This window comes from Cucumis sativus, chromosome 3 (assembly GCF_000004075.3).
Source record: "Cucumis sativus cultivar 9930 chromosome 3, Cucumber_9930_V3, whole genome shotgun sequence".
NCBI classification, from domain to species: Eukaryota; Viridiplantae; Streptophyta; class Magnoliopsida; order Cucurbitales; family Cucurbitaceae; genus Cucumis; species Cucumis sativus.
This window is the reverse complement of record NC_026657.2, coordinates 18,950,640-19,013,112: the sequence shown is the minus strand read 5'-3', so window position 1 is coordinate 19,013,112 and position 62,473 is coordinate 18,950,640. Positions and strand designations below refer to the sequence as shown.

The 62,473-nt window shown below is 29.8% G+C and overlaps 5 protein-coding genes and 1 non-coding gene across 6 annotated transcripts in view; 2 read left to right on the top strand and 4 right to left on the bottom strand.

The window, feature by feature from the left end:
• Positions 1-2,207: 2,207 nt before the first annotated feature.
• LOC101210631 (inorganic phosphate transporter 1-11) lies at positions 2,208-12,489 on the top strand. The gene is made up of 3 exons (XM_004149416.2): positions 2,208-2,714; positions 3,690-4,689; positions 12,400-12,489. The coding sequence occupies exons 1-3, from the start codon at positions 2,208-2,210 to the stop codon at positions 12,429-12,431; spliced, it is 1,539 nt and encodes a 512-aa protein (XP_004149464.2). The 3' UTR covers positions 12,432-12,489.
• Positions 12,303-14,614, top strand: LOC101207858 (plastid division protein PDV1). Its single transcript, XM_004149407.3, has 2 exons — positions 12,303-12,678; positions 13,842-14,614. Exons 1-2 carry the CDS (start codon positions 12,355-12,357, stop codon positions 14,352-14,354), a joined length of 837 nt encoding a protein of 278 aa, XP_004149455.1. The 5' UTR covers positions 12,303-12,354; the 3' UTR covers positions 14,355-14,614.
• LOC116402977 lies at positions 13,223-13,329 on the bottom strand. Its single transcript, XR_004215709.1, has one exon. It is a non-coding gene; the product is annotated as a small nucleolar RNA snoR2/U65 (small nucleolar RNA).
• Positions 14,615-24,814: 10,200 nt separating the features above from the next.
• Positions 24,815-26,681, bottom strand: LOC101207613 (ethylene-responsive transcription factor CRF4). The gene has a single exon (XM_004149406.3). The coding sequence runs from the start codon at positions 26,110-26,112 to the stop codon at positions 25,132-25,134; it is 981 nt and encodes a 326-aa protein (XP_004149454.1). The 5' UTR covers positions 26,113-26,681; the 3' UTR covers positions 24,815-25,131.
• Positions 26,682-50,816: 24,135 nt separating this feature from the next.
• LOC116402431 lies at positions 50,817-53,051 on the bottom strand. Its single transcript, XM_031881679.1, has one exon. The coding sequence runs from the start codon at positions 53,049-53,051 to the stop codon at positions 50,817-50,819; it is 2,235 nt and encodes a 744-aa protein (XP_031737539.1).
• A 9,121-nt stretch (positions 53,052-62,172) lies between these two features.
• LOC101207365 (ubiquitin-conjugating enzyme E2 10) overlaps positions 62,173-62,473 on the bottom strand; it is a 3,213-nt gene continuing 2,912 nt past the window's right edge. Inside the window, exon 5 of the mRNA XM_004149405.3 lies at positions 62,173-62,473. This exon is cut by the window's right edge and continues 103 nt beyond it. Within this exon, the coding sequence (XP_004149453.1) occupies positions 62,433-62,473 (41 nt within the window). The 3' untranslated portion in view covers positions 62,173-62,432.

Sequence of the window (62,473 nt, the reverse complement as noted above, 5' to 3'; positions counted from 1 at the left end):
AACATGGAGTACTTTGGATGGTTATATCAATGAAGACGACAACAAGATTAGGACATTGAACTACAGCGTCCTCGAAAGGGCTCCTGGTTCAGTCGCCATATTGGGCGACCGAGGAAATTTAGGGCGAAAAGGAGTAAAAACGCTGTCAACAAGAATGAGATCTAAATACTCGGTTGTGCATGCATGATTTTCTTGGGGGGAAGGATGTTAGGGAAGCATTATCTTACGCGGAATGTATGTTAAATGACTTGAGAATTGAGTTAACGCTAGTAGGACTACGAACACCGGGAGAAGAACAAAAAAGACCAAAGTCACATGAGATGATGAGAGTTGGAAAGATAAAAACGATAGAGAGGTGATTAAAGAATTTAGGGAGAGGTGTTTGGGAAATGAGAGAGTTGTGTATGTAGAGGATGTTTGTAGAGATCGATGGACAATGAAACAACATTTATACTTAGAAAAATAGTAGATAGGTTTGATTTAATGAATAGTAGGAAGAAGAAATTATATATGGGTTAGAATGACCACAAACAACTGGTCTTAGCTTTAATGAATGGAGCTGTAAATCTCCAAAGCTTGGAATTGTTGGAGATTTGATTGCTTCAACTGTGATTTCAACATTATATCAGCTTCTTTGCTGTGTAATTCAACAACAACAAATCACATGTGAGACATGAATTTTTTAATTTAGTATGTACAGTCATTTAGGTTCCTTTTTTCTTGTAACTTGGAGCAAATCCTAGACAGAGAGATTGTTGTTATTTGCCTTAATATTCATAGAAAATTTCATTTGTTAGTCCTTTGTTTTTACTAACTTATTATCATAGATATAATGTTTTCTCCCCTCATCAAAGTTTTACGTTAGTTAAATGAGATAAACATGATATAATTGAATATTCTGCATGTATTATATTAACTTTGAGATCAAAAAGAGTTCACAAATTAAATCTAATGTTTTGTATGTTGGTGTGGCCAAAAACAAAACGAGCTTTTGTGTAGTTTTTTTCTATTATTAAGAAAACATTTTGTACTCTGGATGAAAGGTAAACATAACAAATACTTATTGACCCATAAACTATTAGATGATGTTCTAATATAATTTTAATCAAAAACCACAATATATACTAACTAATTTTGAACTGAGAGTCTTCGTGTCATTAAGTTTAATGAATTTATCCTAATCTAATAATTAAGTTTGAGGCTTTTCCACATCATAATATTTCTTTTTGTTAATTTATGAGTGATGACCAAGTATGAGAGAGTCAAAACCTTTGATCACCTGATTTTGATATCATCAAATGTTACTCTCATGACAATGTTTTTTAAAATCTTTCACAAATGATAAACAAAAACAAAGTTTATAAATATCATCAAAACCACCAAATTCACTCACTATATTACCGTAAGAAAGGAACATCAAGAAGATCTCCTCCTCCCCCTAATGATATATACATATATGTGCACATGTTAATATATTTGGCACACAAGAGAGATAATCAAAATCTTACCTTCCAGTTGACAATATATATTCATTTGTTAAAATAGAGAATTTTAAATATAGAAATTGGAGATGTATATATAGCAACTATGTTGGAGTGCATAAGTTTGATCGCACCACAAATTAAAGGGTACCAACCAACCCATAAACACACTCAAAAGCCAAATATAAATAAATATATATATATAATCAAATAAATCAATATTTAGTAGTTTATTTAAGAAAATAGTACTTTTTTCTTTTCAACACAAAAAATTGTAAAAGAAAGAGTATGCTACATATGATATATGCAATTAGCCTCTAATGTTTCTTGTAGTACATATATGTTAAACAGCTAGCTTTTGAGGATTTCAGCTTTGGAAAAACCAAAATAAATTAACTTAATAAATTCCAATTAGGGAACAATTAGGGATATGATCAAATAATTTGAAAATCGCTGTCTCTTAGGTCAATTTTACCCCAAAATGATTATGTGTGTGAAATAAAATAAAGAATATGCTCAATATCCTCTTTGTTGATTAGCTCATTTAATTTTTATCACCTTGTTCTTCACAACCTAGGATTAAACGTCATCCTTAATTCCATCCCTTTCCTTTCAATTCTTTATCTATTGTTCACTATAAAAATACCTACTAATTATTAATTAACAATCAACCAAAAACACATCTCCCATCAATCCTTCACTCCTTCACCACCTCGATCCAGAATCATGGCAATCGCCGTGCTCGATGCCCTTGACAATGCTCGAACACAATGGTACCATATTACGGCCATAGTCATAGCCGGGATGGGCTTTTTCACAGATGCCTACGATCTTTTCTGCATTTCAACGGTGTCCAAGCTTCTCGGTCGACTTTATTACTTCAATCCAGATAGTACTAAGCCGGGAAAACTTCCAAACCAAATCAACAACGCGGTTGTGGGAGTTGCGTTGGTCGGAACCCTAATGGGACAACTTTTCTTTGGGTGGTTGGGTGATAAACTTGGAAGGAAGAAAGTTTATGGTGTTACCCTAGTCCTTATGGCTCTTTGTGCCATTTGTTCAGGGCTTTCTTTTGGGTCAACATCAAAGTCAGTGATAGGTACACTTTGTTTCTTTAGATTTTGGCTTGGATTTGGCATTGGGGGTGACTATCCACTTTCAGCCACCATCATGTCTGAATATGCTAACAAAAAGACTCGAGGGGCTTTCATTGCAGCTGTCTTTGCTATGCAGGTTCAATTTTTTTACGATTTTACTAAAATAAAGTTGAAAGTTGGTGAATATATGAAAAACAACATCAAAATTATAGACAACTTTTTAGATTTCGTGTGGCAATTGCAATAAGCAATAATAGATTTTAACCCAACCTAGGTTGCTTAGTAGAACAACTTTATTGATTTAGACTGCATAGGAACACATTTAAATTTGTTCTAATGTGTAGAAGCTATTAGATACAACTTTTATACATCTTCCTTTTTCTTCATCTCAAATTTATCATTCCATACAGTAATTTATTTTCTCACATATTTCGAATTTTGATTGGTTTAAAAGAAGTTTTATAAGAAAACGCTACACTAAACAAAATTTAACAAATCATTTGTATCTTCAAATAATTATGTTATAATAAATTATAAAATCTATATGAGTACAAAAATAATGGAAAAATCACAGTTTAGTTTATATAACTAAATTATACAAATTTTATTTCAATTTACTACTAAACATCAAGATTGTAACTAGTTTTTTCTATTTTAAAATTAAAATATACCAAATACTTCTCCTAACTAATTATATTAGCAATTATTTTAAAACTACCTTCAAAACAAAATAAACACATAATTTAACCCCCCCAAAAAATAGAGGAGCAAGGCTTGAAAAGCCATTCCAACCATAAACTTCTGTTTAATGAGATTAATTTAAGTTAAATTTCATATACTCAATTAATCTTACTTCACTAATCTTTAATCGTTTCAAAACGACACCAACACATCACTTTATATATATATATATATATTTATCAATGAATCATATAAAATAACGACTTCTCATATATGATACACTTTTGATAAAATTCAAAACTTATTTGTCGACTATTTCTATGCACGGAACATAAATATACTTAATTAAATAAATTGAAGTAATAATTGACACTACACAGTCCTAGTTCTCTATACATAATAATTTAATTATATGTATGTATATATGTAGGGTATGGGGCTAATATTTGCAGGGTTAGTATCAATGATCTTATCAAAAATCTTCCTCTCTCTTCATAAAGCTCCCTCATACAAAGCTGAGCCTGTATTTTCAACACAACCTGAAGGAGATTTCCTATGGAGAATAGTCCTGATGCTTGGTGCTTTACCAGCCATTTTAACTTACTATTGGAGAATGAAAATGCCTGAAACAGGACGTTACACTGCCCTAATTGAAGGTAATGCCAAACAAGCGGCTGCAGATATGGGAAAAGTTTTAGAAATTCAAATTCAAGCTGAGCAAGAAAAACTTGCCAATTTCAAATCAGCCAATGAATATGGTTTGTTATCTAAAGAGTTTTTTGATCGCCATGGACTTCATTTGATTGGAACTACCACTACTTGGTTCTTGTTGGACATTGCATTTTATAGCAATAATCTTACTCAAAAAGATATATTCCCAGCTATGAATTTGACTAAGAAACCTGAGACAGTTAGTGCGTTGGAAGAGGTTTATGAAACTTCTAAAGCTATGTTTCTTGTTGCTTTACTTGGAACTTTCCCTGGCTATTGGTTCACTGTGTTTCTCATTGAGAAGCTTGGAAGGTTCAAAATCCAATTGATTGGTTTCTTTATGATGTCGGTTTTCATGGCCGTCCTCGGTGTTCGTTACAACTATATGAAGAATCACCCTGTCGAGTTTGCCATTATTTATGGCTTGACGTTTTTCTTTGCCAACTTTGGTCCTAATAGTACTACCTTTGTCCTTCCTGCTGAGCTTTTCCCAACTAGGGTTCGGTCGACGTGTCATGCTTTAAGTGCCGCATCGGGGAAGGCTGGTGCAATCGTTGGAGCATTCGGGGTGCAAAACTATACCCTAGATGGAAACCCTAGCAAGATTCAAAAGGCTATGATTTTCTTGGCCTTTACTAATATGCTAGGGTTTGTGTTCACGTTCTTGGTGACGGAAACAAAAGGGCGATCGTTGGAGGAGATCTCCGGTGAAGATGGGGGCAGCGCGGGCGAAAATGAAACTCAAATGCCTGTGAGATCAATGGGGAAAGGTCATGAAATGGAAGGACAAAATGTATAATGACATAAAAATTAGGGTTTAATGATATATTCTCTCTGTGTTGTGGTTTTGTGGAGTATATTTATATGTGAAGGATTGGAGATGGTGAAGAAATAAAGAGCAAGAAATGCTTGTTGGAGAGCGTTTTTACTCTAATAATTAAATAGATTTGTTAGTAAGTAATGTTAACTATGATCAATGTTTATGTACTCTTTGTAATAATTGTGTGATTGAAGAACAACTTTGTGTAAAAAAGAGTGAATCTACCCTATGATAAATGACATTTCATTCTTCAAACCTTCCCTCATCACTTCTACATGTTCAATATCAGCTTGTAAGTTATGCAGCATACCCAACATTTTGTTTTCTTCAGAAAATAGGTTACTGTTAGTTCCTTCGTCAAAATGATTATTATTACTACTCGTTCCTTCGTCAAGTCTTTGCATACCTTTGTACAGGTTCACCGGCTATCCATGATATACCTAGTCTATGTATGAATAGCTATTCTAGTGGTTAATAGATGCCACTTCACACCTTCTAATTAGTTCCAATTCAAATTCATACATCTCTTGCATGGACACTTTAATTGTCCATAATTATTGACGTGATATTTTGCAACCTCTAAAAATTGGGAAACTCCTTCTTTGTACCCAATCGAAATCTATCCATAAGTTTCATCCAACTCTTGTCCATTTCGTTAAAAGCCCTAAAACGTAAATATGTTTGATTAGTTTTATATCTCTCCTCTCAACTTACTCCAACTTACTCGAAAGTACTCCAACTTACTTCATGAATAAGCTAGTCCAATCTCTAATCTTGCAATAAAATTAAGTCTAAATCTAACTAACACTTTCAACATATCTAACAATTCATACATACTTAATTAAAAGTTACTTGAGAATCCCAAAGCCAGTAATTAACATATTAGAAACTAATTTTTGACATAAATAAATAGGCTACCATAATTGTAGGATAACCATAAAATTCACTTTTGTATTCAACTTTAAATTCAAATTTGTATTAGAATTGATATTAAACATAAATTCACATTCAAACTCAAATTCAAATTTAAATTAACTATCAAATCCAAGATCTAATTCGTATTCAAATCTATAAAACATACATTACACATACATTATATAATATCAACATACGATCTCAGATTTACACATACAATCTCAAATTTACATATAAAAACCTATACATTTTCATATAAAAATACACATGATATATTACACATGCATACATCTCTGGCATGGATTACATATACATACAATGAATTTCAGACGACACATAATATCAATACACACATTACGCTTACTTTTGTATAATACATACATAAAACAATATATATGTGCATTTTCATAATTCCAAAGCAAAAAAAAATGGACAAAATCATATACCAAGCAAACCGACGACGAAGGAAGAGGGAGAAGCATGGAGCGGTGGGTGACAGATTGGACGTGGAGCAGCGGACGACTTCTTCTTCTTCCCTCTCTTTCTCTGTTTCTTTTCTTTTCTCTTTCGCAAGTGTGGTTATGTGTTCTGTAATAAGAGACAAATAGGGAGAGGAAACGTTGACGCAACTCGAAAACGCCAGCCTTTCCACACCTTTCCTGAAGTTTTACTAATGGCGTTGGAAAAATTCAACCGTAAAATTAAAATGTTGGCCTTTCACCAACGCCAATTCACGTACACGACGATGAAAGAATAATAATGATTTAACTTTCTAAGACCTTTGTCGACGTGGTCAACGCTGACATCAGCAAAAGTTTAATATTTATACTATTCTTTAGTCTTTGTCGACGTGGTGTGTAAGTATGTCGACCTTTCTTGAGACATTCCCTAACGCGTCGTACTAGACGTCAGGGAAACATATTAATAAAAGTTTAATGCCTAACTTTTCCCGATATGCTCTGTGGTGGTGTCGGAGAAAATTTAATTACAATATATCCCGACACCAAGAAACATGTGTGTTGGCCTTGCCTCTCTATACCGAAGTTGTAACCTAAACATCGACGTTTTCTCTGTTTGGCGACGTTCTCAGATGTCTGTGACGACGTTGGGAAACCCCCATTTTCTTCTAGTGTGTGATCGTTCATTCTAAGGATGGAAAGAAAAAAGAAAGGGAACATAAAACCTCCCCTTGTAATCTATTTATTCATGGAAGCTTGTTTACAAAGGTTCCAAGTTTGGTTATACTCCATTTTCGTTTATTTCTACCAAATGAAAATACGAATTTCTATCAAACAATAAGCAAGAAAAAATTTAGATTCTCAACAAGAGCCACATTTTTTTAAAACAAATGTCAAACAAACAATCCAAAGACGAGTGAGTCAACTTTAATATTAATCTTTCAATATCATTAATCAACCCTACACCTTCAATAAGTAGTGTATTTTACACTAAACCTTACACTTGAGTAAGTGGTGCACCTACAGTCTCTGTTTATTTATTTATGATAACTACTAGTGACCAAGAGTCCTATTCTCAAATAGATCCTTAGAAAGCTCAAAAGTGGAAGAAATTCTCATATGTAGAAGGAAGATCTGGGCTTAAGCTCTTATGTCAATTTATCATACTAATATCTTCTTACTCTCCTCCAAAAGTAACTCTCACTACTACAAAAACAACTTTACTTGAGGCCTGCAGTTTTGATATACTTGACAGTTTTAATAAAAACTATCAAGTACAATGAAAAAACGTCAAGAATAATAAAAAATGAAAACATATATAAATTTTCAATGACTCTTCCCTTTTAGGATTCATTAATATAACATTATGTCTTTTTACCTTCAACGAACCTTGACTTGTATTGAGAGTAACAAAGGTTTTTCTTTTAATTCGAGAATGAATATTGCTATGAATTTCTCCATCTCCTTTTGTCTCGCAAGGAAACTACTTACTACGTCAAATATTGATGCATGTATGCTTAATTCAATGTCAAACTAACGCAAGAGATGTTGGTTCCTTCTTCTTTGTATCTATGCTGGAACCAATTCTGACATGTGAGCCTTCATCCTCGAGATGATTAAAAACTGGAGTACAGGTGCTTGTACATTTTTCTTTTTAGACACACCTAGCCTTTCAAAAGTTGATGGTCTTGTAGCTGTCGAGGCTTGACATGTGCTTTTCTCTTTTATGGAAGTCATAATTAGCCTTTGAAAGATCGAACATCGCTTAAGGCTTGGTGCTGACTGGTGACTTTCTCTTTCTGCCTCTGTCATGCTTAGTCTTTCAAATACGAGGGGGTGTGCAACAGGTGGTCTAATTCGATCAAATGTTGAGGTTCTCTGATTATCACCTTCTTTTTTGTCCGTACAGTCAACCTCCTCTATGGTTATATGATTACTGTCATCCACTCTTTCCTTCCCTTTTCTAGTTATATGGATCGGCTATAGCGACTTGTATCCAAGTCCTTTTCTCGACACGGATATAACATGTCCTTCCTGTAAAAGCTTCTTTTGAGTTGAGGAAAGCTCAAGTCGGTCATGAATTTTTAATCTTTTAAACTCGGCGTGAACTGTGAAGTCATAACCAGCTTTCGCCATCAATTTGTAAGCCTTGGGATTGAATCCATCTTTCGTTCGCCTTTAGGCAAGTTTGCTTCTGTCAGGTCTATCTTTATCTTCTGCTTTGTTATCTTAGTTAATGGTGTAGTGAAGCTTTCTTTTAAGACTTCGATGTCACCAACCTTCAAGTCCTTTGGAGACTCTACGAATGGTGACTCGCCTTTCTTGCGCCTCGACAGAGGGACATAGCATAAAACTGGTGGGTTTGCAGCCTTTTCATCCTTCAAGAGCATACTCTTTGTGTTGCTAGTATATGCTTCACCCTTTCCACAGTTAAAGGTTCTCGCACTTTCATGTGGTTCTGTGCGTGCAAGTGGTTTCAGCTGTGAATTATCTTCTCCTTTTAGATCTCTACATTTCCCTTAAATAATAACTACTTGGTGGGCGGGTGACACAAGAAAACTAGTGTCAACTTCAAGGACAAACAGAATTTTGACTATCCACTACCATGAGCATACAAAGAGTGCAGATCAAATGGATATTTATGTCAGGATGTTTCTTAGCTACTGGCACAACCCACAAAAAGACTTTTTCTAAAGAAGTTTATCAAAGAAATTTTCGACTTAAATACCCCATAAGGTTAAACTATTTTTCTCGCCTACGAACCTTGGGGTTCTAATATCAATGTGTTTTTGGAATAATTTGTGAAAAAATACATTTTAAGAAAAGAAAGATCATCCTTTCTAATTGAGTTCAGCACAGCACCACGGTGTTGTGCTCTACTTCCTCTAAGACTTTGTAGATAGAACAACCCCAACACCACATGTGATGTAACTTGACTATTTCATAATGTGGAATTTCATTTATTTCATATTTTTATATGTGATATTTTTGTCACATTCTCAATAATTATCATGGTTAATTAACACTTACTATTGTTGAAGATGTTGTATGATATCCACTCGAGCCATTCTGCAATGGAGTCTTCATAAGTGAATCTGGAGTTTGGAGTTGTGTTGATCCATCGCCTTTGGGATTCTAGCAGTTTAAGACAAATGAATTGACAATTATGATATTCATTAATAATTATTTTGTTGACTAAAGAAAAATCAAAGTTACAAGTTAGAAGAACAACTACCAAGTCAGTTCTAGGAACCGATACCTGTAACTTGGAATTCCGCAAGCAGCATGTGTATGCATTCAATAAAGTGGAATGTAATTTCATCAAAGTTTGTAACAAGCCTGTCAAAGCATAACCAAATTCAATCATCATGTCAGTTGATCAAATGTCCAACAGGGACAGAATATTTGGGATTAGATGATTTTCACTACCCAAATAATTACTTGATATTGGTCCTTTCCTAGTGACCAAGCTTGGAAAAAATCAATTATTTCAATTGTAGTTTTAAGCAGAAATTTTAGGCAATTATGTATTAACAAAGAGAGACTATATATCATTAACAAGATATTAGTTTTCCAGAGGTTTGCTTGTTCGTATTTTACTAATTGGGGAAATCAAAAGAGGAATTTCATTGAACACAATAAACCAAAAGAATGATTTCTATACATCGTATAAAAAGAATTAGTTTATAACTTTTTTAAAGAAATTAAAATCGATCCCAATATCCAACACATTCCATATTAGAATACCTGTCACAACTTCGACGTTGCCACCGTGGAATCTTCTTCTCGACATTGCCACCAGAACCGAAACTCCAATCCTCTCAATTCCTAGTGAGAACTTCACTCTCACTGACAAATTAATAATCCCCTAATCTCTTCTTTATGCTCCTTAGGAGCCTTATATGTCCTCTACTCTGCTTTTTTGTCGTAGTCCATTCCGCTTATTCCTCTTGTATCTCACATCTCTCAACTTATAACTCAAAAACTGCAAATAACTTTCCACCAAGTATCCTGCGACAAAATCTGCCACAAGAACCCTAGGCTTTGCCACCACGAACTTCAAAATCATGCATTAATATGATAACGTTTATAATATATAGAAATGCATGAACATGTTTAGAAAATCATGCAACTAAAATATAACACTTATATTTAAGAATGATGTGTGATAATTATAATCCTAAGGTGAGATTTTAAACTATATGACATACATTATGCCCATAATTAATTTAATCAAACATCAAATGTAGATTAAATAACAAAATAGACTGAATTTGTCACCACTACAAAAACAATCAAATTAATATAATCATATTATATTAATTTAATTGAAAACTCAAACCTACACCCTCCTGCATCTATGGTAGATGAACAACCACGCACCAGAAACCCATTCTTGGAATCTTACACACACGCAAAAGGACATACTTGTTTTCAATTTTCATTGTCATTGAACGACACGAACTTACAAACTCGATTACATAATTAAAATGCCTAAAACAACATGCACTTACATTAATCAAATTAATGCATAATTGTAATCTAAAGTGTCAAAATCGAAAACATCTATTTTGCAAAGTTCACTCATAATGCAAAAAATTCCACCTAACCAATGCAAAATTTTAAATTCCCAATTAAAATTTGATATGACTCTTATACCAATTGAAGGGATAAAAGTCTATGGCAGCAGAAGATTTTATAGAACTATTCCTCAATTTAATTTAAGAATCCCAAAATATCAGTACATTGGTAATATTTAAAATCAAATTTCTAAATAAAAAATTGAGCATGTCTTTAAATTAAAACATACAAAGAACTTATTCTTATTGACGTCTCTGAATCTACAATCCATCAAATTAGGGACACCACCCGTTGCAGACCTTTTTATCCTTTGAAATGAGATTGGTTTGTGGGAACTAAGTGGAATGGAAAAAGTTTGAGAGAAACTATTTTGCATAAAAACAAAATAATTAGTTCTATTTTGGTTAGAAAAACTGTTTTCTTGTGCATATTTCTAACTTTCTTTTGTTCCTGGAGTATGAGAGAATAGTGTAATTCTATTAATTTAAAAAATGTTAAATTAAAAAAATTTTCAAATCAACTGATTAATTAACCATTAATCAATTAGTTAATAAATAATTAAATCATATTTAATTTAAATCTTATTTAAGAAATATCTCTCCAATATCTAATAGTTTTATATTAATTTAATTAAATCAAATTTAATTAAATAATATCAAACTAAATTATTAATTAACTCTCCAACTAATTAATAACTAAATTAAATATCTTAACTTAGGTTAAATTTGAATCATATTCAAATCTAAATTTCTCTCTTAACCAATAATTTTAATTTGAATCTAATTCATATTAAATTAATATTTGAACTCATTCAAATATTTTCTCTCATAAATTAGTTTTGAATCATATTGAAAATTAAATTTATACAATAAAGTTTGATTAACATATAAACTTCATATTATAATGTATCAACATACATTATACAAATTTTCAAAGTAAGTTTGAACATTTCAAATTATAACTAATATAAATAAATTACCTTACCCTTTACGAGCTAGAAAAATGACCTAATGGATCTACAGATCAGAAGCTACAACGATATGAGATTAATTGGCTAAAGTCCTTTAACACATTAATCAATATTCGTCAACTGTGTGTACACTCTACTAAAGACTCGCAGTTGAACTATTTTCACTGTATATATATTTTTGTGTCCACGGATATAGACCAACAATAGTAAATTAGTCATCCAAGAGTATTCACAACATCAACTAGGTAAAATAATCGTTTTATCTATGGGTTACCTCTAGTCCTTAAATATTGGGAGGGGAGAACGTTGAAGGGGTCACGGCTGAGGAAGACGAAAAGATTTTTAGAAGGATTTTAGGGTTTTGTTTGTTTGTTTGAATTTTTTTGGATTTTATTTTTGGAAAAACAATATAAAAGTTATGATTGGATGATGGTTTGGGATGTGGGTTTTAATTGTTGTGATTGAAATTTTACTATTTATCTAGTCGGCCCTTTTGTTGCATTGGGTAAAGATCCCAAATTTGAAAGTGAGAGGGAATACGGGCCGGAAGTTTTATGTGGCCCAAAACAATTTTCAGATACCTTCCCCAATCTCTACTCATTCTTTCCTCCTCTTCTTCTTCTTCCCTCTGTTTCCCTCCATGAAATGGGACATGGAGATCGAGGAAATCGAGGCCGTCCTCGAGAAGATTTGGGATCTTCACGACAAGCTCAGTGAAGCTATTCACTCAATTTCCCGAGATCACTTCCTCGCCTCCACCAAACATCTCAGGAAATCTGACAACAACAACAACAACAACAAGGATTCCAACAACACCCCCATTCCCTTACCCCACACTGCTCTCTTCCCTTTCATCCACGAATTCCGGGTTGACCTTGATGATTCTGCCATCCAGGAAGCCAGAAGTCTTAATGCCATTCGAACTGCTCTTGAGAATCTCGAAGATCAGCTCGAGTTTTTCCATGTATCTTCCTTTTTCTTCCCTGTTTCCTTTTCCTTCTTTTAATTCTCTCGTTTCTTTAGTTTTTCAGTCGGTAGAGACAACAGGACAAGTTTTGTTTTCTATATGATTGGGGATTTCCATTATTGCCCAAACAAACAGATTATGTACTCATAGCTCTATGTTTGCGATTCAATTACGTGATTTTTCTTCATTTTCAGTAGGGATAGATTCGGCAGTATACGAATTTCTTTGTTGTCTGCTGTCTGGAAGACTGAAGGGAAGAGTTCCTTCTAGGTTCACTATTCTTTGCCTTCCTTGATTTTTCTTCATTTGTGCTGTCTATGTCCATTTTTCCTGAAGATTGGACGGGGTTGCTAATTTCTTAACGTTGACTGTTTACTTTGGTTTCTGTTTATTGGATGCTTGTGTAGATTATGATTTTAGGTAGTCGTACGGCAGTTTCCTTTTCATTTTTTGAAATTAAGATTTCAAGCTTAGTAGAATTAGGGATAACAACTGTATGTCCATCATAGAATTTTCTACTTTGATGTTTGAATAAATGAAAGTATGTAATCACACAAAACGGCTCCGTAATTCTATTGAAAAAGATGAACAGATTCCTATCAAATTGTGAAAGAACCATTTTTGGTCCAATCATAGTGCCATTGGGGCGCCACTAAAGAGTAGTAGTACTTGGTGTATCCCAAGATGCACCCATCTCACACACGCGCAAGAATTAAAATCGTGGAAATTTTCTCCTTTTAGTCCGTCCTGAATGGTTTCCATTTAACCAAGTTCTTTTCTTTTCTCGAAGAATAAACTATAATTTAGAACAATGGAAGCTTTCGTTCCTATAGAAATCATGACTCTTATATTATTTAACTACACGAGTCATTCAGTGACTAGTTAAGAATAAATAGCAGCAAATTGTTTTGAATAGAGGCTCCTAAGCAATGGAAGCTCGGTTTATTGGTTTGCTCTTGATTTTTTATTTCATTTTGCTCAACTAAAGCTCAGTGTCTTACCAGAGAACTTGCAACTTCATGTTCTGCATTTAAATGAAAGCAGTAGTGTGCTGCATTCTTATGTTCCTTCTCACTTATAGGGTTATGTTGTTAACTATTTCATTGAAGTGAATATTGACTGGACAATTGACTCACCGGATTCTTTCTTTTTATTTTCAGACCGTTCAAGTGCAACAGCAGGTTGAGAGAGATGCTGCAATTGCACGACTAGAGCAAAGTAGGATTCTTCTTGCAATGAGATTGGCTGAACATCATGGCAAGAACTATAAAGTCATCAGTGAAGCTTTAGCGTTTGTTGGAGATGTACGTTATGCAGCTAACTATGTTTCACAAGAAAACAAAGATGGTCCAAAGTTTAGCCCGAATGGTCAGAAGCCATTGCCGAACAGTTCAAAGAGGTCTAATACTCTGATCAAGATGCTATTTTCAACCCTCGACTTTGCTAGGAAATCTCTCAAAATGGATCATGTGGGCGGGATACTTGGCAATGCTGCCATGGTTGCAATTAGCATGGTTGCATTTCTGCATCTCCACCAGGTAGCATATAAGGCGGCACCACTGGAGAGAGACGATATTCCTTTCAACAGAAACCTTCGAAGAACTTCTCGGCTCAAGGAATCTTCGTCAAATGAAGATTTCAGCAACTTTGACGTCTTATCCGCCAGGGGTTAGTGTGAATATATAAAAATTTTCAAGCTTTGATGCATCTCTTATCAGTTGATTTAAATATGAGCTGGCTGTTTGATAATGTCTGTTGTATGAAAATGATTTGATTTAATAGTTAGAAATTTTCTTCATCATTCTTGAGGTTGTAATTGTCTATTGAATTGAGAGCTTTAAATCTTGAGTCCACTGAGTTGTTCAACAAACAAAAACAATTATGATTGGAATACCAAAACTTCTAGCTTGCCTCAAGTTATGAAGCAAGGATATGCCTGTTGGGCCTGATTTGAACCCTCTCCCCATTTGGGCTTGAACATGAAAGACCCAATTCCTAAATCTATATTTATTAGATGGGGGTCGATTAAGGACGGTAAGAACATAGAGAATCTACAAGAATTGTCCCAAAGAGATGATGAAGTGATCAACAAACTGACTGTTCATCCAGGAAACCAAATGTTCTTTGGCCTTGACCACACATATCTGAGCGAGAAAAATTGTTTGAACTATAATTATATGCCGTCTAGGTTGCACTTATCTCCCTGCATCCTTAACTTGTAGAAAAGAAAAGAAAATTTTGCTACATGGCAATTTGTGATGCGTTACTAAGTAGATTGGCACAGATTTTTGCAACTAAAGATGCACCTAAAAGTTATTGAAGGTAGACCATAGGAGGGAAGAAATGACAAATTAGAAAGTCATAAATGAAAAGATATGTCGGTGAAGTGTTTGATATTGATTTGGTTATGTGAGGGCTCTCTCACGGCCTCTAAATCTGGATGGAAGAATAGGGGGTTTGAACGCCTGATTTGTAGTTGTGCTTTGTTAGCCTTTCTTTGACTTGTTTAATTTGAAAGGTTGCATGCATCACTCCTTAATCTCTCTATTGTCTTTCCATGAATCACTCCCAAATTCCTCTTTTAATGCAACCAGACATTCCTTTCTGTCCACGTCAAAAATCTCTTTTTATAGAGAGAGACATCCATTTATGCCAGATATGTGTACCAAATTCCTACTATGTATGTGTTTTTGTTTTTGTTTTTCTTCTTTTCTTCTTTTCTTGGCATACTTGTGGTTGTAGTTTGAAATTTTCATTCTGAAAATTGTCATCAAATCGCTAATGCTGATTTTTGCCCTTTCTTTGACAATTGATCTTAGAGTTAAGCTTCCTTCTCGGTTGGTGGATCTTAGAGTCAAAATGAATCGATTTTATTCGAAAAAAGCCTTTGCACTTTTAGAATTATGAAGCTAAAACGACGATATAGCTTGATTTTTTTCTGGGTCAAATAAATATATTATCTTAAACAAAATAGAGATGTCAACGATTGTACGTGAACTTAAGATGTCAATTTAGAGTAATTAAGTGAACTTTTTGTACTCTGGATGGTTGGTAATAAGATATTACATGTAGTCAACCTAACCATAATTTTATTAAAAATGACACAGGAAAATGGTATATTCTTGATAAGTTGTTACAAAACAAAATGATTATAAGAAAGAAAAGTCATTTGTAGCAACAAAAAAAAAAAATAATAATAATTAAATGATGCAATTAATATTTAAATGAAACTTAATTTGAGAAAAGCGATTTGAAATGTATTTTGTAATAAAAAGTGAAATAATTAGTTTCACAGTTCATAGTTCATATTGTCGTTAGATGAGAGAAGGCAGTGGTATTCAATCAAAAATGATTTGAAGATAAAATAACTTCTTCCTTTCAAAAATAAAAGCACTAAACTGGGGTGTTTTCATACATAAAATCGCACATTTAAAATGATTTTTTGAAAGAAGAAAAAAAAAAAAGAAAAAAGGGTGATGAAGCAACAAAAGACATTGAATTCTTTTATCTTTCCCACGAAAAAAAAAAAGAGGCTTTAGTTGTCGGAGGGAAAAGGGTCCCATTGCATTCAATGACTTAATTCCATTAATGTTTTAATTTTGAAAAAAGAAATGGAAGACAGGTGTCGAGTGATTAGGCATGCTGAGTATTGATGAGAGTGCCACGTGTAGTAAAAATGAGGGGACAAAGGTAATTGGGAGTGCAGGAACCCTCCATACACCTCTCACATGTTACTTACCTGACACCATTTCTTCCCCTTCCCCTTCATTTTATATATTTTCTCTTTCTTTTCTTTCTTTTTCTTTCACATTATATTTTCTTTGGGTCCTACAAGAGCGGACTTAATTATTCTTTTAAGAAATTCCCTTCCTTTCCTTTCCAAATCATTTTATTTTCATATATGCGTTCATTCATTTTGTCAATTTCAAATCAACAAAAGGATATTCATCAACATTACCGGATTTTTATATCATCTATTCAAACATGGTCCCTCAATAACTATTCAATGTTTGGTAATATATCTTACGAGCCATCAGGATGCATCGATCTGTTTTTAGACTGCTTATTACTCCCTTTCCAACCACAGATCATCCCTAACTTACCCACAATCTTTTTTCTTCCGTCTCTCTTCCTCTACTTGGAGTTCAAACACCCTTTTTTTTGCTTTGGACTTTTCTCCAACTACTTATCGTCTCCTATGTTAATGCAACTCGGATATATTTAGTTTTTCTTTTTTTCTTTTTTCCTCCAGTTTTTATATATTTTCTATTAGAAAAACTACAAAGTAATTTTGTAATTTCTTCCCATACTTTTTTTTCATATAATTCTTCTCCCCGTAGTGTAGACAAAAGAAATGAAATGTGCCCCCCCCTTTCAAACAATGTAAAGCCAAAGTAGATAACAATGAAGTTCTGAGATTAAAAATAATAGAATATGAGTGACCAAATTTAATTTAAAACTAACCCAAAAAGAAAAACGAAGAGATGGGATATGGTCACATGTGCCATTGACCTAAGATAAGAGGTAAAGTGACGGATTTCGTAGGCCCTACAAACGGTTGCCATACATTTGAATATTTTGATCCGGTCGGCCCAAACCGGACCCCACTTATAATGTGAATTGTGAAATGTGAATGAAATCCTTAGGCCCAAAGCTTCTTCCTTCTCTCAATATGTTTCCACTAATTAAGCCTGACTCTCGGGTTTTGTGACCTTAAACCCGACCCTACAAAATACCGGGTGAACTACCCAACCGGGCCTACCCATGTCGTATCGTGTCAAACCCAACCTATTCTCATATTATCATTCCGTTTTTCTTCTCTTTTTGCCTTTTTGAAGGTTCATATAATGTAATTATGAAAACTCCTTCATTTTCTTTCTCTCTCTTTTTTTTCTTTTTTTTTTTGCTTTTGAAAGTTTTCAGATTGTGAAGATGATGTCGAAAGTGACAACTCACGTCAAATTTTTGTTTCATACTATTCTTTGAATCTTAATTTCTTTCCGTGACTTCAAATTTGGACCAAATACAACAATATTCATAGTTATATCCTAATTTAATTTAATTAGGACAACATATTATATTGTTTCATAGCAGAAGTCTATTAAAATTGTTATATTTGTAATTCTTTTAACATGTTAGCTATATTACATAATTATTATTATCTTAGATTAAAAAAAATTAAAATATTCAATATATTGAATTAGTAGCTAGAAGTGGTTAATTAAAACATATGTATCTTGATTAAGCAATAAATAAATAAAAAGAGGCTTAGCTAAAGAGAGAGAATATTGTTTATAGTTCTCATTAGTTTTAAATTGGATGGGGGATTTTGAGTAAAAACAAAAAAATAGAGATTAGTCAATTGTGTTGCACGCTTCATTTGTCCATTTTATGTGAAATCAATATGAGGTGGGGACTTCTTATTAAAGTCTTAATAACACATGCATCATTATATATATATATATATAATCCATATTTTCGTACTATATAAAAAGTAAAAGAATTTAAATCCTATATCAAAATGCATTATAAAGTCTCATATATATATATATGAAAATATTGTTCAATTCTCTCAAATTATTAATTCATATACAAATAAAAAGATAGTGAATAAAGTTTAGCATATATATATATATATATATATTGAAGTAATTAAGAACTTAAAAGTATGAAGTCACGTGAGAAAATAGAAGGGGAAATTAAAGAGTAGGTAGGGCTATATATATATATATAAGTGGGAAAATTGAGTGGTACGTACCTAAGCCCCCCAGGGGACCAACTAAATTTAAACATACATATAACAATATAAATAATAATCTATAGATATAAAAGAGGGAGGGGTTGTCGTTGTTGAAAATTAAATGTTGATATATGTTTTCACAAACTCAACAACAACAAAATTAGCTTCTTTAATTCATAAAACAAACAACTACCAAACAAATAACAATTTATACTTTCTTTCTCCTCTTCTATCCTCCTCAACTTGTATTCTATCCATTTTTCACAAACCCACCATTGCATAATTCTCTTCTCCCATCCAACAAAAACACTATGCAACCAAATCTACCACACATAATATAAGCCATCTTCGCTCCGAGGGACTTTCAAAACAACAAATAATATTCCTTTTTATACTGATTCAAAAATCAATTTCAACTATATATGAAAATTACTTTTTAAATGTGTTCAGTTAATTTCAATACCTAAACCCTAAATGTACTCCAAATAAAACCATTTTGATTCTCAACACTTTTTTTAATAACAACATTTTGTAAGAGTTTATACATCAATCTCCTTCGACACAAAAGCAACTACCTAAGAGTTTATTAATGTGTTACGTTTCCCAACTACCGTCAATTTTTTTTATAAAGAAAAGAATCATAGATTTGAATCCAATAAATGATGAAGGGAATTAAATAATTTCATTCTCTTAAGTATAGAAAATGATCATTCATGAGTGTCAAATCAAACTTGAACATGCTAATTTAATTGATTATAACATATATCTTTAGTCCTCAACCAATCACAAATAAAGAAAGAAAAAAAAACGAGTCCAACTTCATTATTATGAATAATTCTTGTCATCTTATCACTATATAACATCATTCCTCAAAATGAATGAAATTAAAGGTTACCTTTCAAATAGATATGTGAATATATATACACACACACACATGTTTTTTTGGCATTTTTATTTGACAAAATAACAGAGCCAAAAAGATTGGCTGACTCAGGCATGGTTGCCAAATAATTATTAAGTGTAAGCAGAAAAGTTTTATGTTGTGTTCCATGGAAATTTTAATTTTCTTTCGAGTTTCCTTTTTGGCCTTACAGCTCAATGGTTTTGTCCTTTTACCACTCTTTTTATGTACATCTTAACCCCATTTTTCTTTTAAAGTTAAAATTCACAGGCCTCATATTTTCAGTGCCATATTATGATAGAAAAATTGGCAATAATAATAATAGTAATAATAACAACACAGTTAGGTGCCATAAATAAATAAATGATCTACATTGTTGTTGTAATTGGTAATAATTGAATCATGCTTTTAATTCTAATAAATGAATTGTAATTGAGGGTCTCTAAATTTAACTCCTACTCATAACTCAATGCATACATATTTCTCTCTTATAACTTGACATTTTTTTTTTTTAACTAAAAATACTATTCCTAAGGTTTTCAACATTTAATTTATTTATTTTGATTTGTTATGTGATAATACTTGATTTGGGTAGCTGGGGGGTATTCTACTTCAATATAAAAATAGGAAATGTCATGTGAATAATATCTAATTTATGTACTTTTTTTTCTGTTTTAATTCTTAAAGAAAAAAAATGTAGGTTGGTACAGTTTTAGTTGGCTTTTGTATGTAGGCAAGGACAGAATTATTATTTATTTCAGTTTCTTATTTTGTAGGTTTAATGATAAGTATTAGTGTCTTACTACTACTAAATTCGACTCATACGTCTCTTTCAACTATACCAATTTCAAAATATATTCATTCTTTTTTTCCATTTTACTATAATATATTCTTTTAACTTTGACGTTTGTTTCATAATTATAACTCTAATTATTTAGCTTTTATTTTTTAAAAAATTACACCTATTTTTTCTCCATTTTTTAGTATGAGAAGTACAACAGTTCTATTCTCAACTAAATTATTTGAATGTACAAAACTAAGTTTTTAAATAGTATGCCTCCATTTATTTTAAAGATTTTAGTCTATTTTCTTTTCATTTATCACCTTGATATACATTTTCATTAAGAATTACACGTAGAATAGATATTGATAGGATCAATTTTTAGAAATAAAAAATCAAATATGGAGTTTTCATAAAATTCAATTGAAAAAGTCCAAAAACAGCACCTTCTCCCTGAAAGAAAAATTGTAAAAAATAAAATAATATGTAATTAAGCTGCCATATAATGATATATATATATATATATATAGAAAAGTAAATTGATTTTTTTTTAAAAGAAAAAAAGGGTAAATAATTGGTTAAAAACTTAAAAGGTACATAAAAGGGAATGAAAAGGTTGTGGATATTAATAATTATTATTAAGTAAAAGAGTATAGAATGAAGGGTTAATAATTATTAGCACAACTAGCAATAGCATGTCATAAAATCGTCCATTGCAAACTTTGACTAATCATTCATATGAAACAGATGATAACTAGAAATAATAATTATAACCTTATAAGATACTTACTTAATTAATAAAAAAAATAAATAAATTATTAGAATGAAATTAAAAAAGAATTTGATTAATTAATAACCTCACGTGAAGGGAGGCAAGGCAAAGGTGATGAGATGAGACAGAAGGAAGCAACGGAACAATCATAATATCAAAATCCTTTTCTTTATTTCTTTCTTTCTTTTTTCTAATTAATTAATTTAATCTCTCTCAATAAGAAAAAGGAAAATACATAAATAAATAAAATTATTTTGCAATCATACTGTCATCATTTTCCAAAGCCTTAGCTTCTTTATTTTTGGCAATGCCTACTACCTTATCACTTTCTCCCCCCTCTTTTCTCTCTCTAATTTTTTTTTTTTTTTATATCCATTTTAAATCAAAGTGTATTGCTAATTTTGTCTTTTAACTTTATAAATTAGTTTGTATTATATTATATGTCTTTCTTAGAATTTTGTATCCATTTATTTTTATTTTTATTTTTATATATCATGTTAAACAGAATAAATTTGGTTAAAATATATTTTAACTCAACCTTGATTAGTCCTAGTAATCATCTCTCAATTAATAAGTTAAATCTTGTATTTATCATTTAATTAAAATTTATGACTTTCATGAGTCTCCAACATAACCTAGTCTGAATTTTTTTAAAAAAAAGGTGGCATTAATTAATTAAGCCAACTTTGAATGATTTCAAAAGGTTTATTTTAATTTATTTTATTAAATCTCAAATTGAGTCTTTTAATTTTTTTTATCAAATTTAACTTATTAATAATCGAAAGAAAGTATAATATGGGAACACAGTTTTCAAATTTTATTAATAAAATACTAAAGGAATAATAAAAAAATCGATGGAAATATCAACAAAAATATTTAGGAAATATATATACGAACTAAATTTATTTATGGTTTATTGGAAAGTAAATGACTAAATTGTATATTTGACTAAAATAAAAATGATCAAAACAGCTAAATAAACAAAATATTTATCCTCAATTTTTAATCTTTTAGTATCTTATTTTTCAAAATGTAAATAGTTTATTTTTTATTATTATTTTTAAAAAATGGTATTTGAAAATACCTACTCTATAAATTATTAACAAAAAAAATTAAGCTAAAAAATTAGAAAATTAAATGTAGAATACAATCTGATGGCTTATGAATTTATAAATATGTACACATAGTAATATTTATGAAAGAATCAAATTTAGTTTTTTTTAGTACAATAATTATGTCATTTATATGACCTATAGAATAGGAGCAATGACTTTGAATCTTAAGTGAGGAAGGACAAGCGTCGTAGATTAGGGTTGAACTAAAAGTTTGAAAATCTAATTTAGTTAGTGTTAACTGATTTTAAATATTTAAAAATAAATAGGTATAAATATTTGTAAGAATAATATTAAATGGGTGGGATTGTAATAATAATAATAGATGACAGAATATTGAATATTGTTGTGCTGAATAAGTCAATTATTTAATGAATATAAGAGATGTACCAACAAAAAAATAAAAGCAAAAATGTAAATGCATCCATAAATTTATACCAAAAAATAAAAGGCAAATTCAAAACTTTTGTGTGATGGGATGAATGTTATTAATATGAACATACTATGTATTCAATGAGATCATAAAGTCTATTCAGGATGAAAAATAATTATTTTTAGGTTTATATTTATATATATAGTTTTAATTTTGCCTTTTTCATTTAAAATTCATCTCAAAATCTTTTATATATAAATAAAAATGTCAGAAGAAGGAGTTCTAAATTATCAAATATTGTACTATTGGCTATTGGCTATTGGCTATTGGCTATTGGCTCATCTTTAAATTTAATGTCCGTTTTTTTCTTCATATAAATATATAAAGCAAAAGGAGATAAAAGTAGATATTTTATATATCTTACAAATAGGTGTACGAAAATTGAATCAACAAAATTAATCGTTAATTATATTTAAAAAATTGGATATAAAGTATGTAGAAGAGTAAGGTATTTGAATCATTGTAGTATATCATATATTATAGTAGAAATATTTACACAAACAATTAAATTTGAAAATTAATTAGTGAATGTATTTGTATGAGATGTTACTAGGTTGAATTAATATTTCATTTTTGATAAAAGTAGTATGTAATAAATAACACATACAAGCTTTAAATATGCCTTAAAATAGATTCACACACACACCTTTAGGGTAAAATACAAACTTTAAAACCCTAAATTTTAGACACAATTTTTGCTAACAACCACAAAGTTTATCAGAATTTAGAAATAGAACCCTCTCTTTTAGACAATGAATTTGAGTTATGTTTCACTCAAAGAAGGAAAAGGATTGTTCACTTTTTCTTTTCTCCCACTTTTTCATTAATTAAGTGATGATATAATATAAATTACCACATTTTTGCTAAGATTTATCATGTGGCCTTCAAAAGAAAGTGGGATAAAAGCCCTTCAATTTGAAGTAAATAAAACTTTCTTTATAATTGGCATCTACTTTATAATATTAAATAATAGAATATATATCACAAATAAAAGATTCAAAAAAAAAAATAAGAAGTTCAAGTTCAACTACCATTTTAAAGGTTAATTTGTTCGTGGTTTCTCAAAATTAAAAGTTAACAATGATAACATCCGTGATTGATATTTTTCAATTGAAGAAACGTGTTATTAGTTACAATTTCTATGGATGATAGTAAATGAAGGATAAATTTGATATTTAAAAATATTTTAGTAATTGAGTTAGTCAACATTTGCGCTTATGGTTGTGTTATATTTTAAATTTATTTGATTGTGGTATATGCTATAAATTGGTATTATAGAAGATGCCAAATGATAAGACATACGAATACGTACCGTTGGTTGTTTAAGTAAACAAAAAAAAAAAATAGAGAAAGATGGAAAAATATTAGACATAATGATTAATAGAGTGGGGGCATAATGTTGGATTATGTTTTATTTAGAAAAGAAAAGGGAAAAAAAAATGTAAAGATTTACTTTTGAGTAATATTGAAGCAAAATAGGAAGGACAGAAGTTGTCCCGTGGGATGGTCTCTCCCTCACACACACAACATTACATTCATTCTAAAATACTATTATTATTATTATATAAAACATTCATTTTAATTTAATTTTTTCCTTTTTTTTTTAAAAAAAAAAGAATTTCTAATTCTAAATTTTATTAATTACAATTATGGCCTTACAAAATCATTTGTGCGTGCTTTGTGCACGTGACTATTCTTCTTCATAATTTCAAACAAATAATTCGTATTTAACTTTGACTATAAATAAATGAATTAATACTATATACATAATATTTTCTCTCCATAACTATGTAAAATAAGTTAATTATTTGGACTAACGGTTTCACAAACATTTAAATACTACCCATTTAAAAACTTAAATATGGGAGATTTCCATATAAACATGAAGTTACCAAAATTAAGTATGTATTTAAATTGGCGTTACTTTTTTCTTTTTGTTATTAGAAAGAAATGACAGAGGAAAAGAGAGGAAGACAGCCATTTTGTCTAAGTTGACATTTTCTTCCTCTATTGGATTACCATTAATCACTCCCTCCTAATCACACACACTAAACCATTTTTATATTTAAACTAAATCCTCCATTTATTTCCTTTCCAATAACAATAACAATATTATTATTTTATTTATTATCATACAACATTTTCAGTCTCCATGCACAACGAAATTCTTTTTCTTTTTCTTTTTTTAATTTATTATTTATGTTCATATGGTCAAATATCTCCACTTTTTTCAACTATTTAATGACCCTTTAAGAAATGTACACATTCTTTTAACTATTTAACCACATTCATCCATCTTCTAATTAGTTTATTAGAGAACAAAATTAGATTTTTCTCTTCTTTTTCTTTTAGGTCATGCATTTAAATTGTGTTCCAAAAAAAAGGTGAGAAAAATTGAGACAAAATTTGGAGATATATAATTATACAAAGCTCTTCCACGTTATACACTCTTAAATGACAAAGCCTAATTATTGACTTAAATCAAAATTTAAAAAAATAAAAATAAAAAAGGAAATAAAAAGAATAAATATCTCTAGCAAAACTGGTCCACTCAACTTCCCAGAATATGTAAACAGGTAAGGAAAAGTATACCAAAAAAAAGCAAAATTCGCAAAATTGGCCCTTTTATTTTTGCGAAATGCGACCATGGAAAACAAAATTCGGCCGACATAACGGTGGTCCGCCGTCGTCGGCAGCCAATGCTCCGCCGCTTACAAAACTACCAAAGGGTCTGACCCCATTAAAATATCTTGGAAATAGTCATCGCCCCCTTGACCGATCGAAGAAGACAACAATGGAGACCCAAAATCTTCAGGCAAGTTGGTGAAAATTTCACTGAAATCATCGTTCCATATGCTGTCTTCGAAGAACAGTGGCTGGTCGTCCAAGAAGATCGGCGCTTCGGGGCTTGGAAACTTGAAATCATAGTCGAATCTGGGGAACTCCGTGTGGTACTCCTCAGTAAAAGAAGTTTCTCCTTGACATTCGTGAAATTGATCGTCAACAAACGGCGCTGGCGGTTTCTGTAAGTCATCGGACTTTGGGGGTTTTTCGGATTCTTCCGGTGACGGTGTTCTGAAGTGAAGAACCGAAGTCGGCGATGATAGATTGTGAGACTCCTCACTGGAATCGTAATAAGAACCGGAAACAGATGGGATATTAGCCGTCTCAACTTCCTTCTCCGGCATCGGAACCGGCGGAGGTGTTGCAAAGTTGGTTAAAGCATCCGGCCCACGGAGCTGAATGGCAGCGTTATCATAAACCATCGCAGCTTCCTCCGCCGTATCGTACGTCCCAAGCCAGAGCCGTACACGACGAGCCGGATCTCTAATCTCCGCCGCCCATTTGCCCCACGGCCGTTGCCGTACACCACGAAATTTCTTCCCATTCGTAGGAGGGACCACCTTCCCCTGGCGCCGAAACTCAGAACGGTCACCGGCAGGCCTCTTCCGACAGCTGGGTAAAAGATTATTCCGACACCCACTTTGGATTTTGATCTCATTGATGTATTTCTTGACTCTCTGCCTCTCGAAAAAATCATCTTCATCACTGGATGAATCCGTGGCATCAGGGTCGGTTACCGAAATCCGCACGACTCTACTTTCGGATTGGTGATGTTTCTTAGCGGAAAATTTGTTGGTGAAGTTACGGTGCTCTGTGAATTTAACAGGGGAAAAAAGAGTGTCCTCCATGGCAGATTCAGCATCAAACTGCGGAAGCAATGGGGGATTTTATAGAAGGATGAGATAGTGGAGGCAAAATAGGGTAAAGGGTAAAGTAAGTGAAAGGAAAAAAAAAGAAGACAGTTTTTCGTATTTTGGATTCACACTGAGGAAAAAGGGAACTAAAAACGCCCACAGTGAGGAACAGGGTTTGGTGTGACTGTGTTTTAGTCGTGTTTTGAAGGGATGATGAGAGTAGGATTAAATATGCAAAGGGGATGATGATGATGATGATGATGAAGACGAAGAAGAAGAAGAAGAAGAAGAAGGGTTTTTGAGAGTGAGAGTTTGTGAAGAGGAAGAAGAAGGTTTGTATGAGTATTTATTGAGAGTGCAGAGAGAGAGAGAGAGAGTAAAGAAGCAGTGTTAAGTGTTAGAGTGTTGGGCAGAAGGAAAAGAAGTGAACAACCACCATAGCAATGCTGCAATGGAATCCAAATACACTGAAATCCCTGTTTTATAGGATCCCAACACCCCAATTTGGCAACTCCACAATACTAACTCCTTTATTCACATTCCCTTTCTCTCCGTATTTTTAACCCCCTCCCAATATTTTTCATTATAACTCTTTTCCATTCCTAACCCATTTCCCTATAATATATATATATATATATATATATATTTTTTTTTTTTTTTATCTTTACCTTACTTTAATAAATACCCTTTGGTAATTGGTATAACCATTGTGTATGAAAGGTTCAAGCTTGTACCATGCAATTGTTATATTTAAAAAAATCACTCTCTATGTAGATAATTTAAAGCTCACTGAAATATAATGATAATAAAAAGTATAAGGTCCCTTAAATGTTTTTGATAAATAGTATTTGTTTTAACTTTATAAACTTTGAAACTATATGAAACCACATAAAATGTCATCTCAAATAAGCAGGGGTATTAGGAGTAAAGGAAATAAAAATGAAGAGAGTAAGGGGGGAGGGGGTAAATTTATTTGGAGTGAAGAAGGGGGGGGGGGGGGAGGGAGAAATAAAAGAGGAGAAGGAAGGGTAAAAAGGTAAAAGAAAAAGGGAGTGTAAGGTCGGTTGAGAAGGGGAAGATTTGGGTGAGGAAAGAGTAAGAGACGGCGGCTGCATAAGAAATGGAGGAGGGAGATAGTGACACGTGAGCAAGAGGTGGGACCAAGAAAGAGACATGGTCCAATGGGAGAACATGATATGGGGTGGTGAGTCAGCAAGTGAGTCATCTCGAGTTTCGTGGTGCGAGTCACGTGAGGCCCAAGATACCCGCCACCCGGTCCAGTTGTTTAATTAATTAAATGAGTCAATTTTTTTGACTCAATTTTTAAAATTTCATATTTCACTGTTAAAGAGTACACTCTGTCCCCTCACTTACTCCTTAAATTACCATTAATCCTCCACCCTAATAACGGGAAAACCAAATCTTTTCTTTTACTATTATTTTTCAATTCAAATTCACACAGCTAACACTCTTCTGCCTTCCTAATTTCCTTTTCCTTTTTCTTTTTCTTTTTTTAATTTTTTCTTTTTTATTATTATTCTTATTATTTTTCAATTCAAATTTGAAAATGGTGTTACTATCCTTCTCTCTCTTTTACCGGGGCTACGCTATTACCTTCCTAAATTATATGATTACTTCCAACTATATTTTATATCCTTTAAATATATTCATGTTTTCTTTCAATAAACTTATCCTATACTATTCCATGAACAATTATCGAATATCAAAATAAATAATAAATTTAATATTATGTGCCACGTAGTTAATATAGACTAGAGGTAGAGTGTACTACCTTAGCTTTTTAAAATTTTCCATTTTCTTGTCAATCAAAAATGATTGTTTTGATTTGATTGAAAATCTTTCTCAAATTGCATGTAAATTCAAAAAATATGAGAAAATATATAGTAAATAAAAAAAAGTAGGAGTTAGTAAGTGTAAATTATTTACAAATATATTTAGAGTTGGAACATTGAAGAAAAAAGAAAAAGAATTAGATGGAGAATAAGGTTGTTTGGAAAAAAAAGGTTAAAAAATCAATAATTATTGGATTAACTGAAAAGGAAAGAATTCCCATTATTTAGAAAATGGAATAATATATAATCAATGGTGATCTCAATTTCTTTATAGGACCTCTTCTCATTTATAATTCTGTTTTATTTACAAACAAAAAACGAAAACACATGTATTTTGAAATCCACGTGAACCAATAGCGCGTGGACGCCTGCGGACGAACTCCAAATACGCTTTCCAATATCCCAACGTCCCCTTCTCTCTTCTTCATTTTATTTTTATTTCTACCCTTATACTTATCACGGCGGTAAAACACTAAAGTTACTAAATATAATCACTTTTTTACTCAATTAATTTTCTTCTTTATATATATATATATATATATTCCTTTTTAAGAAAAAACAAAAATAACCACTTTGTACTTATATTTATCTTTGTGCAAAAAATCCAACTCTAAGTTGCATGTGACAAGTATTTCTTTTCTTTTATTTTTATTATGTGGTTTTTTTTAGATACTATACTTAGGTTTTTGAAAGTAAATAAATTAAATTATGCGACTTTCAAAATAAATGGACTAAAATGATATTTTATTTCTTTTTTAAAAGTATTCAAAGAGTGGATTTTCAAATGTCTTCACTAGGATTTTGAGTTAATTTTCAACATTTTCATATTTATTTAATTAAAATACTCATTTATTCTATGTACTTTTAATTTGTTTTTATTATAGTCTTGTTAATTTCCATAAAATCTCACGACAGATTTCAACAATACTATCATTCCATCCTTGAGAGTTAATATTTCCTCTAAATTAGTTAAATGATAAATAACAATAATTTTAATATTGCAATATTTTTTTTCATGCACAATCATTTATCAGCTAATTTGAGATTTATTAAAAGGCATAGAACTAAAAGTTCAAAATACATAGATGAAAATGAAACAATATACAAAAAAAAAAAAAAAAAAAAAAACATAAAACTAGAATGTATTTTGAGACCTTTGTTCTAACATCAATATCAAATAAAATTTTGTTAAGAATGATTTTTTTTAATCAATTAAAGTTTAGATATATTATTTTAAATGGCCCAAAAATTGTCAAAAATGTTTTTTAATATTCCATAAAACTTTGGTTTTCTTGTTTTTTGTTTTGTTATATTTATAGTGTTTTTTTTAAAAAAAAAAATTACACTTTAATTGTAGTTTTTTTTTTTTTCTCTCTTTTATCTTACTCTATTTTTTGTTAGGTTAAACTACAAAATTGGTTCACGAATTCTTAAAATGGCATGCAGTAGGTTCCATAACTTGACAACTTAGTAACATACGTTTTTTTTTAAAAAAAATTATTTTGTTAACATTATTTTTTTCTCTCTTTAAACAATAAATAGAGTATATAAATCGAATTAACATTCATATATGTAATTTTTTTCAATTAAATTTTTGACGTGTAATCTATAAAATTAAAATTTATATGAACTAAATCGGAGAAACGGCAAAATGGGGATTTTTAAGAAAATAACAAAATAAAATAATTATTAAAAAATATTGCAAATTTGATCAAAATCCTTTTAGGTTCCCTTCAGTTCTTTTTCCCTACATTTTAAAAATAGTTTATTTTTTTCTTTTTTCTATTTTCTATTCATATGACAATTTTCTTATTTAATATTTATCATAAATTTGGAAAAGGGTAAAAAATATTACTTTCTAACAAGTTTTTGTTTATACATGCACTAAAAACATATTTCCATGAGTGCTCAATAATTTACAATATATATATATATATATGTCAGTCGATGAAAAATCATATGTATATATAAATAAGAATAGATCTCTTTTCCCTTTTAAATTGTGTTAGGATGTTTTTTTCTTTTTATTTGAAAACGAAGTTTTAGCTTAGTCATTTCAACCTTTGATGTTGTGCATCATCAAGCATAATTGTGCAATACTAGATATTTCTTTTTTTATATTTTCAAAACACTATTTTAGTAATAATTTGAATCTTTTTTTTTTATTTCGATTGCAATTCTTTATATATATATATATATATATATATAATTAGATATACCCTGTATATTTATTTTCATAATTCATAAAAGGGATATTTTTAGAGAAAAATAATATCCGGGGAAACATTTATTTTCATAATTCCCATTATTTAACAAGGTAGAGTATGTATTTCGTAATTAGTTTAGGCTAAAAAATCATTAAATTTTTATAATAATTTATAATATAGAGCTTAAATGAATTTAAAGTAGAAAGGGTAAAGTGTGAAAGTGATTTATAAGGTTGGATTAAAATTGAAAGTAGATAGATCCAAAATAATAATTTAGAGATAATGAAATAAATAAAGTGGAAGTTGTGTTATAGAGAAAATTGATACAAAAAAATTGGATGTGAAAATAAAATTAGGTGAGAAAATGAAGAAGAAGAAGAAGAAGAAGAAGAAGAAGTGGGTTTGTGGTTGGAACACGTGGCTGATGATGGAGGTGGCAGAGAGCGCAGAGAGGGGCGGGGCCCAGAGAAAGCGTGATGATCCTGGTGATGAATCATGGACCTTCAACACAGTGTATCATTACCCACAAAGAAAATTGATTTATTTTCTTGACCGGGAACCCAAGGGATGGGTTCCACCACCTCTTTTTCCAATCCCCCAATTCACTTTCCTTTTCTCCTCTCTTTCTTTTCCATCCTAAAACCATAATAATCAACATTTACTAGTCTTCTTATTCTATTATTGTTTCATTTAATTGCCTTCACCAATTTTAATATACTCATTTTCGGATTATTATTGTTCTATTAAATTATATGCCTCATTCTTAGTTTTTCCCATAAATATATATGTGTGTGTGTGAAAGGGCTAAAGAGAGAGAGAGATGTTTCTGTAGTTTCATTAAAAAATATAATTTTTTTGGGTACAATTATTGTACATTTTTTTCTTCACATTACATCTTAATTAAATTATTATCATAACTAAATCTCTTCTTCCTATTCTCTTCATTATTTTCTTCTTTTTTAGATTCTCTAAAACCTTTCCCTAGTTTGTAGTGATCTTAATATTTAGGTTTTAATTTTTTAATATTGTTTTTATTTGGATACGTTACGAATGTTAGCTTGTTTTAGTCTCTAATTTTTTTTTAAACGCTTTCTTGGTCCTATTTTAAAGATTATTTTTTTAAATGGTTTCTTTGTCCTATTTTAAAGATTTTTGTTTGTTCTTTAACACAATTGACCATATACCTTGTATTTTTAAATGATTAGGTTGTTAAATAGATTAGTCACTCTAAAAAAAATTACAATTTCAACGTTGAACTACACTACTAAAACAAGTTTATGTAGAAGAACTAGAAACTTGAAAGTCATTTTTGGTTTAATGTTGTGGTCGTTTATCATTTTGACACATTAGTTGTTGTTGGCATTTTATTTCACACATTCATCATCCACAACACATCTAAATTTAAAAGTACCAAGTCTAGAATGGGAAATCACATTAGTTACCACAAAGCGAACCCACTTTGAGCAAACCACAATTCTTTTAAAACAAAAGAATGAACAAATTAGTTCAATTGAGTTGGTTCTATCAATTTGGATGGCCTAATTTAGTAACATTTTTGTTTTTAGAATTGAGCTAAGAATTTGACCAACCTTGAAAAAGATATACATCATTGTTAAAAATAATAAAAAAATAAATTTAATTTGAAAAACAAAATAAGAAAAAAACGAAAATGATTATTAAAGATAAGCTTAATTTCTCGGAAAGAATTTGAGTAGTCCACTAGATTTTACTCCATTAAATCGTTCTAATTAGGGATTTGCAGGTCATTTTCAAATTTGGTTAAGCTTTAAGCACCTTTTTACTGAAAGATTAATCTCAGACCAATAATTATATATATATAAAATATTTATTTTTAGTTATGAAAAGTTTGGCAAATATATGAGAGTGAATATATATGAATTGTAAAAGGAAGAGAGTAATAAGAAAAAGTATAGGTAGACAAAAAAGTAAGCATAGTACAAATGTGGAAAAATGAATTAGTAAAAGAATGTATATACGGAGAAAAGTGAGAAAAAAATATGCCATAAACAAATAAATAAAAAAAGATTAAAAAAGAGAAAAGAGATGCATTAATTAGTTATTAAAGAAAGCTAAAAAAAAAATGGAACCTAGTAAAGAAATTAGAAAAATATAATATTGAAATGTAAGAAAATAAAATTTCACTAAAAATAATTTATAAATATTTATTAAAAAAGAAAAAAGAAAAAAGAAAAAAGATGTAGGGGAGGCAGAAGAATATTTGGAGTACATTACCGAATACCCATATTGATAATAAAGGGTAAATATTAAAAAGGAGAGTGAAAAATTGTTTGGAATCCATAATAAGCTAAATTCATGAATTCGATTAGTCTGGATAAGAAACTCTTGTAGCCAAACAAGAGACAAGTACAATTATAAAAGCCCACCATGCATGTTAATTGTTATAGCATGCTTGTACGTAAAATATCCCACTTTCATGTATCATACATCATACATCATGCATCATATATATCTTCATAATTTAATCAATATCTTTCAATTAAGCTTTGTATTGTCAACATCAAAATCTGTCATCACCCTCATGTCTTCAAACTTCAAAGATTGTGTTTTTTCTTTCTTATAAACTGTAATATGCATTACAATTTATGATGTTTTTGATTTTCTAAATTTTGATCTGGTAAAAGAATACAAAATAGTTAGAGAAGATGAGAGTACCATTTATTTTTCTTTTTTATTTTTGAAAGGGAGAGAGAGAGATAGAATTTGATTGGAAGAATTTAATTAAGAGAGAGTTTATTATAATTGGGGAAAGAGAAAATGAAAGGGTATTAGGTTGTAAAGCATTAATTGAGTCAAAATGTCAAAATGTATATATTTCAAAGAATGCACCAAATCCCACAAAAACAGCTACATAAGGTGCTGTCTTCTTTTGGTTTTTGTGTCAAAACTTCTCCCTCTCCCTCTTTTCACTTTGAGTTTTTTTTTTTTCATACTTGTACATAAAATAATTAGTTCAACTAGTTTCTAAAATTTCATAAAACTAAAATTTCATGTAGTATTTTAATCTTTATACTTTTAATTGGCATAATTTAGTTAATAAAAAGTGTGTAATTATTGAAATAACTTTATCCTCAATTTGTACTTAAAAAATAAAAAATAAAAAATGAAGTAATGCTAACTTACATATTTTGAAATAAAGATATTAAAAATAAGAAAAATGTAAGTTTTGTAAGGCAAAAATGGGAAAGGAAGTAGGGATAATTTATATATGAATTATTGATGAAGTCAATGGGATGGAGCATCAAGTTCAAGATATTCTTCACCTTTCATTGTTTAATTAATTACCTTATTTCCTTTTTCTTTTCATTTTACCATTTTCACAATAATAATAATTAATCAATGAATCAATTACTCATAATAATAAAAAGAAATGAAAAGGGTTAGATGGCATTGATCCAAGTGTGTGGCCGGCTTATCATCCTCTTTATTGTCTCTTCTACACTTATCAACACAGCCTTTCTTTTACATTCAAATTAAAATACCAACTCACCTTAACTTCCTACTACCTCTCTCTCTTTACACCATATTATTTCTATTTTTACTTCTATATTTCATAACTTTCTAATTTTATTTTTAATTTGAATTAATAAAATCTATTTCATAAAAACTCGTGAGTTTCCTACCTACACACGCAACTTACTTGCTATTTTACCATTAACAATGTAGTACTATTTGTAGTACCAATTCTTATTATATTGTATTAATAATCGTATCGATCCATCCAGTTTTACTTATAACATAAATTATCATAGTCATTAAGTGAATCATGATATGTAATCTATGATTATGTTATTTGTTTCTTTTCTTTTCCCAAATAACTGCTATAGTATGTGTGACCCGCTTGCTAGCATCTATAAATTGATTATTCAAATTGTTAGGAATGGATATATAATTAATAGCAAACCTTAGTGGGGTTGGAAAAAAAATCAAAAGGAAGTTAAGAAAAGTTTGCTTAAAGTCTTCTTGAAGAAGAGGTGAGTGATCCGAGTTTATAAGAACCGTACCTCAATTATAATGGGATCTCATATCCAACAATTGCAATGGAAGTTGTTTAATAAAAACTTGCGTCGAATGCCAATGATAATGCAAAGCCTCTTTTACATAGTCAAATGTTTTCAAATGTTACAATTTAACAATCGAATAAAATTTAAGTTTTGTTTTAATTTGAATTTTAGATTTCAAAATCTTATAATTTGAAAATTCCAAATTTGAGCTTTCAATATGAAATTTTAATTAAAATGTTACATTTTTATATTAAGTTATTTAAGATTTCTTTTTTAAATTTAGTTTCTAAATTTTAAAAAATTTACACTCAACGTCCGTTTTTTTTTTAATAAATACCCACTTCATATATTTATTAGTTGAATAAAAGAATTATAAAAACTATAATTAACCAAGTTCATATTTGTTCGTAGTTACCAACAATGGTTTAAAATTTTTTACTTAATAATTATTTTAAATTCGTTAATAGACATCATCGTCAAAGATCGAAGTAAATATTTAGTAAAATTTTGAAATCTAAAAACCAAATGGAAACAAAAGTCATATTTGAAAAATACAATTGCAATATTTTAAAATTTAAAAACTAAAAATGTAATGTTCGGAAATGAATAAAAACTAAATAGAAGCCAAATGGAAAACTTTCAAACAAGAAATTAAAATAATTTTTCCTAATATGAATAACCCTCCATATATATATATGTTTATTAAAAAGTTTCATAATATTTAACAAACTATATATTCTCATGCATTAAACGTTAATAATACTAATGTTAATAATACTAACACGTTAATATATAACGATTCCTATCGAAAACATAAAGCACATAGTGATTTCTTTAATAAATATTGGAGTTAACTAAGAAAAATTAATCCGTGGGTAAAACTATCATCAAAAGAAACAAAAAGAGTTGATATGTTATAAAAATAATCATGGGGAGAATTAAAAAGAAAGAAAAAAAAAAAAAAAGAAGATGAAGTGTAAAGATCTATTCTAAAAAGGAGGGCCTCTATTGGGGTTCACAAAGAGTTTATGAACATTTTGAGAGAGAAATGAAGGAAAATAATAATTAATTGATTAAATCATTGAAAAGGGGTTTTAATTAATTAATTAAGAATTAATAATTAATAATGGTGGGATTTGGATTTAGTGTGTAAAGTGTAATGGCCACATTCATGATATGCAAAAACTTAGCTCGAATTTTGATGGTAACATTTAACATTTATTACACTCTCTGTCGTAGTGTTTGTTGCAGTCCATAAGCTTAATTAAAACCCTAAAATTAAATATCATATCATATCATATTCTTTCAATTAAATCTCTCCTCTTTCCTTCACAAGCTTCACTTTGAAGCAAGAGATGTCGGTCTCTCTATTTTTATTTTCATTTCTTTTTTATTTTCCTCCATCCCTTATCTGATTCAATTTTCAAGAGATTTTTCCATCAAATTTCATGGTGGAATTAACAAACTGTTCCTTTTTTATATAAAGAAAAATAGGGTTTTCATTTCTACATTTTTATGACAAAATTGTATATAATGGGGTTGATGGAGGATGAGGAAATTAATGATGGCTTCCATTTCTCTTAGTTTCTGATTTTGCATTTGTGAAGATATGAAGTTGGGAACATCATTATTAATTCTTTTTTAAGTTTTGTTTAAGCATGCTTAATGCAAATCTAAGTTTTCAGAGGGTTAATTTCATTTTAGCTCTAGAGAGATAATGTATATATGTGTGTGGTATCTAAGAATTAAAATATCCATTGATATGTCTAAGGGTTGTACGTCCAATTAGAGATATTTCCAACATCCTTCGTAAATGCTTCTAAAACACAATATATCACCCATTAATTAGTCTAATATGAATAGAAATACTAATAACTATATTCCTAACTTAGTTTTGGAGTAGAAACTACTTAATTATTAATCTAAATAAATTTATAATTTTTTTGACTTTTAAAGATGTATATGTATATGTTGATATCGATATTTTATTAATATATCTATAAAATTGAAATCTCGAAATTGATATATTAATGTTTGTTATGTGTGGCGTAATATGTTATTTTTAAAAGGTTGATATGATCACTAGGTAGCTAATTTGGACTATAAAGGGAAATCAAGAGTATTTTATAAACTTGAAAAGATTATACAATGTTGATCATGAAATTTGGTTTAAATAATAATTAAGGAGAGGGTCAAAGTTTAAACAATAATTAAATAAAAGAAAACCTATTTGTGATGGTTTAATAGGGGGGTTTGATCAAAATCAAAAGGTTCCTTTTAGACAACTTTGTTCTATAAAAGAATCTAAATATAAGAAATTGCTTTTAGAAATGTGTTTAAAGAAAATAAAAAGGTTTAGCACTTAAAGAGTTAGTTAGATAGAAAGATTAAAGGTGAGCTTTTTTTTTTTTCTTCATCATGTGTTTATAATTTAATTTGGGATCATTGACCATAATCAATTGAATTTTATTGGGATAACAATATGCTTTTTTACTTTAATTTTTTTTAAAATTGTCATGGTTAATTATTTACAAACTTTTTAATATGGTATTTTATTGTTTGTAACTTAAACCTTTGATCTAAATTTAGTTAAGTTTTAAAAATAATTAACTATGCCTTTTCTTAATATTTTTTTAAAGAAAAAACTATTTTATTAGTATTAGTTTTTGAAACACTCATCTAAATAGTAAATAATGATTTATTTCTAAAAAAAGGATACATTCATACTTATCTAAATTTTCAACAACTTAAAACCTATATTTTCTGATTGTTGTTGTCTTAACAGTGTGTGTTTAGTTACATTTTGTGGAGAGTATTTTTTTAGATACAAATTTGTGGATCAATTAATTTAATTTTGTTTTGTTTCTTATTTTGATATATGGTGAGTTTAGCATGTTGTTAGAGTTTGGTTGTGGATGGTAATTGGAGGTAATGGTTGGAGTTAGGACATTGGTGGAGGTGATGGTTAAAGCATGTAAAATGTGAGTGATGATGGTTAATATTTGGGAATGAAAGGAAAGTAGTAGTGAAAGAGGTGGATGTTTTGGGAGTCAGTGGTGGAGAAGGAAAAGGGAGGAGTAATGTAGATAGATAAGAGAGAAGGAGAATTTATTTAGGAGAAGAGAAAAGAGAAAAGAAGGTAAGTGTAGAAAATGGAGGAGTTACATATAAAAAGTTAAAGAAAGAGAGAGTAAATATTATTAGAATGATTTGATGTCCGTAAGTCACAACACAAAGGTCTCCATTAATTTAATTGAATATTAAATATGTATGGAAATAGGAAAGTAGTAGGTGAGATGAAGAATACATTTTTGTAGCTTTGTCCCCTTCCCCAATGACACCCGCAGGTCCCACCCACACCACTGTCGATAACAACCGGCTTCCGGCGGCCTTCACGGCCAACCTCCGGTCCTCCCAAAGCAACCCTCATGTGCTCTCTATCTCTCCTCTTTTACTTTCTTCTTTACCAATGCCAATCTAATTCTACACTATATTCCAAAAACACTTCTCTCTACACCCCATCCTACAAACTTACACACTACTATAATTTAACCTCTTTTCCATGATTCTACCATTTCTACCTTTTTCATTTTACCATCTATATTTTTTTTTCATTTTTCTATTCACCCATTTTCTTTCAATATTTTCAACCCCCTCTCATTTTTTAACAGTTAATAATCATGGAAACCTACATTTTTCTCTTGTGGTTAGTTTAAATTTATTGGGGCTGAAATACAAGAAGATAAAAACAAGGAAGAGCTGAAATTGAGGGGATAAAACAGCTGCACCTGCACCTTCATACTTCATACTTCATAATAATGTGAAATATATTTTCTCTTGCCTCAAAAATGGGGATTTTTTTTTTTCATAATTATTACAAACAAACATGTTTTTCTTTTTCTCTTTTTTAATCAAAGAAACATGTTTTTCTTTGCTTTCCTTTTTATTTTATTTTCACTTTATATACACTATTATTATAATTAATTTTTTGCAATTTCCAAAAACCCCTAAATTTGGGACCTCTCTCATGCATATACATACAAACCCCAACAACTTTTGATCTACCCAGTACCCCTCTCCTTTTTCTTCTACTTCTTCTTCAACATCATTCAATTTGGGTTTCTATTTCTATACATAACTCGTTTCTAAAAATTGTTTCTTTTTCTTTTTTGGGGAATTTCATTTCATTTAATTATCAATTAAGTGGACTGCATGAGATCTATTATTTCTCAAATCCTTCCCATAATATATATATAAAAAAAAATGTAAATGCCACCATATTTCCAGCACTAGACAATATCTAGTGACTTTATAATTTTTAATATAAGAAAATTTCATGTTTGATTACTTAATTTTTTTTAAAATAAGAAGAAAATAAAAGGCTGATACTTGATTATAATTATTTGTAGCTACTATTTTTCTGCCAAATTCTGGGTTTAAGTGATTTATTTTTTGTTGAGGTTTTGGATTTACATCACTTGTCTTTCAGTGAAGATAATTCCCATTTGCTTTGATTCCTTAAGAAACAGATTGTGATTGAGATTAGGTTCAGTTAAATTTTTTAGTACGATCAATTCTTCCTTTGTTTGTTCAAAACCTAAAGAAAAGAAAAAGAATTTAACACCCTTTTTTCAGGGAGCATTTGGCTTTCCCACTCGTGTGCACGATCTAATTAATCTAATCTTCACTTCTCATTAACCCTTTATTCCAATACTTTAATTATTCTTAAGTTTCTTCTTCTTCTCTTCTCTTCTCTTGTGTGTATCTATAACCTATACGGTGGGCCCAAGCTCAAGTTGGAAGAAGACGTGGGAAATAAATATATTTACCTACACCTACTGGTTTAAGTTTTTTTAATAAATCGATAGTTTAAAGAATTTGTCTTCAAGCTTCTGCAATGTTATTTTCATTCAACTACAACTCGGGTGTAGGATATTATTTTATTATAGTACAAATGTGTCCTTTTTACGGGTGACTATTATTCAAACTACAAAATCTGAATCGAACATATTATTTTTCTAAAAAAATTTAAATTTCCACAACCAAATTTAGAATCAAATCAAACCACATAAATACAATTCAATTTGAACCAATAAATTGGTTTGATTTGACGACCAAACCGAAACCGTTTTCACCCCTAGTTCTTTTGTTTCCACTTATTGAGTTTTTCAAAATAATTCAAGTCCATGAGTAAGGAAAAATGTTAGTAATATATAATTAAATTTGTCCTTTACCCATCACTAGCTTAAGATTTTTCGTTGAATTGGTGATTTAAAATGGTAAAAAAGTTGGACAAAAGTTAGATGATACATAACAATAAAAAATTAATTGAGCTTCACTTAATTTGAGGACTTGCATCCTTGAGTGCACTTTTACTTTACTCTAGAGTTATTACACATAACCAAAGACGACGGTCAAAGATATAATATTATAAATAATTCTATTTGAAAACCCTAAAACGAGAAAGATAAGTAATCTTCAAACAAGAGTTTTGGTCGTTAGTTGAACTATAATCTCTACATTGTAAGTATTAGAGCTAGTGTGGTACCCTTGTCATCATACAATGATGACAAATGCTTGCAAGAGCCAAATGCAAATGGTTAGTATAATACATAGAGTTGAAGATGAATTGGAACCGAACGATTTTCTACAAATTAAAAGATATACATTAGAATCAATATAAGGTATACATTTAGATTGACTTCGGTGTATTTTTGTTTGTTTTTTGTTTTTGTAAGTAAGATTTAAGGGTGGACATGGGTCACCATCTACAAGTGTTCCTGATATATGAATATTATTATTATTTTAAATAAGGCATAGAGTTGAAGTTGGAGTTTTGTTTTGGGTTTAATATTCAAATCATTTTTATGGGGAAGTTGTAACATATTTAATTTGGTTTGGCATTCCAAAGCCTTACCCTTCTTTTTCTTTTTCTTATTTTCTTCCCTACCTATCTTTCTGGTGAATAACTTCTCTATTTATATTGAAAACAATCATTAATTTACTCAACTCTATACACATATTTTTAACTTATAAGGTTTACATTTACCTATTTATCTCTATTCCATCTCCGTTTTTAATTAATATTACAATGTTATTTTTTTCTATTCAATATTGATTTATACACAGACCTCATATAAATTTTACATTTTTTTCATTGAAAATAGGCTACTTTAAACCTCCAAAGTAATGAAAATGACTACTTAATATAAAAGTAAATAGACTCAAATTGCAAAAATTAAAATAGTTATTTCACCTATACAATTATACAGGTACGTAGCAACTCATAAATTTTACCATAATTGAATTCATATCTTAAGTCATATGGATTTCATTTTTTCTCTTTTTTTTACTGTTCGTGTTGAAATAGTCAATTTCTTTTATTTATAGGGAAAATTGTAAAGTAAGTATATATGTATGTGTGTGTGTGTATATTCTGTTTTAGTATTTTTTTTTTCTTTTCTTTACCATTTTTCTTTTTCATTATCTAAAATTTTATTAAATTGCAATAAATTTGTCATTTTGACATGTCTGACACTAAAGTTTATTAAGTCTTTTTCAAGTCAAATTCTATATTCAAATAGCCTCCCCATTTACCAGATATTATGATGCACCTATCTCTCAGTAATGGAAAATTATTTGGTGAAAACAAAGTTTTACATGGATTAAAAAAAAATAATAGTATGATTATAGATATAATAGTATCACTTATGTCAATTGGTATGAAGTATATTTTATAGTTTGAAAAGTAAAATCAAAATGATTTACTTTAAAAGTGAATAATATCATATAAAATATACCATTCAAGTCATTGACTAGTACACTCTTAAATTGCCTCTTTTTAAAAGTCAAGTGGTGTATAATTTCTAAACCCTCCTTGGCAAGTTGGCCCAAAATGAAGATGGTTGAACACAAGTGTAACATTGGAGCTTAGTACTAGCATTAAAAAAATGTGTTGTCTCGTTTCACTTGAGATCGTTACTTGGTTTTATGTGTTTAATTAATAATTTTACAGATAACGAACATTATCAAACAGATAGAGTCGAGCGTTACGAAACGTGCATGGTTATTTTAGAGAAATTAGGAGCTAAAAAGAAGATTCTAGCTTCAAGGAAGAACAAAAGACCAAAAAACTGCCAAAAAGGTACAAGCCATACACAACGTCATGCACACATGCGGCACAATTTCGATAAGACGTGAAATGCAAACAACATCGTTGCTCTCCGGGGATTGCCGTCGAGCACACCTTGCCCGGCATTGGAGGGCCATAACGCTTGAACCAGGGGATCTAGCGTTCCTGTGATTCATGTCCCTCAATATCGTGACACCACATGTTCTTCACAGTTTTTATAAATTGTTCCTTTCATTTTTAGGTTCGGGCAGGAGAGTTTAGACCAATTTAAAGAGCTCCTAACTTGGTTTTGGTCATTCTTGGCCAAAACCCATGAGTTTAATTACTTTATATTTTGGGATGTATTTGCATATGTTGGCATAGGGATTCAAGTCTTAATGAACGACTAAGGCTTTTGAAATTTATTGGGCATTTTCTATGGATATATGAGATTATGATTAATATACTTGGGATTTTCTGCTTCATCTTCCCTTTCTATACCTTCTTTGAATATCTAGAATTCGAGCACGTTAGTAGATTAAATTGACAACTTAATTATGAATACATTTTATATATTGTAGGTATATGTAATTGTATTATTTATGACATGCTTAATTTGGGGAGTAATAGGTTTTAGTTATAGCTATGGTTCCATTGTTAGAATTGTTAGATCATCTAGTAGGGAAAGATAACAAAATATCTAAAGATATGGTAATGCGTTAGGTTAGATTTAATCAACTTAACTTAATGTTCAAATCAGCCAGCTAAGATCTAAAGGCAAGGAGCTTAATAAACAGGCTTGTGTGATACTATTTTAGTTAATTTAGGAATCGACATCCACATGTTTTTTCCTCGAGAGTAATTTATTCGAATTTTTGTGCATTTGAATAGGTATGAAAAGTAGATAATCTATAAATATTTGCATGATATTAATTGATCCATACGTCTAAGAGTCTTAATTGATGAACGTATAGTAATATCGTGTACTAAGGATCTTTCTTTTCATTCTATTTATATGAACCGAACAAACATTGAATTATTTAATTAAACTTTATTTAATAATTTTAATGTCATTTTAGTTTTTTTTTTCAATTTTATCTTATTTAATAACATTTAAGTAGGGGAAATTTAGTCTTTTACAATGCCTTAGACATTTTATTGCGAGGTTATTTTAAGCCGTACGATTAAGTTACTTTATTTCAATCAATTTTGATACTGAATCTCAAATTTAGTTTGTTTGTGCTCGTGGAGAGAGCTTCATGCTAGAGCATTCAAGTAGAATTTGAACATTTTATACATTTGGTGGAAGTGTTCGAATCTTAGATGAGAAAATTTTTCTTTATTTAAAATATTTAATCTTAAGACAATTTGTGTCTAACTCAATCGTTAAATTGATTTGAAGGATTTGATATAAAAGATGTTTTACTTTCTTTAACTAAAATTCATGCATTTATTTTTTCTATCAACATAAACCCCAAACCCCCTCCTTGTTCTTACTACTTTTCAAAGGCTTATGTCTATAGTACTCCTTGTTAGTTGAATTGTTCTTGATGCATGAATTATAAAATTTATTTGATTGGCGGATAGAGGTTTATAATACCACCCTTTCTCTGGTCTAAAGGTATCAAAATAAACTTCAAACTTCTTTTCTCTTGTCTATGATTACATACAGGTGCTAGTTGAGTTAAACTCATATTGTTGATTTAAAATCAAAATTATAAACTTAAAAAAAGAATAGTAGTAGAAATAGGTGAAATATTTTATTGTCCAAGAGGCTCGATCCCTAATACAATTATCTCTCCAAATGTAGATTATATATTTTACGTTTCTTTATTGATTTGAAATTGACGAGTGATCAATTTAATTATTCTATACCATAGAATAATTCGACTCATCATTCTTTTAGATAGTATCTCGAGTAGATTGAAGCTATTTATATGATCAAAATCAAATGTACGAAAAATCTCTTGAATGAATATAGAAACCTACTCAATTAAAATTCCCTAAATTAGTAAGTTTAATAAAAGATAGGTTGGGCTCTCAAAGTCAAAATCACATTTTACTTGAATCTAAGTTATAGGCTTTCCAGAAGTGTAAGCATTGACCAAAAAACTACCTCTAAGAAACCCTTTTTTTTTTTTTATTGCTAAACAAAAAAAAAAAAAAAAAAAAGAAGAAGAAGAAGAAGAAAAAATCATAATACCTATATTAATTAACATAAGGTTCTTGTACTTAAACACATAAGGCATTCATGTGTTTATAAGCATAATTGTGGTCCCTAATATAGCTCATTAAGAAAATGAATTATATACGTTTTGATCCTCAGTTTTCAAAAAATACTTGTTTAGTATTTCTACTCTTTCCAAAATACAAACTTTTCATCCTTGAATTCTTTAAAAAGTTTACGAGATTCCTACCATTAATTTTTCATTAATATTTTTTAAATAAAAAATTAACTTTGAAAATTTTAACTCTTCCCTCTAAAATTATTTCTCTTTTCTTTTAGAAATATGTCCTATAATTATATAAAGTTTTAGAAAAAAATATTCAAAGACACCTTTTAAAATCTTTCTTCAAAACTTGGAAACTAACTAAACTAAAACTAAAACTTAATATATGTACTATACTTATTTATTAAATCACATGCTAAAAAGTTATGGTTTGAAAACTAAAGGGCAAAATATATACTTATTTTTCAAAATTTTGAGACTAGAAAGATGATTATAATACTAACGGATCTAAAAATTTTGTTGACAAAGTTCCATGGTATATAGTAAAAATAATATTAAAAAGTTGTAAAAAGAGCTTGAATCTACCTCTAGAAGGAGTTAGAGATGCCATTATTGAGCTAGCTAAAGTTATTGGTATTGTCCCATATTTTCATATATGTATGAATGTATGTATATATGAGTATATATATATTATGATAGGGATTTTTTTGTTTAGAAGAAATTGAAGTGCAGTAGCCAAGGTGATCGTGCATGGAACTTGCATTAAATATGAGATACTTACAAAATGATTTCATACATAAAATTTAATTTATTCCACATTTTTTATTAGCAAACCCATTACCATAAGGGAGCAAAGTGCAGGTTCATTTATACTATACTAGCTCACACTTAATTAAAAAATGATGATTAACAATACATAATCCAATATTTTATTGTTTGGTCGTGAAGGTAATTAAACATTTGAGTTAATATTCATAAAGATAATGTAGCTTTTAATAAGTTGCTCCTTAATTTATTTCCAAAATATTCTTCTATACATATAATAATAATGTAAGTATCAAAATATACGAAAGAAGAAGTGATAGAACTGACTTTGGATCCATTGCACCATGTTACTCATTACACGTACGCAGGGATTCTTACAACCATACAAATTGGTTTCATGTGAAATTAAATTCTCTAACATAAATAATATATATGTTTCATATATTACTATTACACACACTATATGACTTTAGGGTTGTATTAATATATATATTATTAAAGATGAAGTCATATTAGCATTTGAGAATTATTAAAATGAAAAAAGAAAAAGAAAAAAGAAGAGAACATATAGTGTGTCACTTCATGATATGAATAATATAAGGTAATGCACGTGGCACAATCAAATCAAAAAAAAAAAAAAAGAGAATATACTTAGAAGTTGACTAAAGATTGATATAAATTGAATGATATGTGACCTCTTCAGGATTTTCAAGAGCTATTTTACAAGTCAAAATTATGGGTCTCTCCCATCAACATCAATAAATGTAACCCCTTTTTTATTTTTCAATTCTGTATTAAAAAAAGCCCATTAATATATAGTTTCTTTTTCATTTTAAATCATATTTCTTGAAGTACTAATTTTCTTTTTTTTTTCTTTTTCTGTAAGCTGAAAAATTCTCCTAATTCAATATGACAAACTGAGTAAACTTGATATATATTAAAGACAAGAAATTTAATATTATTTAAAAACAATAAGAAGGCATATTTTTCAAATAAATCTGGAATAGATTATATTATATTTGTATTTGAAGGGTGGGTGGAGAGGGTAGAAACGTAATTGGACTTCCTTTTTTTTTTTCCAACAATAATTAGGGAAATAAAAAAAGGAGATTTGATGTATGAATTTTTGTGAGGAATCCTTAAGAACAAGTGGTGGGCTAGTGATGATGGATGAGGCCCAATTATAAAAGGAGTGAGGCCCATGACTTGTAAACCTAATTTTGGTCTGCCTTTAATAGGGCACTTCATCTCCAAATATAAAGATCTATATCCTTCATGTTTATGATTATTATTATTATGCTTTTCAATTTAACCAAATTAAAGGTGTTCTTAGAGGGAGGGAAACTTTACAGAAGGGTGGCCTTTTTCAAAATAATAAAAAGATAATTACAGTTTTATATTGTTCTTGAAATGATAAACTTTGTTGATAAATAGTAGCCATAGTTACCAAATTTAAGTATTATATAGAAACATATAATTTATGTTAAATAAAAATGAAAAAAATTGTAGTTTGCACAAAGAATGTTGAATAATATAATCTATCCTGAATTTCAAAAGTAAATGTCACCTATTATTTTATTTAAATAGTTATCATCTATTGTTTGTTTCGAAAATCCTCATAGAATTTGTATTTCAAAAAGCACAATCTATTACATGTTTGATAATATTTGAAAGATCAATTCTTCTTCTCTTTTTTCTTTTATATATATATATATATTATATAAAAGCATACACAAACCTTCATTTTAAAACTCATAATGCAGTCTTTGTGTTTAAGAAAAAGATTGCCAATATCTATAATTCCTCTTTGGAAAAAGAATATTATCCATTCACAATTTTCAAAAAATGAAAAGAAAAGAAAGAAAAAACATAATCTATTGCAATCTATTTCAGAATTGAAATTAAGAAGACCACGAGAAATCTCATCATTTTATCTGTTTGTTTATTTTAATTCCCATCTCAAACCACATCCTTACCATTTGTTTCACATGCAACTTAAATCAAATCAATCTATTATCTAATTTATTACCATATTTTACCTATTCTTTTTTTTTTTTTTAATTCTTAAATCTAATAGATACTTTCCACGTATCGATCACATTGATTGAAACTGATAGAAGTTAATAAAATAAGAAAAACATTGACATCAGTAGATTGAGATGAACTCTTAGTTAATCAACAGTTGGAATAACTAACATTACACATAAGTAGACATAGTAGGAACATAAGAAAGTTAACCTAGTTTGATGACACTACATCAATGTCTGGGGATCCTTTATCTGAGATATGAGATTTTATTTAATTCTTTGAGATATGATTATAAGTACAAAGAATAAAACACATATTCTTCATCTATACTTGAATAACATTACATATGATTTTCATTTGTCTCTCGAAAGTTTATTAGTAAAAAATATCATTTTTGAGGTTAGTCAAGGTACTAATTTTGTGATACAAATCTTAGAGAAGATTTAAATATGTTAGGAGGAACCTAACATTTGAAGCTATCTCGAGGAGTTTCATTCAAAGAGAGCTTGAATATTGAGATACACAGGTGATTTGTGCACCAAATGGTTTAGGAATCACCTTTATCTTCGTAATACAAAATAATCTTCTCATTCGAGCATATGGTCGAATGGTGTGATTACACTAAATTGAGTTATCAACTTGTTTGTGTTCTTTTCTTTCTTGTGTTTGCTTTGTGTTGCTTACTTTGTCAATAGATTAGGTTCTCGCTTAATTTATCCATGTTCCTCAAAATCTAATTTTTCTATATTTTATAAATATTTTCACCAAAATTTTCATTTGCCATAATTTATCTATATTTTAAAAAGTAAAACAGTTAATTTTTTAATCAAATACGAAGAAAAAGTTATTTTAACCCTAAATTTACTTTTCAACAAAAAAAAAAAAAAAATAGAACAAATGAAGAAATGTGAAATTAAAAAGGGTGTTCATATACTTTAATTTTTAAAATATTGTAGGTATTCATTTTCTTATTACATGAAGTTTCTTTTATTTACATGAAAAGCATTTATTCTGAATTGTGAATATGAGTACGACTATGACTGACCAATTGGTTCAAATATATTTCCATACTTAACACACGACCATTTATTTAAATATTGTAAGTGAAATAAATATTTAGAGGTTTATTATAGTTTTAAAAATATTTTATTATAATATTGTAGCTTTTTAATAGTTTTAAAAGCATTTTACGTCCTCTCTCTCAAATTTGGTTATTCTTCTTCTCCGAAATATAAATTTGGTTATTGTCTTCTTCCTTCAAATATGAAAAATTTGCACGGATATTTTTAAATAATTATTAATTTTTGCATTTTAATTCTGTTATAGATTATGTATTTTATTTTTCCTTCATCTCACTAATTTTATAAAAATAAATTAAACCAATCCTTCATTTTTTGATTTTTCTTTTACCTCCATATTTGAGATGGAAAATGAATAATAAATATGTTTAAGAAAGTTTCAAAATAGATTTGAAGACTTTCTATTCTACTAAATATTAAAATAATAAATTGATTTGAATACTTTAATGTAACGTATGATATTATTTGGCAGTCTTACAAAAATATAATTGATAATTTACCCAATGTTTGTAAGAATGGTTTAGATATATACGACGAGCTATCAACTCTCTCGTATGTTTTCGTATTGGTGAATGACATTATCTTAATATATGATTGGTTGCGACTCCAAAATTATTTATTAAAATTAAATAAACGGGGAGGTCGGCCGCTCCACGTAGCGATCACGTCGCGACAGCTTGGCGACTCCACTGGGGATTTTGGAGAGTCGAGCCATATATTTTATCTTTTATTATTATTATATTATAATATGTTGGTTCACTTAATTATTTGTTTTTATTTGATTCAGATGTAATATTTTGTACTATGTTATTGGTATTATTTTTTATTTTTTTATTTTTTATTTTTATGTCATCATGCATTTACACACACTCACAAGCCCTCTACCCGGGCTACAACCTTATAGAACTAGAATTGAGGACGAAGTAGTGTTGACTTTCGAGGGGTTTCGACTCCCGTGCAGGCACATGAAAAATCCTCGCTCAGATTAATTCTTCTGTTATTAGTTAAATAACATTAGAATAAATTTGAGGGCCTTTTTTCTTTTAAGAGTTTTGATACTAACACCATGTCATTTTTCTATCTAGCTTATTTCATCCAAAGTCTTATTATTATTTTTAAAAAAAGAAAACAAAGTTTCACATTTTTATAAAATTTGACATATTTCCTTTTTATTTATTTAATTATTTTTCAAATGGAGTTTAATCATAGTACTTTCTACAATGTATGTATATTAAAAAAAAAAAAACGAATTTTTGATTTTGTTTTTTTTTCTTTTTTTCTTTAAATTTGGTCTTTGATTTCAACCATAAGGAAAGTAATGCTTACAAGTGCATGAAAACCTTATTTAACTATTATTATTATTATTTTTTTTACATATTTTACCTATTTTTAAATTTTCTGTTATTAATTATTAATTATTATTATTTATTATTTATTTATTCATCATTATTATTATTATTATTCTTTTTTAATTTTCTATTATTAATTTTTTAAATTTTTTAAATTTTTTTATTGTTTTTCTAAATTTAATTTAACTTATTTTATTTATTTATTTATTTTTCTTTTTTTTTTCCCTCTTTCTCATGTTTTGTTACTTTGTTATTATTTATTGTGCAAAGTGATTTGACTATATCTTTTTGTTATAATTGTGCAAAAAATAAACAGTTGTTAAAATACCAGGATGTCCAATATGTCAATGCATTCATCTTATGAATTCAAGTTTGATGAGCCAAGTGATGTTCTTAAATGGGCTGAAGAGACACAACAAAAATTTGGGGATAGCATAAATAATTCTTCTCAAATATCAGTACTATCCAAGTGTCAGCTCTCTTTTACACAAAATGATTTGGGAGGCATTGACACCTCAACGAAGATTCATTTTTTCGAAGAAATATGGACATATAGCAGAGTTGATGTACATACCTGTGAATCATTAATTTTTGGGATCCAGCATATAATTGTTTTACACTTGGGTCATGTGATTTACTGCCAACCATAGAAGAATATCAAGCTATGCTTAGCATGCCTGGAAAGGAAAGGGAAATTGTTTATTTCTTTAACCCTAAGCAAACAACAAAAAGGACTTTGTCAAAATTTTTAGAAACCGTTCATACCACTGAAATTCAGAAACATATAAAAGTTAAGGGTGGAGAAGAGAATGTGTCATTTGACTATCTATTAATGATGACACAAACTTACATTGATGAAGACAAAGGTCTTGCTCTCTTGGCATTATGCATTTATGGAGCGGTGATTTTTCCTAAAGCAGAAGGTTATGTCGATGGGAAAGTGATCAGATTATTCTTTGAAATAGAACGAGGAGTCGATCCTATTATACCTATATTGGCTGAAACTTTTCGATCCCTTAACTTCTGTAGAAATAAAGGTGCAGGAAAATTGAATTGTTGTGTTCCTTTATTATATATTTGGATACACAGCCATATCAAATTTTCGGCAGAGTTTAGGTGTCCAAAGTTAGAATTCAGTAGCCCATGAAATTTAATGCGAAACACAATTAGTGAGTTTGGTATGGCAGTTTGGAACCCAACATATCCAAAGAAGGAGACTTGGGTATCCAAAGAAGATGTCATATGGAAAGCCCAATGGATGCCTTTGAAAGCAGTAATTTACAGATGTGGAGATTTCCATAGTGTGCCTTTGTTGGGACCGTGGGGAGGTGTTAACTGTACACCATTGTTAGTTTTGCGTCAAGTTTGGCTCAAACAATTTATACCACCAACTCATAATTTACAAGACTCTGATTTTGCATACGATCATGAAGATTGTCAAAGGAAAAAACATCGAGCAGTATGTGCATGGAAGTCTGTGAGGAAGATAAAAGGCAAAGGACACTATGAAGGGGTTACTAGTGGATATGAGGCGTGGCAGACAAATAGAAGAAAGAATGTAATATATACCTTAAGGGAGGTAGTTGAAAGGGTAGAGGGGACAAGCTCTGAACAACCAGACCAGTGGATTGAGAAGATCACTAAATTAGAGGAGAAAAATCGACTGTTAGAGTAAGAGAATGAGAAACTTCAAAAGGAGACGAGCCAATGGATAGATCATGCGACTTTTTTGCAGAAAGAGCTTGAAAAGACCAAGAGTTTCTTAAAAAACCAAGATAAATTAGAAAAGAATCTTGAGGTGTTAGATGAAGAGATGAGGCGAATGAATAAGTCGAATAGAAGTTTGAAAAATGAAAAGACAATATTACAGGCAACAGTAGAATCACAAGATGAATATATTAAAGACTTAGAAAGCATGAAGGAATATTCTCTCGAGCTTGTCAATGATTTGAAATCGTCAATTGGTAAACGGGAAGCACAAATAGTAGATTTGGAAGTACACAATTGTTCTCTACGCCAAACTGTCGATAGCCTACATTAAACACTCTAAAGCTTCTTCTGTTGCCTCCACATATGGGGTTGATATCGGTTTTGTTATCAGAAAATCTTCCTCTCCCATTAAACAAATCATCTTACTCCCAACAATAAATTTCAAATTTTGATGCAATGTAGATGGCACCACTCCTGCAGAGTGAATCCAAGGACGACCTAACAAAAAGCTGTAAGTAGGTGTTATCTCCATTACTTGAAAGACTATATTGAAAGTACATGGGCCAATTTTGATTGGTAATTCAATGTCACCAATTACTTCTCTTCGTGATCCATCAAAAGCTCTCACTACCATAGTACTTGATTTGATGTATGACATGTCCACTGGGAGCTTTAATAGTGTAGATTTAGGCATTATATTAAGAGCTGAACCGTTATCCACTAAAACTCTTGCTATAACATAATCCTTGTACTTCACTTGAATATGCAGTGCTTTTATATGGCCTAAACCTTCAGGAGGAATTTCATCATCCGTGAAGACTATAGAATTTGAAGACGTAATGCTTCCAATAATTCCGCTGAACTTTTCCACTGAAATGTCATGTCCAACATGTGCCTTATTCAAAATATCTAATAGCACTTTGCGATGAGGCTCTGAATTTAAAAACAAAGATAATAAAGAAATTCGAGCTGGAGTATTATGCATTTGCTCTATGATCTTATACTCACTTTGTTTTACTATTTTCAAGAATTCGTTTGCTGCCTCATCTGTAACAGGTTTTTTGCATTCTATATCTTTTGCTATGACAGACATCTCTACATCCTGCTCTTTGTCATGTTCATTCACATTTCTTTTCTCACTTTTCCTCCCTTGCCCCAATGTTAAACTACTTGAAGGAGCTGTTAAATTATCTGGTTTATAACATCTTCCACTTCGAGTTATCCCGCTGATTCCTGTAATATTATCAACTGAAGGACCTGTAATGACTTGGCAATCATACCGCCATGGCACCGCTTTCAAATCCTTAAATTTGAAAGGACTCGGTACTTGGACAATGAGTTGTTTAGGATTGCAGGAACTTGATTTATTACGATTTTCTTGATAAAAGACTGTCAAAGGCCTTGGTAAAAAGGGATTTTCCTTTTTTGCAACTTCACCCATTAATGTACATATTTTATTGTCTTTCATCTCATCTTTTCCTTGTCCTTCGTATACTGTGAGTATCTTCGAATCCATAAATTGTTGTACTTTAGATCTAAATGTACAACATTGTTGGATAGCGTGGCCTGCAACTCCTTGATGGAATATACAACGTTTGCCTTCATCGTATCCTTCGTATCTTATATTGGGGTCTAAATATTCCAAACTAACATATCCTGCTTCAAAAAGACCTTCAAAAAGTGTTTCCATAGGCATCCTTATCTCATGAACTTCATTTTTACACTTTCCAACAAAACAATCTATCGCATTCACTTTTGAATTTTCATGATTAGGAAGTGGATTGTTGTTGACATCCGGCTTCTCACCAGCTTTTTTGAAGCTCAACCATCCAGCATTAATTAAAGATTGCACCTTCCTTTTCAAAGCTAAACAATTTTCAGTTGAGTGTCCCACTCCTCCGGCATGATAATCACATCGAGCATTTGGATCATACCATTTTGGATAAGGAGGTTGTATAGGATTTATTGGGATAGGAGCTAACTGTCGATTATGAACTAGCTGAGGTAAAAGCTCTGTATATGTCATAGGAATTGGGTCAAATCGAAATGTTTCTGAGTTGGTCTTGCTACCCTGACCTTGTACAAACGGTCGAGAAAAGTTTGAATTAACAAGTTTTGGGGCTCCAGAGAGAGAGTGGGTTGGTACATAGTTGTTATAAGGGATATGAGTAACATTGCTTATATATGAAGGAAAACTTTGGTCATGTTTTCTTTGGCCAAAAGTTGATTTGTGGTTCCCTAAATTAGGAAAACCAATTGCATGAACCTCACCTTCTTTCTTCTTAGGTGTTGCTCCTTTCTTTAATCCACCATACTCAGCTGAAGTCTCTATTAACCTCCCATGTTTTATCCCATATTCAATTCTTTCACCAATAACAATAATGTCAGAAAAATTGGTTGTAGCATTACCAATCATTCGATCATAGAACGGCGCCCGCAAAGTATTCATAAACATAAATGTCATTTCTTTGTCTGTTAATGGTGGTTGAACCTCTGCGGCTATATCTCTCCATCGTTGAGCATATTCTTTAAAGCTTTCTGAACTTTTCTTCTCCATCCGTTGTAAGTCTAAACGATCTGGAGCCATATCAATATTATGTTTGTATTGCTTTAGAAATGCATCAGCTAAATCCTTCCAAACATGAATGTGTGCATTATCTAATTGAATATACCATCGAGTAGCTGGACCAGTCAAACTGTCCTGAAAGCAATGGATCAACAATTTATCATTACCAATATGCGCTGCCATCTTTCTACAATACATTATAAGATGACTCCTTGGACACGATGATCCATCATATTTGTCAAATTCGGGAACTTTAAACTTTGTTGGAATGATCAAACCCGGTACTAAACACAACTGTGTTGCATCTATATTTCCATAAACATCAGTCCCTTCAATTGCTCGCAATCTTTCTTCCAAAACATCTAGTTTTTGCTTAGCCGGAGTGTTTTCATTTTGCCCCATGTCTTGAATTTTAGCCTGAGCTTCCAATTGTTCTATATCTGGGACAGGAGGTGGAACATCAAAAAGTGGATTCATAGCAACATAGTGTTGAGCGGTTTGAGACTGTGTAACGTTCATGTGGCGTGGCGTAAATCCTGGGGGATAAATGGGATCATCGGTGTCTTGAACTGGATTACTTGATTGTGCTGTTTCTATGACGACTTTTCATTTTCCTGCTGAAAGCAATTCCAGTATTTTTAAAACTTGTTCCCCAAGATTATTAATATCCTGTCTCATTTTATCCATGTCTTTATCTTGTTCTTCCATGATTCGACTTTTATACCGCGTATTGTAAGTATGGAGAATTGGAGTAGGACGAGCTATGTTTTTCTTTGATTATTTTGAGAACTTTGAAGACCAAAGAGTAAAAGGAAAGAAAAAAAAATTAATTAAATAATAAATTCAAATACAATAAATCAACACAAAATATAAACTTGGCAAAAAAAAATGATAATAACAATAGTAATGAAATGCAATAACAACAACTTTGTTCATAATAGCAAAATAAACAGCTTAATAAAAACGACCAAAATGTCCAAGTTCTCTGCATATCATCTTTAAGAATCTGTTAAGATCATCTGAATGTGGTCGTATTGAGAAAAAATTAATCCTTAAATCAGCTGTCCATTCCGCAAAACCATTTGCTCTTCTAGACACTATTCTAAGAAATCCAATTGTTTGATCTACACGTTCAACTAACGTTTGAAAATCTCTCCTTTGCAAGTCATAATCAACCTTCATTTGCATGAAATCTGTCTTCAATAATTTGTATTCTTGCACTATTTTCTCATTTGAATTTTGAAATGCAATAAGTTGATGGTGTAAGGAATCAGCATAATTTTTCAGTGTCTTATAATCTTCATAGTGCTCGACCATCTTCACATGTAGGCTATCGACAGTTTGGCGTAGAGAACAATTGTGTACTTCCAAATCTACTATTTGTGCTTCCCGTTTACCAATTGACGATTTCAAATCATTGACAAGCTCGAGATAATATTCCTTCATGCTTTCTAAGTCTTTAATATATTCATCTTGTGATTCTACTGTTGCCTGTAATATTGTCTTTTCATTTTTCAAACTTCTATTCGACTTATTCATTCGCCTCATCTCTTCATCTAACACCTCAAGATTCTTTTCTAATTTATCTTGGTTTTTTAAGAAACTCTTGGTCTTTTCAAGCTCTTTCTGCAAAAAAGTCGCACGATCTATCCATTGGCTCGTCTCCTTTTGAAGTTTCTCATTCTCTTGCTCTAACAGTCGATTTTTTTCCTCTAATTTAGTGATCTTCTCAACCCACTGATCTGGTTGTTCAGAGCGTGTCCCCTCTACCCTTTCAACTACCTCCCTTAAGGTATATATTACATTCTTTCTTCTATTTGTCTGCCACGCCTCATATCCACTAGTAACCCCTTCATAGTGTCCTTTGTCTTTTATCTTCCTCACAGACTTCCATGCACATACTGCTCGATGTTTTTTCCTTTGACAATCTTCATGATCGTATGCAAAATCAGAGTCTTGTAAATTATGAGTTGGTGGTATAAACTGTTTGAGCCAAACTTGACGCAAAACTAACAATGGTGTATAGTTAACACCTCCCCACGGTCCCAACAATGGCACACTATGGAAATCTCCACATCTGTAAATTACTGCTTTCAAAGGCATCCATTGGGCTTTCCATATGACATCTTCAGAACTCAACGTTGAAAAGAAAGACACCCAAGTCTCCTTCTTTGGATATGTTGGGTTCCAAACTGCCATACCAAACTCACTAATTGTGTTTCGCATTAAATTCCATGGGCTACTGAATTCTAACTTTGGACACCTAAACTCTGCCGGAAATTTGATATGGCTGTGTATCCAAATATATAATAAAGGAACACAACAATTCAATTTTCCTGCACCTTTATTTCTACAGAAGTTAAGGGATCGAAAAGTTTCAGCCAATATAGGTATAATAGGATCGACTCCTCGTTCTATTTCAAAGAATAATCTGATCACTTTCCCATCGACATAACCTTCTGCTTTAGGAAAAATCACCGCTCCATAAATGCATAATGCCAAGAGAGCAAGACCTTTGTCTTCATCAATGTACGTCTGTGTCATCATTAATAGATAGTCAAATGGCACATTCTCTTCTCCACCCTTAACTTTTATATGTTTCTGAATTTCAGTGGCATGGACGGTTTCTAAAAATTTTGACAAAGTCCTTTTTGTTGTTTGCTTAGGGTTAAAGAAATAAACAATTTCCCTTTCCTTTCCAGGCATGCTAAGCATAGCTTGATATTCTTCTATGGTTGGCAGTAAATCACATGACCCAAGTGTGAAACAATTATATGCTGGATCCCAAAAATTAATGATTCACAGGTATGTACATCAACTCTGCTATATGTCCATATTTCTTCGAAAAAATGAATCTCCGTTGAGGTGTCAATGCCTCCAAATCATTTTGTGTAAAAGAGAGCTGACACTTGGATAGTACTGATATTTGAGAAGAATCATTTATGCTATCCCCAAATTTTTGTTGTGTCTCTTCAGCCCATTTAAGAACATCACTTGGCTCATCAAACTTGGATTCATAAGATGAATGCATTGACATATTGGACATTCTGGTATTTAAACAACTGTTTATTTTTTGCACAATTATAACAAAAAGATATAGTCAAATCACTTTGCACAATAAATAATAACAAAGTAACAAAACATGAGAAAGAGAAAAAAAAAAAGAAAAAAATAAATAAATAAAATAAGTTAAATTAAATTTAGAAAAACAATAAAAAAAATTTAAAAAATTTAAAAAATTAATAATAGAAAATTAAAAAAGAATAATAATAATAATGATGATGAATAAATAAATAATAAATAATAATAATTAATAATTAATAACAGAAAATTTAAAAATAGGTAAAATATGTAAAAAAAAATATATAATAATAATTAAATAAAGTTTTCATGCACTTGTAAGCATTACTTTCCTTATGGTTGAAATCAAAGACCAAATTTAAAGAAAAAAAAGAAAAAAAAACAAAATCAATAATTCGTTTTTTTTTTTTTTTAATATTTATACATTGTAGAAAGTACTATGATTAAACTCCATTTGAAAAATAATTAAATAAATAAAAAGGAAATATGTCAAATTTTATAAAAATGTGAAACTTTGTTTTCTTTTTTTTAAAATAATAATAATAATAAGACTTTGGATGAAATAAGCTAGATAGAAAAATGACATGGTGTTAGTATCAAAACTCTTAAAAGAAAAAAGGCCCTCAAATTTATTCTAATGTTATTTAACTAATAACAGAAGAATTAATCTGAGCGAGGATTTTTCATGTGCCTGCACGGGAGTCGAAACCCCTCGAAAGTCAACACTACTTCGTCCTCAATTCTAGTTCTATAAGGTTGTAGCCCGGGTAGAGGGCTTGTGAGTGTGTGTAAATGCATGATGACATAAAAATAAAAAATAAAAAAAATAAAAAATAATACCAATAACATAGTACAAAATATTACATCTGAATCAAATAAAAACAAATAATTAAGTGAACCAACATATTATAATATAATAATAATAAAAGATAAAATATATGGCTCAACTCTCCAAAATCCCCAGTGGAGTCGCCAAGCTGTCGCGACGTGATCGCTACGTGGAGCGGCCGACCTCCCCGTTTATTTAATTTTAATAAATAATTTTGGAGTCGCCACCAATCATATTAAGGTGTGATTGGTCACCAAAAAAAAAAAAAAAGAATGGTCTACGTAAATTTAGAGATTTAAGTTCGGGAGTCAGTTGTGTGTAGGGAAGGTGTTAGCACCCTACAACACCCACAAAATAGTTACCCAATTTTATCTTTTAAATTAAATATAAGGGTTCACATAACAAAGTTTTTATTTAAGTTTTGTTTAAATGACCCATGTTTATCAATTCATATCAAAGAAAGTAAAACCTAAGCATGAATTGATAATTATGGGTGGCACAGGAGCCATTAGAAAAATGAAGTTTACTTTTGTTTTAAAATATTTTTATTCACCTTAAGAATATTAAGATACCAAAACTTGATATTTTAATCTCTATCATAGGTGTTTAATGAAAATTTTCATATATCTAGAATTAATAAATTCATAGAAAATACTACTCAGTCTCATTTAAAATATGAAATGTGTTAATTTAAAAAACAATATATTAATTAAATTTCAAACGGAAAAATTTCATGTATTCATGGATTTTAAATTATAAAATCCATAAAAAAACAATACTTTTTCTCCAATTTACATTATTATATTTAAATAAAAAAAAATGAATAATAACAATGACAAAACATTATGAAATTTGAAAAATACTTAAGTGTAATATGCCTATAAAATAAATACATTGATAATATATGCAAAATGTAAAAGGTATTAACGTAGGATGCAAGATAATTAATTAATACAACACATGCACGATAATTAATTAATTCAAAATGATGCAAAATAATTGATTAATTCATGATGCAAAATAATTGATTAATGCATAATTAAACGAGGGCCAAATGGATATCAAATAATAATTAACAGTTGAATGCCAAAGTAGGTTTGACCCGATATGCAAATAAATAATCACACCAAAATGAATATCAAATAATTATAGTTAGATGCATACTGATTAATTAATACATCATGCAAATAATTAGAATGAGTGAGTGAAAATGTCACATACAAGTTGCTAATTAATTAAGAGGCCAAATGAAAAATGGGTGTTGCCAAATATTAATTATATCATGGATTATTAACATGGATAGTAAATGGATATTATTAACGCAGTACTGCCATATGGATATATGGAAATACATGATGCTAATTGATTAATTATGCATAATTATTAAGGCATGTTGTCATATGGATATAAGTAATTAATTGTAAAATGGGTGCCAATGAAGAATGAGTATTACCAAATACAGGATGCTAAATTATGCATAATTATTAAGGCATGTCATATGGATATAAGTAATTAACGGTAAAATTGGTGTCAATGAAGAATGAGTATCCAAATACAAATATCATGTTAATTAATTAAAAAGAAACTAACACAGAATGGATGCCCAATAAGAAAAGAAATCACCACATAATGGATCATAGTGGATGCCCAATAATAAAAGTAAATTAACACAGAATGGATGCCCAATAAGAAAAGGAAATTAACACAATGGATACCCAACAATTAAAAAGAAATTAACACATAACATAATGCTCAATATTTTAAAAAAAAATAAATAAAAAATTTAATATATAATAGAAGGTAGAATGCTCAGTATTAAAAAAAATACAAATATTTAAATCAACATGTCAAATGACGGTAAAATGATGGACAATGATGAACACGGTAGTTCATAATTAAAAGCAGTATCATCAAACAAGAATAAAAAGAGGAAAAGAAAAAAAAAAAAAAACTTACCTGTAGGTCTGCCCTTAAATGCCAAAGGTTATTCCTTTTGATCTTCTTTCACTCTTCACCTCTTTCTAAATCCTCCAATAATAATAAAAAAAAAATTCTCCTCTTTCTTTTTTTCTCTTTTCTTTTTATAGGGCAAAGTCCATTGTTTTTTTAGATCACGAGATGGAGTGCAGACTAGAGAGAAATAGAAAGAAAGTGGAGAGTGAGAGAAAGTGGGAGAGTGATGACGAAGAAAAAGGGATGGTTGAGAAAAAATAGGAAGGAAACAAATCTTTTATTTTTATTTTTATTATTTATTTTTAAATGTATTTATTATTATTATTGTTTTTTTTAAAATATAAATTTAAGATTCAAATTCAAATTTAATTTCTTTTTCTTTTACTTTTTCTTTTATAATAAATAAATATATGATAAAATACGGTATCTACACTTAATATGGTGATCAAATAATTAAAACAAGATGTCCCATTAAAATGCATTAATGAGCCACTTTTACTTGAGAACTACGAATTGATCAGACAAGACTACAGAATTGATAGTGTGATAGGATTGGATTAATATATATATATATATATATATATATATATATATATATATATATATATATATATATATATATATATATATATATATATATATATATATATAAATATAAAGAATCATTATCAATTTGAGGAATAAGTATAATCGTTATTCAATTGGTAAGTTTCTTTTTCTTTAATAATTATCTATAATGTTATATGGTAAGAAAATTATTAATTAGAAGCATATAATTAGTACATCTATGGTTGTATTTTTATATTAAAACTATACACATATTACTACATTATTTAGAGTTTTACACGTTAGTAATGGATCTATGATTTTATTGTTATGATTTTACATGTTATTTTGTCAACAACTTCAATAAAATGTTTAAGTTTAATACATTTAAAAACTTTGTATATCGTGTGGATGTCAATTTTAAATTCAAAATTATAATAAGACAATTGAAGATATCAGGCGAATTAACAGCAACTGTTTGAGCTTTTTCGAAGACATTGATATTGAGCAATAGACTCATGCACATGACAACGAATTTAGGTACAAATCGACGATATCTATTTTTTCTTACAATTCACAAAGATTTCAACACAAGACTTCGTGATATTGCAGATGATCCATAACAAATCCTTGATACAGGTAATAATAATGAAAGGTACATGGAGGAGATACATAATATGTATGATCTACCTACTGTACCTTCACTAGTTCATAGGGGATGTGTTCGAGTGGAAGAAGCTAAATTCGAAGAAGTTGACCACAATGTGGAAGAAATGCCTCCCTATGACATATACGCATAACCAAACTTGTTATGGTAGTTCGATGATGATGATGCCAATATTTGGAACATAATATTGTGATTTTGATGTCAGTGCATGATATTATGATTCAGGGATCAATCCGTCGTTTTCATACATGAATGTCGGCCCATAAACTTTTTACATGCATGGACATGGAGAATATAACAAACATTTGTACTAAGAAGCACGTGTAGAGGTATCAAATTGACAAGAATACTAATAAGAATCAGAGAATCATGAAGGAGCTAGAATATCATAAAATTCAAAGTCGACGGCAACAACAAGCTCAAAATCAACGACCTCTGGATTGTGGAAGGCATTGATTTTCTTTTATCTTTTAAATAATGCAATTTGGTTATGAAAAATATTTTAATTTACATTTAACTTTTTCAACTACGTATCATTATTTAAAAACGGTTCAAAAATCATATTTTTTAATAATTAACAATACAACTATAAATTTTTATAAAATTAATAACAAATAAAAATAAAAAAGATAAAATATATAATCTAATAAATGAATTGAAATTTGAATATGATTTGATATAACTATTTAATTATTTAGAAATATTATTTAGAGGAGAAAGATAATAATAGAATTTAAATTTCAACAAAAGTTTTAAAACCAAAACAAATGGAGAGAGAAACACGAGTAAAATAATAACGAAATTTAAATTAAAAAACAAAAAGACAATGTCTTACGTTACCCAGAGCAGACGTTGAAGAAAGAAAGCAAAAGTAGCACATTTTTGTAAATATTTTTAGAGCTACAATATTTCAATAATTATTTTTTTAAATTACATTATTTATCCAAATTATCATAGATTTGAATTTTATTATTGAACTAAGAAAAAACTTCCTTTTCACTTCAAACTCTTGAAAAATTGTAATAATAGCAATTTCATTTCGAGACATACTTTTAAGTATTGAGAATTCATTAAATATTGTAAGTATAAAACAAGTAATTTTAGAAAAGGAAATTATGAATGTATTTTCTACGTTTTGTTTCCATACTCTTGACATCTCCATTTGGGTCCATACACATTTTCTCTTCACGTTTAGAACAAAGGCCATATCAACCCCTTCATTTTCATTTTTGTCCATCAACTTTTTTTTCTTTCTATTTACTATTGATCTTTATTTTTACCTGATTGATATTTTACTATATAAATATTTTTAAGAGTTACTTAAAATAATCTCTCCCAAAATTATGCTAAAAAAGTTACGTCCATAGGTAAAACTTTCATATAGTAGTATAAACCATAACAATCTTTTAAAAGAACAAAGACCCAAATATGAACACTTTGTAAGTAACTCAATTATTGGTTTGTAATTTCTTTCAATATTAGAGGTTTAATTGTGTATCTCCACAATTCTCAAACCATAAAATAGACTATTAATTGATGAAAAAAAAAAAAGAAAAAAGGAACCAAAAAATACAATTTCCAAACTAATAAAAAATTGTACAATCTTAAGACAAGCCCTTATGACCCATTATTATATTTTAAAATTTTAAGTATTTATATAAAACTTGTAAAATCTAATCTTGTGTCCAGTAAGATATTAAAATTCCGATCATATGACCAATAAAAGGGCAATCTTTTTTCTAAGAAATAATAATTTAATTTGATAAAAAAAAAATCTATTAGACAGAAACATTAAACTTGAAATTTACCCATTCAAGAATTGAAAGTCAAGAGAATGACAGAAAATCAATATGTAGTTTGAATTGACCAAACATTTCAAATTTGTTTTATTTAAAGAAATGATATTAAAAAAACTCAAAGTTAGAAATGATGTCACCAATCAGCTGAAATGAAATGTACAAATGTGTAGTCTGGTGTATGAACAGCGAAGAAAAAAGAGCATAAAATAACCAAAAAAAAAAAAAAGAAAAAAAGAAAAAAAGAAAGAGGGAACCGAAGATACATTTCAGTGTCCTATATATTGTATTATATTAATCCACACAACCAAATAAGAAAATATTTTCCAATTGGAATGAAAGGGGAAATGTTAACGACCTTTCTTTGCTCAAGCATCAGCATACGACCATGGTTGCAACAGACCGAGAGATAAAGGATTCATTCATCATATATAGAACAGACAGTGAGAGCATAAAAATTGGGACAATCTAAATGCATTTATCATTAAAGTCACCATCGCTTAGCCCATGGCGTACTTCTGTGTCCAGCTCCTAGCAGTTG

Excerpts from the sequence above, each read along its gene's own strand:
- LOC101210631 (XM_004149416.2), top strand. The coding sequence starts at position 2,208 with ATGGCAATCGCCGTGCTCGATGCCCTTGACAATGCTCGAACACAATGG. Across the intron at positions 2,715-3,689 it reads CAGCTGTCTTTGCTATGCAG|GGTATGGGGCTAATATTTGC; the intron begins GTTCAATTTTTT and ends GTATATATGTAG. Across the intron at positions 4,690-12,399 it reads GATCTCCGGTGAAGATGGGG|AAGATTTGGGATCTTCACGA; the intron begins GCAGCGCGGGCG and ends GCCGTCCTCGAG.
- LOC101207858 (XM_004149407.3), top strand. The coding sequence starts at position 12,355 with ATGAAATGGGACATGGAGATCGAGGAAATCGAGGCCGTCCTCGAGAAG. Across the intron at positions 12,679-13,841 it reads ATCAGCTCGAGTTTTTCCAT|ACCGTTCAAGTGCAACAGCA; the intron begins GTATCTTCCTTT and ends TTTTATTTTCAG.
- LOC101207613 (XM_004149406.3), bottom strand. The coding sequence starts at position 26,112 with ATGGAGGACACTCTTTTTTCCCCTGTTAAATTCACAGAGCACCGTAAC.
- LOC116402431 (XM_031881679.1), bottom strand. The coding sequence starts at position 53,051 with ATGGAGAAGAAAAGTTCAGAAAGCTTTAAAGAATATGCTCAACGATGG.